Raw genomic sequence first — 72,089 nt, forward strand, 5'->3', positions numbered from 1 at the left:
AATTACAAACGCAGAGAGACTCCACCAGCACATTATAAGCTTGTGCAAAAGACTGTTTAGGATGTTTTAGGAGGGGATATAACATGTGTAGGAAAATGGGCTTCATGACCTGTGAAGCTCCTTGTCAGCCTATGGATTTTACCTGATTCTTGTCTGTAGATGTTTGCACCTGAGAGATGGTTTTGTAAAGTGAAAGTAAGGTAAAGGATGATTAAAAGTTGTAGGATTTTATTTGACCCAGCAGTTCCACTTCTCTGAATACACACAAAAAAATCAAAAGCAAGGACTTGAATAGATCGTTTTACACCAGTGTTTATAGCAGCATTATTCACAGTAGGCAAAAGGTGGAAACAACTCATGTTTATTGACAAATGGATAAATAAAATGTGGCATGTACAGTCAATGGAATATTTTTCAGCCTTAAAAAGAAGGAAATTCTAACATTCTACAACATGAAATGAACTTCAGAGATATTATACTAAATGAAATAAACCAGACAGAAGAGGGAAAATACCATATAATTTCACTTCCATGAGAGACCTAGAGTATAAGTTATATAGAGACAGAAAGGATTAATAGGAAGGTGGTTGCCAGGGGCTGGTGTAGGGGGAAAATAGGGAGTAGTTTTGTAAGGTGAGAAGAGTTCTGGAGCCTGGTGTTGTAAAAATGTGAATGAACTTAAGTGGAAGTGAATTGTACACTTAGAAGTGGTTGAGATGGTAAATTTTATGTTATCTATGAAACTGCAGAAGTGTTAGTCGTTAAGTCGTGTCTGATTCTTTGAGATCCCAAGGACTATAGCCTGCCAGGCTCTTCTGTCCATGGTGATTCTCCAGACAAGATAATGGATTGGCTTGCCATTCCCTTCTCCAGAGGATCTTCCCAACCCAGGGATCGAACCCAGATCTCCCGAATTGCAGGCAAATTCTTTACCATCTGGGTCATATTTTGCCACAATAAAGTTGTAGGATTTTGTTGTAATTTGAGTAGGGTACATTTTTATATAATGTGGGAGAAACAACCACTGTAGGAAAGAAGACAAATGGCTGAGGTAGAGAGGGGATGAGCAGAGGTTACTTCTTTAAACTTTTATAGACGGTAATTTTTCCCTGTCAAATTTAAAATATAGGCAGTGATAGAAGGTTGTAGAAAAATATGAGTGAATTAAAAAAAATTTCTGCCTACAGTGTGATGATACAGAATCAGTATAACAAGTGGTAAGAGTGCTATAAGGGTCTTCAGAATTAGGAGAGTTACAGACAAGATTAAAAAAGCTAAAGATTTTTACTGAGAGTTGATGGGCCTTATATATTTATGAATACTTTTGCAGACTTCACTTACAGTTTTATTTGTATCTTCAAGCTCCAGAAAGAAACGGAAAATGAAAGAAAGCAATAGTGAAAATGTCCAGACTTTCAGTGGAGAAATTTGGCATGATTAGTTATGGGAAAAATTATCAGTTAATTTTTAGAAGAGATCTTTAGTAAAATCTAAATCTAAGTTTCTGATTCTGTTCAGTTCTTAAGTTGATAGCAAAATTGCAATTGTGGCTAAATTTTTTACATTACTGGACATGGGAAATGTGTACCAACTTTCCTCATCTCCCTGGTGGGAGGGAAATCTTAATTAATCATAAATTAAATGATAACTATAGTGTGTGTGTGTATGAGTGCACATTGGGAAATAAGGAGATCATATCATTTGGCTTCACTCAGTCCCAGTTCATTTATTTTTACATTAAAAGGTAAGAATGTGTACTTAGGAAACTTCCACTTTATTTTTTATATCACCAGCACTTACTGCTGTGCAGTTACATGGTAACTATTTGGTAGATGTTCAGTGAATGAGAAATCAAGTTAGTTTCTTTTCCACATCATCTTTTTCTAAAAAACTTTTATTGAGGTATATTATGCATGCCATAAATTTCACCTATTTTGACTCTGAGTTGTGCAACTATCACTGTAGTCCCCAATAAGATTTTTCATACTTGTATACAGTTAGTACCAGTTTCCACTGCCATCCTCTAATTTCCTTTCTGTCTCTGTTGGTTAGCCATTTCTAGACATTTCATTTCATTTCATTTCAAATAGAATCATATAATTTATGGTCTTTTGCTGTTAATCCATATTGTAGCATGTGGATTAACCTCAAAAGACCATAAATTATATGATGAGATGGTTGAATGGCATCACTGGTGCAGTGGACATGAACTTGGGCAAACTCTGAGCGATGAGGGACAGGGAAGCCTGGTGTGCTGCAGTTCATGGTGTCGCAAAGAGTCGGACATGACTTGGTGACTAAACAACAACCGTCACCATATTGTAGCATTTATCAGCACTTCATACTTTTTCATTGGTGCATATTGTTTTTATAGATTTCTATATATGATGCATATTTTTTAGCTTTTTATTTGAATTTCAGACTTAAGAAAAGTTGCAAAAACAATAAAATTAAAAAAGCAGTATATAAAAATTTTTGTTACTTTACCTAGGTTGCACGAATGTAAGCATTTTATATACTTTATCTGTCTAGTTGATGTTTCTGAAATGTGTAAGAGTAAATTGTAGACGTGCTGCCCCATTTACATTTAAACACTTCAAGAGTATACTTTCTAAAGGCAATATATTCTTATGTAACCACAGTGTAATTGTCAAAATCAAGATATTAATATAATACTTTCTAAGCAACAGACTTGATTTAAATTTGACAATTCTTCTGCTTATGTCCCAATCCACGATCACACATTGCATTTCCTTTTAGCTTTTATGTATCTTTATAGTCTCCTTTAATGTAAGAACATTCTTTTAGTCTTTGTCTTTTATGACCTTTACATTTTTTAGAGTTCAGAACAGCTGTTTTGTAGACTGTCCTGCAATTTAGGTATGTCTGATGTTTATTCATGATTAGATTCAGGTTGTACATTTTTGACAAGAATGTCAGAGAAATATGTCATTTTCACTACATCATATCCAAAAGTATGTGATTTCAGCTTATCCCATTATTGGGATATTGGATTGATTACTCCAGTCCCTCAGTTTATGTGATGTCTGCTGTGGTTTTCCATTAAAAAGGTGTAATTTTTTCCCCTTTGTAATTAGTATCTTTTGTGCAGAGGGGAGATACTTTGAGACTGTGTAAATACCTTGCTTCTCATTATGTCTTTGCTCACTAGTTTTAGCATCTCATTGTTATTTATCTATTGCTGCTTAAGCGTATTCATAGATTGAGGAGCTTAAAACAACACACATTTATTATCTCAGTTTGTATGTGTCAGCAGTCTGGGCATGGCTTCATTGGGTTCTCTGCAAGACTAGCCAAGGTGTTGACCAGGGCTTGGTTCTTATTTGAGAATAAGAGAAGGATTGGAGAAGGAACCACTTCTAAGCTGTGTGGTTGCTAGCAGGATTCAGATCCTTTATATTTATCAAAATGGAGTGCCTCAGTTTCCACCTGGCTGCTGGCTAAGGCTGCCCTGAGTTCTTTGCCACCTGGGCCCCCCCAACCTAATATGCTTCCCCAAAGCCAGCAAGGGGAGAGTCACCTTGCAAGAATACTGCAGTCTTTCGTAATGTAGTTACTGCTCTGCCCCCTCTGCTGTATTCTGCTGGTTAGAAGCAAGTCACAGGTCCTGCCTACATCATGGGGAGGGAGTTACACAGGAGGTGAGTAGAAGTGGTGATAATTAGGGGTCCTTTAAGAGTATATCCACCAGAATGTCCACTGATAATACTTGTCTGCAGTGTCGTGGCCACACATGGTGGTTTTCTAATTCTATCATTTCTTTTTTGTTAGAATTATATGGCAATGAATTATCCCCCATTCATTGATTTGTTCTTTTATTTACACTAGTATGAACTCACTGGAGCTTCCCAGGTGGTGCTGGTAGTGAAGAACCCCCCTGCCAATGCAGGAGACGTAGGAGACGCGGGTTCTATCCTAGGTCAGGAAGATTCCCTGGAGAAGGAAATGGCAACCCACTCCAGTATTCTTGCCTGGAGAATCCCATGGACAGAGGAGCCTGGTGGGCTACAGTCCATAGGGTTGCAAAGAGTTGGACATGACTGAAGCGACTTAGCACTTATGAGTTCATGCATGAACTCCATAGATTGTTCGTTTATTCTCTGGGTTATTTTCTACTGTATTTCTTTATTTTGTTGCTTGAGTAGTAGGTAGCAGTTTAATCCCTCCCTACACAAACAGGTAGGAGAAGTCTTTTGCATGGGTGCCTAAACAGGTTGGTGATATAATGAGTCATTTATCAAAATAGACATTTGAAAATTGAAAATGTATTTTGACTTAACAAACTTTTCAAGTTGTTATCAAAATGTCATTGCTTTTATATTAATATTCAAGGGAATCGCTAATTTTCTCCCTAAATATAACTATCCTATAATTGAAATGATTAAATGTTTTGATGATAATGAACTAAACACACTCATTCTGAAACCACTGGATCCTCCCACCCAGCTTCTTCACCTTGGGCTTGTCTCTTGATCTTTAAATGCTACGCATAGACATCCCCACTCTTTGCATTTGTGAGCATCAATGACTGTTTTTGAGTGTGTCTCTTCTAGTACTCAGTGAACAAATACCTTGCTAGTCAATGTGTCTTTTCTCTTTGGACGTCTCTCACTTTAATCTGTGTATAGTCTCTATGCCCCTTTACCTGCTGTTCTAGTTTTCCTTTTAACTAGCATGCTGTTAACAAAGGAAGTGATTTTGAAAAAGAGCCTTATTCTCTTTTAGAAGTTACATTGTTTTAAAATTTATTCATTTATTTTAGAGTATTTACTATAAAATTTTTGTAAAAATGGTTCATAATAGCCAAAACCAGGTCAATCAGTAATGAAAAAATAAACACTGGAAAATACCTGAAATTCAGTAACCAGGAATTACCACTGGTTGATTACCACATTTAACTGAAGAAACTAAGATAATTGCTGTACTAATTTTTTCCATGAAGATTAGTAATATACTTCATTTAGGGTATTAATTTCTAAATGATCTCTGAAGTTGAGGAAAAAGAAAATAGAAAAATTCTGAATGTGCATTATCACGTGCTAAAAAAAATAGAAAGTATTTACATTTCTCTTTTATCACCATAATTCCAACTTTTTTTTCCCCCTCTAAATGTTTCTCCACTCCTGAGTTTTCTTTCTTTCTTGGCTAGATTTAAGTTAATGGATGATCTTTTCCCTGAGTTCTCATGGACTTAATATTTTTTTATTACTTCTTTGTTTGAGTGATATCTTAGCTAGCTAGCTAGCTAGCTAGCTAGATATATATATATATATATATATATTTTTTTTTTTTTTTTACTGTCTGGCATTGAGTATTGGTAAGAAGGCAGATGTTCCCTGCATTATACTGGGCTTATCAGTCAGTTTTTGCTGCATAACTGTCTTGGTTTCAGTGGTTTATAACAACAGATAGTTCCTTTTCTTCTTCATGTCTTTAGAAGAGCTGGAGATTAGTTATTGCCTAGGCTTGGCTCTCTGCTGTGGGTTCTGAAATCAGTGGCCTGCTCTCATGGCAATCAGGAGGAAGTCAAACTGTGCAAGCAGCTGCTAGCCTCTGGTTCTGACATTTAAGTTACCATTGTATTGATCAAGTCTTATGGCCAAGCCCAAGAGGGGCAAGGGAATAAATACATTTTATTTACTGTAAAGTGGCCTGATAGAGGGAGTGAATGATTACCTAAAAACAGTAATGTACTCTGCCCACTTTTGTTTTTCATGCCTAGATTTCAGCTTGATTCTTAATCCTTGAAGTTCAAGATTTGGAAAAAAATTAAGATAAATATTTTGGAGTATCTTGGGTCAGTTAGGCTGTGCATGTTGAGTAGCATGTTGCCTCTCCTTCCATCGTTCAATATACACTGTTGATTCATACACATAATGTTTTCTCATTGATAGGAGGGAGTTGTCACCTTTGAATATTCTCCTATATTTTTCTTCTTTATCCTTTTCATATCTCTGTCAGTATGAATGCTTTTGATCTAGATGCTTTGTCAGTTACGATATTTTCATTTGTAAATAACAGGAAATACAATGTAAACTGGCTTAAACATTAAAGGAAATTAATCATGTGATAAAAGTGAAAATACCTGGCAAAACTTGATCCAGGTGCTCTGGCAGTTTGATCAGAATTTTGGCTCTACTTCCTTCCTTTTTGCTCCATTTTCACCAGGTTCATCCATCATAGTTGCAGGTGGAGCCTGTATGCTTTGGGGTTTGACTATAGAAGAAAAGAGAGAATCTGCTTCCCAGAGCTTCAGTGAAAATCACATGCTATTGAATCTGGCTGATCTACAGTAGAGCCACATGTTAAATTAAAACTTTTTCATGACAATATGTGTAGTTATAAATGAAATATATTTAGGAGAAGTATTGATTCTATACATTGAGATGGCTTCCATAAACAAGGTACTTAAGGCTGAAATCTGAAGAGTGAATTAATTGGAGCTACTAAGAGAAAAGGTGAGGGTTATCATTGCAAGCAGGAGCATTAACTAGTACAAAGGCCAAGAAGTCAGAAGAATTGTAAGTTACAAAATGAAAAGAAAACTAGAGTAGGCCAGAGCAGAGAGGGTGTTGCAGGGGTCAGATTATTTTGATAATTCTGGGCTTTATTTTAAGCACATTGTGATATTATGGATCAATTTTCAGCTGGGCAGAGATGGCACAATCATACATATTTTTAAAAGGTCACTGGCTTCAGAATGGAGAATTGATGAGGGTGAGTGAAGTTATTGTCACTTAAGATAGGTAGGGAACACTGGAATATTATGACACTGGGGTGGGAAATAAGTGAAGGTAAATACCACAGTTACTCAGTCACTTCTCTGTTGCATATACTTGCTATATGTAATTAAGATTCTGTACAGATTATGAAGCAGATAGTGTTTCTTCTATTTCACAGATGAGCAGATTAAGGATATTTACTGACTTGCCCATGATATACTCAGATCTGAACTCTAAGATTGGTCTGAATATATAAATCTGGCTCCTTAGGCCACACAGTGGTCTCTTTTCATGAGTTGCTATGTTTGTTTCCTCTGAGCAGTGTTAATTATAGGCCTCAGGTCTTTCAGCCCTGCTGGCTACTGTTAACCCCCTGTACTGCAGAGAGAATCAAATAAGGCTATTGGCAGTATGACTGAAGTTACTTCTGTTCTTAGGCCTTGTGTATGAAGCATCTTGGTATATTTCCTTCATGAAGTGTATCAGCATAAAATTATAGCACTACACTTACTCCTTTCCTTGAGAAATGCTCCCCACCCTCCAACCCCCAACCCCTACTCCAACCCCAATCTCTTAAACATGGACCAAAAAAATTAGAAACTAAATTATCTCATGATAGTTATGTAATCTTTTGAGGTATTCTTGCTTCAGCTGCTTCAAACCCGTATTATACTTACTTGACTTGACATCAGTATTAATTTCCTCTGTACCAGGGTTTTATCACTCATGCAGGGGCTGTCTGTTCCTTCAAGTTACTCAGTTATTTTTATTTAGTTACGTCATTCTGGAGTTACTTCCCTTGAAGATATATTCCTGCCATCGTGGGCAGTGTAGCCTATTTTACTTCTCTGCCATTGCTTCATTATTCATAAAAATGAATTTTTCAAGGGTTCTCTGGTTTTTTATATTTTCCTGAAATCAGATCTAAATTTTTGTTTTAAACAGTGTTAGTGTTCTGTATATCTTGTGGGTTTTTGAAACTTTCATATTTCCTTCAAAGGAAAATTACACCAGATTTGTGAGGAAAATATGATGGTGTCTGTATCTGTTACATCTTTTCACCAGATGTGTGTGCCATTTACTTTCATTTTATGGGTTTTACCGTAAGAGATTTTTTTGTTTTGGTTTGGTTGGCTTGGGGTTTTTTGTTTGTTTTTTGGTGTTTTTTTGTTTGTTTTGTTTTAGGTTCTAGGTACTAAGCTCTAGATGAGACTATATGTTACTTTCTCTCAGACCTAAAGTGCTCTGTGTACAAGCCTCCAATCTCCATTCCATAATGCCAAAATCCAAAATGCTTGAAAAAGGTTTTTCAGTCTTTTGGTACCAAACTTCCCTTTGTCAACAATTCTCTTCAACTGTTTTTCCTGCTTCGTGTGAATATTCATGTATTTTACTGTATTTGGTTATAGGATTGCTGCCCCCGATCTCTCTGGTGATGTTACATAGTATATGACATATCATGTTGCCTTTCAAAAATCCAGATTTTTATGTCTGAAGCAATTGGCCTTAAGTTTTTGGGGTCAGGGATCGTGCACTTGCATCTGTATTGGCAGCACTGGTTGCAGTGTGCCGTGGCCGTTTGTTCCCTTGTCTAACAGTCCTGATAAACTTTGAACAAGAAAGCTTTCCTCCTTGGAGCCACAGACCCTAGTTTATTGAATACTTAGTAAACAGTACTAAACAGAGTGGGTACTTAATACTGAAATTGAATACCAAAAATTAGGGCAAACCTTTTACTAGATAGGTTATTGAGCTACAGATTATAGCATGTTTTCTTTTTACTTAGTTATATGTTCTTTTTAAGCAGTTTCTTTCCTCTTCTGCTTCTTTCTTCTTACTGAAATTTTGTCTTCACCACTTACAAAGCACTATGTGATCTTGAACCAGCTTACTTATTAACACCTCAGTATATTCGTTTGTTCATTTGTAAAAATGGTGTAATAATTTTGCTTACCTCAAAGGATTGTTGTGAGGTCTAACCAGAATGCTTCCTGGAATTTAGCACTGTTTTTGCTGTTAACGTAGCTGTTATTGATTCATATCCTGTTGGTTACCTTACTAACATATGGTCAGCCATTCTTTTATTGACTTTGAAGTCATTTTCAGTGCTTTGACACTTTTAACAATGCTGAAGTTAATCCTTGCATGTATGTTTGTAGGTCTTTGTGGTCTTATTTTGGGGGGATTGATTGAAGTGGGGTTGTTGAATCAGTAGCCCCTAATGGTTTTAATTTTAGTGGATACTTCCATGTTACTTTCCTAGAACGGAATTGAGGTGGGGAATAGGGGGTGGCAGTTTTCAGTCCCACCAGCAGTCTTTAAGAGTGCTCATTTTCCTGTAATCTTACCAGCAATGGGTTTTATCAGTTCACTTTTTAAAATGAAATAATAAGCTTATGGGAAATTATAAGAATAGTCCCGTGTGTACCTCACCCTGCTTCCTCCAGTAGTAGCCTCTTAAATATAGCTGTAGTATGATATCAAAGCCAGGAAACGGACGCTAGTACAGTACTGCCAACAGAGACTTGACTATATTTGATTTCTCCAAGTCTGACCAGTGGTGTCTCAGTTTCATTTGTTTTTGTTTAACCACTGTTAGGTTTGGGCAGCTTTTCATGTATTCTCTTGGCCGTTTTTACTGCACGTTCATATCCTTAATCCATTTTTTTCTAATTGGTTGTTTGTGTTTTCCTAAAAGAAGCTCTCTTAGGATTATTCATTATTTTGTCTGCCATTTGTTTTGCAGTTACTTATTCTAGCTTTGTATGTTTTGTGTAATTTTGTTGATGATATTACTTTGCTATACAGAAATATTTATTTTTTATTTAGTTATTAAGGTTTTCTTTTGTGGTGTTGGAGTTTTCTCTCTTATGTCAAAAGTTTGCTCTATCCTGTAGGATGCCACACATTTCCATTTAGGAAAATGAATTGATTGCAATTAGAAAGGAAAATGTTATATATAACTTTTCTACAGATAATTTATTATATAGCTAAAACTCCAGAAAATATGATAAATGTATATTAACTTCCCTGGTGGCTCGGTGGTAAAGAATCTGCCTGTAATGCAGGAGACGTGAGTTTGAGCCCTGGGTTGGGAAGAATCCCTGGAGAAGGAAATGGCAACTCATTCCAGTATTCTTGCCTGGAAATTCTCGTGAACAGAGGAGCCTGGCAGTCTGCAGTCCATGGGTTGCTTTTAAAAGAGTCCCACACAACTTAGTGAATAGACAACAACATATTAGTAAACTTTTAATCAAGTTTCTACATAGAAGATGAATATTCCAAAGCCTGTTTTATGTCTTTTTAAGTGATCTTATGATAGGTCTAAATATAAGAAACCATTATAATATAGATAAATATGGAATCATTATGTTACACATTTGACACTAATGTAATATTTTATGTCAATTATATCTTGGTTTAAAAAAGGCCATGGAAATATGTTCTTTCCATGACTAACGTTCATTCTGGTACAGCAGTATGGAAGGAGATTAATATTGTTTATTTCTCTTTGTGTTTTCTTTTTCCTCCCTGTTTACTTCTGAACAGGCTTGTGCTAAGCGAAGTATATTAAAAAATTTTTTTTTCAGCTTTATTGAAGTGTGTTAACAAATAAAATTGTAGGTAAAATAAAATCTTTACAGAATGCTTTTGTGATACTTCTGTGAGAGAAATTTTTCTTGACTTAAATGTTAGATGCTGACTTGGGATTAAGAAAATTATAAAATTATTTTTTCTTTAGATATCTGGGAATTAATTTTACATCCATTTTCTCCATGGTCACCTCTCTAGATTTATAGACTTTTTATAGTTTATTGGAGAAGGAAATGGCAACCCACTCCAGTATTCTTGCCTGGAGAATCCCAGGGACAGGGGAGCCTGGTGGGCTGCCGTCTCTGGGGTTGCACAGAGTCGGACACGACTGAAGCGACTTAAAAATGTGTTTTGTCAAATGAGTGTTGATCCATTAATTTTATCTTAATTAGAAACTAATCATTGTGTTCATTTTGTTTTGTTTTTTTGACAGTGGAACTTCCCCTCTTGCATGTCTGAATGCCATGCTGCACACAAACTCCCGAGGTGAAGAAGGCATCTTCTATAAGGTTCCAGGTAGAATGGGAGTATATACTTTGAAGGTAAATATTTTTGTTAGGGAGTCATTTTAAAAGTGAAAACAGGAAGTGACTGTATATAAATAATACTTGAATCGTAGAGACAGAATTCTGTTCTTGAAGAGCTTACTTTCAAGAAGAAGTAAAAATTTCAATCCAATGTCCAGTACTTTTTTCTTTAATTAATCTGTAGCCATGTGTAGATAGATTGGAGAAGTAACTTCACTTCATTCTCTGCCACAATATTATTTTGAAAGGATGAACTGAAAATTATTTCCAGTGACTTTAAAGGGCCTCACATCATTTAAATAATAATGAGTGTTACCGTGGAGCATATAGCTTTAATGCTTTATACTACTTTCTCATTTAATTCTCCGTTACAATTCAGAATTGTGATTATTATTTCTTTATTATAATGGAGAAAGCCGAAGTTCAGAAGATTGGATTTTCTTGCCCAGTGTTAGCCAGATAGTATTAGAGCCAGAATATGAACTCACATCTGACTGAATTTCCATTTTCTTTTACCATAACAAGCTTGCTAATTTCTAATTCCTGCACTAAAAAGGGATCTTGACTTATTATTGTCCTTACAGTTATAAACAGAAAAGCCAACTCAAATGAACTTGAGGAAAACAGAGAATTTATTAGTTCATGTAGCTCAAAGTTTTAGGGAAACTCGGCCTGAATTCAGGAGCTCAAATGATTGTCATCAGAAATGATTGTCATCAGAAATGGGTCTCGCTTTCTTTTGGCTTCATTCTAAGGCAGGCCTTCTCATCTACATGACTTCACTCCCAAGCCCCATTCTGCATGCTGTAAGCCTGAGGGGAAAGAGTCTCACAAACTGAAGCAGGAGCCCTTTTAGTTAGTTATGTTGTAGCTTAATTGGTATGGCTTGGCGCAAGTGCCTGTACCTAAACAATCACCTTTGCCAAATGTATTGAATCTTCTGATGGCTGCCCTTAGGTTCATGATCACCCTTGATATGAAGGTGTGGTTAAGCCCTCTCTATCCAGATGGATTGAGGAGAGCGTTATTTCTCAAAGGAAATTTATCATCAGTGACATGTCCACATGTGTGTGCAACTCTTTTCCCCTCTTACCTTTTTAGCTTTGGCTGTAGTCATCACTGTGCTTGGTGGTTGTGTGTAGCATGCTAATTTTTAAAAGATCTAACTCACCTTTAATACCTTCTTTTAAAACACCTTGTTCAACTTCTTGGGGTTACAGGGATCTAGCCCTCATGGAGCTTTCTATGTTTCTTTTAGGTTTGAGCTGTTGTAGACCTCCCATATTGTTAAAAATATTTATTAAATGCCTACTCTGTACTGGACACATAGAGGCTATAAAGAAGGATAAATTAAGGTTCCTGATCTCTTAAATCTCACATAGTTACTAAAATAATTAGTGACAGAATGTACTGTGCTATAAAGTGCTGTTACAGTGTAGAGAAATAAAGATTCATCTTGAGTAAAGGAATTTAGAAGTTTTTGTTTTTATTTTTGCTATTTTAAAGTTGTAAAATTTGAGTTGAACTTTGGTAATGGGAGGAAGGGCCTTCCAGGACAAGGGGATAGGTTAAGCAGAGGCACAGATAAAAGGATTCAGAATGGACTTGGGAGTAAATTGGAGTGGTTAGACCATAATCTGTGTGTGGGCTGGTGTGGTAAGGAGTCGGGGTGGGGTAAATGTTAGGTGAAGAACACACTTTGGAGGCTTTTGAAAACCTGACTGAGGAGTTGGAGAGAGGAGGAGGGAGAGTAGTCATGTGTTGAGGAAGTGGCAGAGGCTTTCAGGAGAATAGCATGATCAAATCCATGTTTAGGAAGATAATTCAGTTAGGATACACTTAAGAATTAAGCAGGGAAACTTGTCAAAAAGATGGTTATGATTGTTTAGAAGTGGTAACTGGGCTGTACTATGAGAGTGATTGGGGCTTCTCTGGTGGCTCAGAGGTAAAGAATCTGCCTGCAATGTGGGAGACCAGGGTTTGATCCTTGGGTCAGAAAGATCCCCTGGAGAAGGGAATGGCTACCCACTCTAGTATTCTTGCCTGAAGAATTCCATGGATAGAGAAGCCTGGCAGGTTATAGTCCATGGGGTCGCAAAGAGTCAGACACGACTGAGCGACTAACATTTTTCATGAGACTGCTAAAAGATGGAGGCAAGGAACATTAGAGAAATAAAATGTGAACTCTTGGGAGTAAATGAACGGATGCAGTGATTCTAAGATGTGGGGTGTGAGTTGATCCTGGAGGGATCACAAGTTTAGGAACATAGTTATATTTGTACTAAAGTATTTGTTGAACTTATGGATCAAGAGGTCTCTTTGGCAACTAATCTGTAAAAGTTTCCTGCATTTTGAAAGAAAGAATAGAAAAATAAGGGATATGTATTTTTAGAAAATGTATAACATGTGAAATGGCACTGGAGAAAAAACAATTCCTTACCAGATCAGAGGTTGCTGTCTTCTTTTTTTTGTTGTTGACCACACCCTGCGGCATGTGGGATCTTAGTTCCCCCATCAGTAATCAAATCCATGCCCCCTCTGGTGCAAGCTCAGAGTCTTAACCACTGAACCAAAAGGGAAGCCCCCAGAGATTACTGCCTTGATTATAATGTTGTGAGTGCCAGTTGTAGGTAGAATGGTCATGTGTCAAAATTATTTTTGATCTGATAATAAAAATAAATTATGTGGGAAAACAGAAAATATATTCAGAGGAAAAAAGAATCATTCCTAGTTTTATAACTTAACATTCACTAATGTATTTATATTTTATATACTATATAAATACATAGCAGCCAGCTAATATTTATTGAACCTTATCATATGCTAGGCACTATACTAAGCATTTTACATTTATTAACTCATTTAATTTCAGAATGATCTTTTAAGGTAGGTACTATTACCTCATCTTACAGGGAAGCTGAGGCATGAGCGTTTAAGACTTTGCCCAGAGCTGCATCATTAGGAGAAGATAAGGCCAAAATTCAAACCCTAGATTCTTAATTTTACAGCTTCCCTGTTATATCTATCATACTGTGGCTGACACAGGAATCGTTTGTGATTAGCATTCTCACTATGCAGTGCAGAAACCAAAGATTCAACGATTTTTTTTTTTTAAATGATTCCTTTTATATTTGACTCTTGCTACTTACACTAGCGAATTTTTGGAACCAGATAGATTCAAATAATTGCCATCTCTTTCTTGCTGTCCAGACTCTTAATTGAATTTGTAATACATAATGGCACTTATATACACACAAATATATATACATTATATGAATGATGGGTATGCTTACATTTTTAAAAATTGTTATTGTGTACCTTTTATAGATTTCATTTCATCATTTACCTGGACTTATATATAGCAAGTTTTTGTCTAAGGCTCTGTGTTGTACGTGCATAAGATTGTCATGTATAATTTTTATCTTTGAGTATAGAAGCAAACAGTAGCTAATTCTACACAAAGAAGAGAGGTGACAGGAATCAGAAATTGCTGGTTCTGCTACTGAATCTTACAATCCTAAAAAATAATCAGCACAATTGCAAGTCACAATAATGCATATCAGAAATTTAATTCCTGTTTGCTGAAATGGTAATGATTAATCCTAATTGGATGCCTACATTTTCAGAAAGATGTGCCGGATGGGGTGAAAGAGCTTTCAGAAGGTTCAGAAGAAAGCAGTGATGGTCAGTCAGATTCCCAGAGTTCTGAGAACAGCAGCAGCAGCAGTGATGGTGGCAGCAACAAGGAGGGAAAAAAGAGCAGGTGGAAAAGGAAAGGTAAATCCACCTGACCCCTCAATACAGGACTGAATGCCGTAGGATAAACGCCCTGGTTAATAGTTCTTCTTCTAGACCCCGGCTCGGTTATTCCCTTTCCTTTACTAGTTAGATCAGTACTGTCCCATGGAATTCCCTGCAGTGATGGAAGTGTTCTACATCTATATTGTACAACTCAACAAAGTAGTCACTAGCACCATGCGTCTTTTGAGCACTTGAAATATAGCTAGTGTGACAGAGGAACTGAATTTTCACTTTATGTTAACCTGAATTTAAATAGCCACATGTGGCTAGTCGCCATCACATTGGACAACTCTAGGTTTTTACCTGGGTTTATTTTCAGCTCTTGGCTACCTGTAACCCTTCTTAGGATGCTATTATGTTATTTACCTCTTTAATACTCTCTTCTAAAATTTGAGGACTTAATTGCTTTAACAGCTCACTCCTTACTAGGAAAAGAATGCTTTTCATTTCTACTAGCAAAGACTAAATTTAGTCTGCTAGTCTTTGCCCTCATCTCCTGCTTGGTTTCTGCTTTATAGTTTACCCCAAACTGTTTTTTTAGAGAATAACATCTTTGTTGCTGCAGCTTCCCTGGGATGAATTTTCCACTTAGAGATACATTTTATTACCTAGTCTTGCTAATTATCTGTAGCTTCTTTTTCAACAGTCTTTTTGAAGAGGCAAAATCATTTTTACCCCAGTATTGGTAAATTGAGCCATATATGGCAGGACAGATTTTAAGCCAGCTCATGCTGGTTACTTTATAAGGACTGATGTAGTGATATGCCAGAGCAAAATAGACATCCAAGAATTTCCCTAGCTTGGATATCCTCTCAGGTTTCAGTTGTAGGTGAGTTGTCTTTGAATCTAGAATTTAGAGTTACACTTATTAGAATAATTGACTCAATGTTGAGTGCTAGTAGAGCTATTGATTTTTGAACTGTATCAGAAAAGTCATCAGGTTTATTACCATTTCTGTGTTAATGTGTGGATTACTCTTGGAGAAAATTTAGATAACTGGTTGTGTTATCTGAGTTCTCTCATAGCAGCTGCTACACATGTTATTTGGACAAATTTTGAAACCAGGGGGTCTTAGCTTTAAGATCACAACCACTTAGAGAACAGCCCAGACCCTAAGTGTTATGAACAAATGGAATAAAGGCAAGGCAAGATTGGGACCTGTGACCAACATTCTTAAAAAAAAAAAAAAAAAAAAAGATTTATTTGTTTGGCTGTGTAGGGTCTTTCCTAGTTGTGGTACACAAGATCTCTGCTGCAGTGTATAAACTCCATTTGTGGCGCATGGGTTCCAGAGTGCACAGGCTTAGTTCCCTGATCAGGCACTGAACCCACGTCCCCTGCATTGCAAGGCAGATTCTCAACCACTGGACCACCAGGGAAATACTCAGTATTCTTGATACGTATTTTTTAAAAGTAATCCCAGTCAGTAGTGAAGAGAGGTGTGTCCAGTGTCTTAATGTTTCTCAGATTATACTAAAGGACCCCCCCTGCCTTTTTTTTTTCTGTTCTTTTTTTGGAAGATGGAGCCAAAAGTATTTAGGCCTCTTTCTCTCCTCTGCTTCCCCCCAGTTTACATTTTTCTTTTTAAGTTTGGGAATTGTTGATCTAGGATTAGAAACCAAACCAGGTCATCAAGCAAGAGAAACAGATTCATAATTTCTGGATGTGGCTGGAAACAGGGAAATCAGCATTAAAGATGGTCAGTAAACTGGGAACAAAGTCACGGTTGTGTAGGTCTTTGCTTTTTGGTAGCTCATAGGCTGGAATAGCTGTTTTAGGTAGTGATTGTTACATGGTTGTGAAAGGCTATCTATGAGGTAAATGTGTTGTGATTACAGGAGGATTTAAGAAATAACAGTTGAACCCCATTCTCAGTAGCTTCAGTTCAGTCGCTCAGTCATGTCCAACTCTTTGTGACCCCGTGGACTGAAGCACTCCAGGCTTCCCTGTCCATCACCAACTCCTGGAGTTTACTCAGACCCATTGAGTTGGTGATGCCATCCAACCATCTCATCCTCTGTCCCCTTCTCCTCCTCTCAGTAGCTTAATGGCTAGATTAAAATATTACAACCGTGCCCCACACTTGGCATAATAATAGAAAATATTAACATCAAGGTTATAGCAAATTCAAAATTGTAGTCAACATAAATTATTTTCTAACTGCCTCTGATGCATTCTTCTTGAAATTGTCACAGTATTAACTACTTAGCCTCAGTTTATGTTGAGATCTTAAGATCTTTTCTGATTGTAGCCTGTTAAACTGAGACTAGGATGAACGTCATGTGGTGTTTGAAAGGTGGAGATGAGAAGTGTATGTGATGTCATATGGAATTCACATCGACTCTGGCAGCTCTGATATCTTAAGAAATGGATAAATGCTAAGCTAGCAATAATGAAGAATGATTTAGTCTCTCATAGGATGTACTTCTCTCATTCTTGAGTCATGCATATGGCATAGGCATAGAAGTGTAGTTTTAATTTTCTGTTGTATACATATGAGTATTTTTGTAGTCAAGTGCAAATTAAAGTGGAAAACTTATAGATAGCAGTGATAGTAGTAGCATGCTGCAGAACAATTCTAAGTCAATTGCAGTTATTAATAAAGGTGAAACAAATGTGTCTATTCCGTTTTCTTATTTAGAGCTTTTACTCTCAATCTGACATCACTTTATTTCAAATGCATTGTAAGACAGGAAGAACACTGAGATAGTATCGAAACCCACTTCCTTTTATGTACAAAAATAAAGAGCTCTGACAGCAAAACTGATACTTCTAGTTGGAAATCGATAGAGACTCTCTTGAAATAGGTATACCTTTCAGCCAGATAGGAACAGAGAGTAGAACCTTGAAATTCAGTCAAATGTTAAAACTAGTTTATTGATTTCTGTGTAAGGTGGAAGAACTTAGAAGTTTGTAGTTTTGGTTCCTAATTTCCAGACAGGAAACAATGTTCAGAGAAGAGCTTTATGGAATTCCAAGTCAAGGTAAGATGGAATAACACTAGAAAAATGATTAAAATCAACTTTTTCTGTTGCTTTTTGGGTAGGATCGTATCTAAGTGAAGTCTGCCTTTTCCCTGAAATATGATATTGCAGCATGAAATATCTACATGTATTATTGTTTTTATCTTCTGATAAAATTATTTATTATTATTGTCTTTATATATTTTTAATAATAAAATTATTTTTGTTATTAATTTGTGAAAATTAAAACTCTCCCTTAAGAGAAGTATTGCTCCTTTTGACCATGAAGACGATTTGGGGAACTTAAATTGTTATCAGTCTTTCAACGATTAATCCTTTAACTGTATAAAGCTCAGTTTCAATTTTGGTATTACTGCTCCATTATTTCTGATAGTCCCTCTAATACTTCAGAGGGTCTCACTGAATATCTTCAGGAGAAAAAATAAAATACTAAGAGATTATTTACTAATTCTTTTAATTCAAGTGCATTTAATATGAATAGTCCATTACCCTTTGGACCTTGTTCCATATGATAATCATTTGTTGAAATGGAAAATTCCCAATGCTATAGTGAAAAGTGGTGCCTTCTGAGCTTATACCTAGTGGATGGTACAGATGGATCCAATGAGCTGAAACTACTTCAGTAAACTATATAAGTAAAACTGGTTTTGATGAGCCTCAAGTTCTAAATCACTTTGGAAAGCTGGTTTCTCGGTGTATTATAGTTGAACATGCATCAGAATCACTGGGAGAGCTCATTAAGACAGATTCCTGGGCCCTACCTTCACAGTTTCTTGTTCAGTAGAGTTGGGTTGGGATTCAGTAATTTGCATTTTGTAGATAATAATGGTATCATTCTTGGTACAATACCTTAGAAACCAGTGTTTAAAACAGTGTAATAATAAGAGCAAAAGACTAGAAATTACTAAACTACTCATCAGAGTCCAGTTGAAGAAATTATGATACATCTGCACAATGGAATTTTATGTAGCTATTGAAAGGACGATGATCCTTCAGTCTCTGCCTCTGTGAAGACATGGACTTCTCCTCTGTGTTTGTCTTGTGTTTAAGGTGACTCATCATTTGATTTTAAGACCCACTGGGCTCATCCAAGATTATTTCCTTGTCTCAAAATCAATTATATCTGCCAAGTCTCCTTTTCCAAATAGTATAACATTTCTGGGGGTTAGGACATGGACACTTTTAGTGGACACCACTTAATGCACTGCAAGTACTCAGTCTTCTGAAACTGTGCAAAGTTCAAATGTTGGTTGTGCTCCTTACTACCTGAGTCCTTTTGCAGGCTAATTAAATTTCTAGATAAGGAAAATTTAGATAATACCATCACAATATGCAGGTGTTTACATTTAATATTTATATATAAATACACATCCTTGAAATTTTTTCATATTTTTATTTGCATAGAAAAATGTCAACAAGGATACCAATCCAACTATATTATTTAGTTATCTCAGAGGGTAGAATTGGAGGAGATTGGGTGGGAATAGAAAGAGAAGTTGTACCTACCTTATTGTTCAAGTCGCCAAGTCGTGTCCAACTGTTTGCAGCCCCATGAAATGCAGCATGCCAGAGTTCACTGTCTCCCAGTTTGCTTAGATTCATGTCCATTTAGTTGGTGATGCCATCCAACCATCTCATCCTCTTTTCTTGCCCTCAGTCTTTCCCAGCATTACAATCTTTTCCAATGAGTCGGAGTTTCGCGTTAGAGGATGGTTGTAAGAGTTCAGTGAAATTCTGTTCAAATGAACCTAGCACAGCATTAGGCGCATAGATGATGTTTAATTCTTGGTTACTCTAATAAAGTTAATGTGTCTTAGAGATAATGTAGGCACTAGAAGGATTAAAAGAGATGAGTTTATCAACGTGTTTAAATCGTGCTTGCTCTTTGTAGTTCTGAACCTTTAATATTTGAAAGTTTCATTAAAGTTGTGAGACCGGTATTTGGCATTAAGTCAACTCTGGGAGATTTTCTTGATTTATTTTAGTTGGCTTCAAGATATGTTTATGGATTCATTTGCTAGAAAGGGCTTTTGCCTTAAAGGGAAACATTCCAAAGGTTTGCCCTGGTAATCACAGATAGCTTTATTGTGTGTTTTCCAGGCCACAGTTAGAATTATTGCATTCTTTAATGGGGTCATTTTGGTTGGTTTGATTTTTGTTAATTTTTAGATATTGGGGCAGTTGAGGACATGTATATTCTCAGATTTCCGCAAACTATTAAAAAGAAAGTAAATATAGTTAAATCTTAATAGTTTTTTAGCTTTATTTTCATAATGTCCATTAAAAACATTGGTCAAATCAAGAAGACAGACAATAGCAAGTGTTGACAAGAGTGTGGAAAAATTGGAATACTCACACATTTCTGACGGAACTGTAAAAATGGTGCAGCCATTTCAGAAGTCAGTTTAGGACTTCCTTAAAAAGTTTAAACATAGAGTTACTGAAAAACCCAGCAATTTCACTTTTAGATATGAACCCAGGAGGGTTGAAAACATATGTCCAACACAAAATCCTGCTAATGAGTGTTCATAATGGCCAAAAAGTGAAAACAGCCCAAATGTCTGTCGGCTCATGAATAACAAAATGTGGTATATGCATACAATAGAATGTTATTTGGTGATAAAAAAAATAAAGTATTGATACATGCTGAAACATAGATGAATCTTTAAAACACTAATTTTAAAAAAAAAGCCCATCACTAAAGAGGGAAGTCAGTTAGGGGGAAAGAAGAATGACAGCTAACCAGTACAGTGATTCTGATGATGGTTGCACAACTTTGCAAATATTTTACAAGCCATTAAATTTTACACTTCAGGTGAATTGTATGGTATAGGAATTGTATCTCAGTGAAACTGTTAGTGCACTCAGATGCTGACCAATTTTTTAAAAAAACAGCACTAAGAATTTAGTTTCTTTTTGTTGCTTAACCATCTCAAGAATTATCCAACTCCATTTTTTGTTTTATATGTTACAATTAACTTTTTTTTTTTTAACACCACACTTTCTTTCCCATATATAAACCCCCAGTTAGGGCTGGGATACAAAGCTGAAGTTAAGTATGATGAGTCTTCTTAATATTGTCTACTGTTGTCTTCATTTTTATTTTTGAGTCTGGGTCAGCAATTTCTTTATTATCTTGTATCATAAATTATACACTGTCGAACTTTAGAGAACATGAAGATCTTAATTGTGTTTATTATAAGAAGTATAGACCCTTTCTGGGGAAAACTCTTCACGCAATACTGAGGTTTGGCCGAGTCTGATAAAACAGCTAGTGATGAAGTAGAGAGTGGTTCCATCCCATGTATCCCTACACTGATTTCATCAGAAGTCCTAAAGCACCCTTTCACATGGGTATCAGAGTTGAAGGAATATAAGAATTAGAGAACAGTAGTGTTTGAGGTGGAATGACCTTATTGCCTTCATTTTAAAGATAAGGGAAACTGGAACCCGTTCTATCAACCCAGGGCTCTTCCACAATACCATGTTGTTACTAGAGGTAACAGTAGGTTCCAGTGGGTTCTAGAATCTTTTCTAAACTTTACCTTAGTTGATGACTCATGGTTTATATTCTGCTTCCTGCTTCTTCAGTCAATTCTATTGAAAAAATTAAAGAATGAGAAGTGATGAATACTAACATTCATCCCTTCCCCATCCTGTCATCCTTCACTAGAGCTTTCTGAGGAAATAAACTGAAAGGGGAGGCTGTTTGCAGTAGAACTCCAAAAAGAAGATCCTTCTCAAAAGTGTTTGGTCACAGTTCTTAATACAGGTAGCACTATATGATTGGGAAAGGAATGGTGCTTGATATCGCCTCTGATAACAAAACTTGGAATTGTCATTTTTCTCCCCCTAGTATCATCTAGGCTGTCACAGCCATCTTCTCCTCATTCGGGCTGCCCATCTCCTACCATTCCAGCAGGTAAAGTCATTTCTTCATCACAGAAGCACAGCAAGAAGGCACTAAAGCAGGTAATCATGCTATTCTGTGTACAGAAGTATACTCTCGTATATTAAAAATGCATGCTTCTGGCAATCAATGAGTTTCTTGAAAGGACATTAAGTCCTTTTAAGGAAAAATTTTATACAGTTTCCCAGTTTGTTTTTAATAATTTATGCATCTCTGCGTTATAGCTTTGTCGTAGATACTCTTTATATCACACTTCAAAAGTTCCTCATTGGTTTCCAATTTGCTATGAGGGGTGTGTGTGTGTGTATGTGTGTGTTACAAGTAGGTATTGAATTTTTTCAGGTTGAATTTTTTCAGCATTTATTAAGTCATCAGGTAACTTTTTAAGTCAGCCAGTATGCAGAATTCCAGGGCTAGATTTTCTAATGTTAATCTGTAGTTAACTCTCTGGAATAAGCCCTATTATGTTTGTTACATCATTTTTAATATATGAGTGGAATTTTCTTTTTTATGAGTTTAGCTTAGATTTTGTTATTTTCTTGTACAGCTTTGGAATCAGGATTGTTCTTAGCATCTATTAAGTTCTGTAGCTCTCTATATTTTTCTAGATTTTTGGAAAAAATAATAAAAATTAGTCTTGCAGATCTTACCTTTTACTGCTAGGGTGTTTCAATTTCATTTAGTACTACTCTTGATTTCTGATTCTTTTTGGAAATTTATTTTTCTTAAAAAATGGTCTAGTTCACTTGATTTTTTTTTTGTCAAATATTGGTATAAAGTTGTACATAGTATTTTTGTATGTGTGTGTTTTGTTCCTCAGTGTACTTTGTTTATAATGTATCTTTTCTCAGTGTTACTTGCTGACTATTTTACTGGGCTTTTCAAGGAACTAGCTTTTCATTTTTTTGAAATGCAGCTTATCAATATGTATAAATTTGACTAATGATTAAGAACACAGACCACTTCTATCCTTTTGTTGCTGTTGCTAAGTCACTTCAGTCGTGTCCGACTCTGTGTGACCCCACAGACGTCAACCCACCAGGCTCCCCCGTCCCTGGGATTCTCCAGGCAAGAGTACTGGAGTGGGTTGCCATTTCCTTCTCCAATGCAGGAAAGTGAAAAGTGAGAGTGAAGTCGCTCAGTCGTGTCTGACTCTTAGCGACCCCATGGACTGCACCCCACCAGGCTCCTCCGTCCATGGGATTTTCCAGGCAAGAGTCCTGGAGTGGGGTGCCATTGCCTTCTCCACTTCTACCCTTAGATTGGTATATATAATAGAGCTTAATTATAACATAAAGCACTGTCAAGTACATGGGAGAATGACTCCTTGTAGTTTGCTGGTAGAATATAAATTATCATAGCTGTTTTGGAGAAAAATTTTATAATATTTATTAAAATTTTAAGTGCACATACCCTATGACTAAGCAGTTAAATATTTGGAAACTTATCTTAGAAAAATGCATGTATTCATACATTCACACACAGAAAAATGTTTGGATTAAAGTTTATAATAGGAAAAATGTTTAAGTAGAGATACATACATGAGTTGCTTCATTAAGAGTGGCATATCCATACATTAGACAGTTATATAGGATTAAAAGTTTACTTTGTAATGAAATTATTCTGCACATATAAACATCACCACACTATAATGTTTAATAGTTAAAATCAAGATGTGTTACAGCACTCATTAAAAACATACACATATCTGACATACATACCCAGAACAATAATTCATGGAAACATGAATATGTATATATGCACCAACACACACATATAATGTAAGTGTAGAAGAAACTCAGTAAGGAACAATAAGTTGATGACTATAACTTGTTACCTTATTCATGACATAAAAACTACTCTGTATTATTTTCTTGTAATCTCAGGAGTCAGATACTGTATTTTCTTTAAAGAATATCAATATGGGAAATTAGGTAAATTAGATTGTTGATATGTAAAGTAAAATTTTTGCCTCCTGTGTATGTTTTTCATATTATTAGGTGAGAAAACATTTCAGTATAAGTTATCCTTTACCACAGTGAAATTTGTTTTTATTGTTTGTTTTTTAAATTTTAAAATTAGGCACAGGGTTTGTATCCTACTGAGGGAGGGGGAAACTGAATGCAGTTCTTAAAACAGAGAAGCTGTAAGTTGTTTCGTTTTTATTTTATATCTGAATTTATGTGATCATAGCAGAAACAGATAAGATCAAGTAGCTCTATTAAATTTTGCATTAACCTAGAATGACCTACATACTGCGAATAGAAAGAAATACTAGTGGCTGCCACACAGGAAGCCTACAAACATTTTGTATTCTGATTGCAAAGAATGAGAGATAAGCTGTCATCAATGATCAGACAAAACTGACATTATGTTTCTGCCTCACCTATTATAAATGTTATAAGTGAAAGGTAAGCCAGATATGAGAGACTCTGAGTATTCTTTTCTTCACTGACAGCTTAGATCAAGGAAATCAAGTGTTGCCACTGTGCCTATATGGCATAGCCAGAACTACATGTGAATGTGAAGTAGGAGAAAACCGTATTGTGAAGAAAGAATCTGAAACAAGTAGGCAGTTGGTTATTCCACACTTTTCTACATGATGGTCTTGAAAGTTAAAGCTTCAACTGACATTTTAGTGAGGTCATAGATGTTCAGCCTTTTCCTGAAATGTAGTTTTAGTTTGTCTTTTTTTTTTTTTTTTTTTAAGCTCTTGAATTAAACAGTTGCCTTTATGTATCTTCATGATTAAAACCTCGGGAGCTCTTTATTTTTCTGTTCGTTCTAGTTTAGTATATTCTATAAGAACATTATAGAAATTAAAATATTCTGAAGTAACCAGAAGGAACCACACTTCTTATTAATAGAACCAGTGTTTTCTAATCTTCCCTCCCTTCAGTTTACCACATTGGTATAAATCGCTGAGATTCATTTGATCATTGGGCCAAATCTTACTGCTCTTACACAAGATCAAATTCAAGTAGTTATTTACTACTTTTTGTTCAACTGCAGCACCTCTGAAGCATACATAAGGCAAATATTTATATTTCTAGATAAAGTTGATACAAATGAGAACTGTTCTTGGTTCAGGGCTTAGAATTCTGTTTCAGAATGATCGTATCTAATTCTCTGTTACTACAAGTTTGAGAAATCCCTGGCTTATTGGTGATTTTTAAGTTCTAAAAAAATGTTAATGACAGTTTCTCAGATTTATGTACAGGAGAATATTGGTGAAGGAAAAAAATCCAAATTTTAAGGCTCATTTAGGCCTGTATTTAATTAGTTTAATTGAGATTTTTGTTTACTTGGATAGATTTCACAGAAATTGTATAGTCAGCATGGTCCTTACCACTTAAAAGAAGACATTTATGATTTGTTATTACTAAAAACTGATTTGTTTCTCACAGTCAGTTTTCTCTTTCTAGGCACTAAAACAGCAACAACAGAAGAAACAGCAGCAGCAGCAATGCAGGCCAAGCATGTCCATCTCCTCCAACCAGCACCTCTCTCTGAAGACTGTCAAAGCATCCAGTGACCCTGTACCTGCCAAACCTGGTAGGCAGACCAAGTGTCTTTTCAGCGAAAGTTTCTTTTCCAGTATTTTTGTATATAAAACCCATATAGTCTGTTATTTATTTTTCAATTATTGTATTTATTTACATAATCCTTATACTGCCAGATGCTCAGTATAAATCCTTTTAGGGTAAATGGAGAAATTTATGCAGTGTAATCATACAGTTATTTTAAAGTACATCATTGGGATTTGCACGTTAGAATAAGATCAGTGACTCATTCCCCAAATGTCTAACAATAATATTTGGAAGCCTCCGATTAGTAACCTTATAAAGCTGATGTTTCCAAGTTGCTCAAGCTGAACTCTACAAGTTCTCTCCTTTAAAAATATAAATCCTTCCTAAGAGTACATAATACCTTTGAGTTTCCATTGGACATATCCACGGGCCTTTGGATTTTTTGTTACTGTTGCTTATTTTCTTTTCAATTTAAACTGGTTGAGCTATAGGCTTTTTTATTACACAGTTCAATTCAATGCCAGCTTATTTGTGGGTTTGCCAGATTTAAACCATGTCTTGTAGAACTTTGCATTTTTGTTAGAAAGGAAATTTACCACTAGAAGCAAATGTGCTGGGAGGAAAAAAGGGATTTTATTCACTTTTGACTCCTAATTCTCAGACTCAGAGCACATCTGCAGGGTCACATTGCCTCAAACATAACTCCTTTTGGTTTGTTGTTGTTCAGTTGCTCAGTCACATCCGACTGTTTGCAGCTCCATGGACTGACTGCAGCATGCCATCTCCTTCACCATCTCCTGGAGCTTGCTCAAGTCAGTGATGCCATCCAGCCATCTCATCGTCTTTTATCCCCTTCTCCTCCTGCCTTCAATCTTTCCCAGCATCAGGGTGTCTTCTAATGACTCATTTCTTCGCATCAGGTGGCCAAAGTATTGGAGCTTTAGCTTAAGCATAAGTGCATCTAATAAATATTTAGGATTGATTTCCTTTAGGATTGACTGGTTTGATTTCCTTGATAACCTTTTGGTTAGCATTGTATAATTTAATTGTTCTTTTGATTGATTAGTTTCTATCTATAACTTCAGGGTTATATATTTTTTTCCCCTAGCGATATGGGAAGGAAAGCAATCTGATGGACAGTCAAGCAGCCCTCAGAACTCAAACTCTAGCTTTTCTTCTTCTTCGGTTAAAGTGGAAAATCATTTGCTGGGCCTGGGGAAGAAGTCATTCCAGAGGTCTGACAGGCTCCACACAAGTAAGTTGCTTTACTAAGGACTCAGTTCTCAGACATTAAATTGTCAACTCTGTGTTTGAAATTTGTTACCTGCGAGGCTTAATTGCTGCTTCCTGTTCACCTTTGAGCACTTGACTATTTTCATGTTCTTCCTTTCCTGCGTATCAAACTTCATTTCAGAATAAGATCTGTTATCAGCGTTTTTGTGGTTAATTTTTCTTTCTGACAAGGGGTTTCTTTATCCAGCATTATTTATATTTTATCTTTGTATACATAGAAGGGCTTATAATTGAACATGGCAAACTGAACCACCTTTTCTGCTCCAAGTCCCACTAAAGCAAGAATATGGAAAAACCATATTAAACCCTTAAGAGTAAAGAAAACAAGAAGATAACAGATGGACAGGCAATATCACCAAATTTTGAAAGATAAAAACTGGATAGAGTTTTTCACAGAGCTGAGGAGCAGGTGCCAGTAGGAAGCAAGCCAGCTGAGCCTGTAGAACTCCAGAAGGGTTTAAGAATTGGAAATACCATGTCTTAGAGAAGATGAAGCATTGGGTTGAAAAGAAGAACCTTCTTTAAAAGTTAATAAGAAGCAGTTTGATGCCTTAGCCTAGCAGGAGACAAGAGGTTTATTTTGAGGTGAAATTAAATCTTACAGACTTTAAGTTTAGAGACACCATACATAACTGAGGACAGATAAGGAGGCAGTATACTGAAATCAGGGAAATGAAATAAAACACAAATATAGAATAGATCCTCCTGCTTGCTTGGTGTCCAGAATGTTAGTAGTGGGGCATGTTTCTATCTCCGTTACTTTGTTCTTCCTCCCCACCTAAGCTTCAGCAGGAGATTGAGGGATTGGTACTCAAAGAAATTGAATAGCCTAAAAAAAAAAAACAACTGCGCTGGCAAATGTATTGATTGCCAGCTAAAAGAGATCATCTGGAAGCTACTTCTGTGCAGCTCGTCAGTCTGCAAGACACACCCGGGCACCAGAATTTTCAGTCAGTCTTCTAGGACCTGTTTTTGCTTGTGATTACCTTTGAAGAAAACCTCCATCATGAGAGGATCTGAAATATAGACTCACAAAAGTAGAGATAAATCAGGAAGGAGAAAATGTTAAGTAACTTTAAAAGCTATGGTATTCACAGAAAGACATAAAAGATGATATCACATCCATGAAAGAACAGAATAATACTGTTTTTAAAAATCAGAAAATAAAGAGTTCCAGGATATTAGATACTATGGGAGCAGAGATAAAAAATTCTAGTAGAAGTACTTAAAGTTAGAGGTGGAAAAATTTCCTAGTACATAGGTCAAAGGAGAGATTGAAAAAGAGAAGGTAAAGTGGGAATGTGAGTCTAGCCTGTCCAGTGTCTTAAATAGTGGGAATGTCAGAAAGGCCAGAAATTGAAAGGGGGGCAATAATGCAAGAATACAGGAAAAATAATGTGAGAAAATTCTGTAGAATTGAAAGCCACAGATTCCATTTATGTTTTAAACTGTGTTCTCAACTCTATCAGTGTCTAGAAAGACTGAAACCTTCCTGTTGTGAACAGACTTTCTGTAACTGCTAAGCTGTTCAATCGTAACATTTTTAGCTAATGCAGAGAAAATTGATGAAAATAATTATGGGAAGAGAAAAAGAGCCTCGGTGTAATTTATAGAGATATTTGAATTTTCTACTTTTCAGTCATTCTATGTATGTGTTATAAACTTCTCAATTCCATTAGTGAAATGATCAAATCTCAAACATAAAATGCATTTTTTAGTATGACAAAAGATTCACTTTTACAGTTTATTCCAGTTTTGCAGGGGAGATAACATATTTTTTTTTTATCCCTTATGAATGAACAAAATTTGCTTTGTTTATTCTAAGAACCTTAAGTGTTATCTTCTTCATAGTGTGATATTTTAAAGTAATGACAGCCATGACATTTTTGCACTGCAGAGCAAGGTATAGTTTAGAAAGAAACAGGAATGTGAAGAAGGCCCAGGTGATTCTTCTCCATGTTTTTACAGGGCAAATGAAGAGAACTAAATGTGCTGAGATTGATGTTGAGACGCCAGATTCCATTCTGGTTAATACAAACCTACGAGCGCTAATCAACAAACACACCTTTTCAGTCCTTCCTGGAGACTGCCAACAGCGATTGCTTTTACTACTTCCAGAGGTGGATCGACAGGTGTGTTCTTTCAAGCATATCAGCAGTTTTCTAACCCTTCTGGGGCTTCTTTCAGCCATCACCTTTAGAACTCCTTAAGATTTTTAAAATGGTTTTTGTGTGTACGTGTAAAGAAGTGATATCAAAGGTATTAATAAGAAAAACAATATTTCTTGTAAGTGTTCTTAATTGGGTGGCCCTGTAAGGCTTATAAAGAAAAAGAACCCTCTTATCAGAAATGTCAGGATTTGGAATAAAATTTGTCTAGCTATCATATTAGGATGTAGACATGCACAGAGTATAATTCAGAAGGAAGAATTGTCTTAAGACATTACATGGGGTGTTTCAATGGATCTTTTGATGAGATTAAGAATGTTATTTTCATTTTTTGTTAAACTTTTCTAAAACACTTTTTGCTTTAATAATACACTTATGATGTCAGCAAATTTGGAAAACCCAGCTGTGGCCACAGGACTGGAAAATGTCAGTTTTCCATCACAGTTCCAAAGAAGGGCAGTGCTAAAGAATGTTCAAACTACCAGCCATTTGTGCTCACTTCCCATGCTAGCAAGGCTATGCTCAAAATCCTTCAAGCTAGGCTTTAGACTTGGATCAAGAATTTCCAGATGTACAAAGTAAGTTGCCAGCATTCGTTGGATCATAGAGAAAGCAAGGGAATTCCAGAAAAACATATACTTCTGTTTCATTGTCTACGTGAACACCTTTGACTGTGTGGATCACAAAAGACTGGAAAATTCTTAAAGAGATGGAAATACCAGACTATCTTATCTGTCTCCTGAGAAACCTGTATATGGGTCAAGAAGCACAGTTAGAACCTTACATGGAACAACAGACTGGTTCCAAATTGGGAATAGAGTACAACAAGGCTGTATATTGTCTTCCTGTTTGTTTAATTTATATGCAGAGTAAATCATGAGAATTACTGGGCTGGATGAGTTACAAGCTGGAATCAGGATTGCTAAGAGAAATACCAAGAACCTCATATGCAGATAATACCACTAATAGCAGAAAGCGAAGAGGAACTAAAGAACCTCTTGATGAGGGTGAAAGAGGAGATTGAAAAAGCTCGCCTAAAACTCAGCATTAAACAAACTTAAGATCATGGCATCTGGTCTCATCACTTCATGGCAAATAGAAGGCGAAAAAATGGAAGCAATGGCAGATTTCTCTTCTTGGGCTCTAGAATTACTGTGGATGGTGACTGCAGCCATGAAATTAGAAGACGTTTGCTTCTTGAAAGGAAAGCTATGACAAACTTAAGACAGCATATTAAACAGCAAAGACATCACTTTGCTGACAAAGGTCCGTCTAGTCAAAGCTGTGGTTTTTCCAGTAGTCATGTACGGATGTGAGAGTTGAACCCTAAAGAAGGCTGACCACCAAAGAATTGGTGCTTTCGAACTGTGGTGCTGGCGAAGACTCTTTGAGAGTCCCTTGGACATCAGGGAGATCAAACTAGATATCCTAAAGGAAATCAACCCTGAATATTCATTGGAAGGATTGTTGCTGAAGCCGAAGCTCCAATACTTTGGCCACCTAATGTGAAGAACTGACTCATTGAAATAGACCCTGATGCTGGGAGAGGTTGAAGGCAAAAGGAGAAGAGGGTGGCAGAGGATGAGTTGTTTGGATAGAATCAGTGATTCAGTGGACATGAACTTGGGCAAACTCCAGGAGATAGTGAGGGACAGGGAGGCCTGGTGTGCTGCAGTCCATGGGTTCACAAAGAGTTGGACGCGACTTAGTGACTGAACAACAACAAAATCCAAAATAGTTTGTACTCCTTAATAAAACTAAATGGTACCTAGTAGAAACACTAAAGGTTTGGAAGAATCTTGGCAGGGACCAGAGAAATTTAAGTTGGTCAGGAATAAGGCATAGGTTCAAGACCTAGGCTTTCATCGAGGAAGGAGGAGTGACTAGCAAGTCATTCTCCTTTTTGATCTTCTGTTTCCTCTTCTGCAAAAGGTTCATTATGATTTTGTAAAGTTTTTTTCAATTCTGTGGTTTCTTTAAAAGATTAATGATTATTTCCAAGTATGTACTATGTTCTAAGCAATCTGTAAGGCATTTCACTTTTTTCTAATCATTTAAAAACAGGATGGTAGAGATTTGTTTTACCTGTATTATAGTAAGAGAACTAGATATGTCCTCTAGTTTGTAGTAAGAGATTATAAGTAAGCTATACAGATCATTATAGCTATTTGACTATAAAGTCAAAACTAAATTCTTTCTTATTCTGAAAATCATCTTTCTACTAAACTATATTGATACCAGTTTTTATATTGCTATGAATTAGCACGTGTGAAAGGTCAGATTCCATTTCTGGGGAGTCAGATAAGTCAGTGTACTACCAGCAGTAGGGAAAGGAAGTAAAATGGATCCTTCCCAGCTATTGCTCTCCCTGCCTTAACATTTCTTGGAGAAATTGCAGATTTGGGGATCCCCAGTTCTTGGTTAGAACGAGTAAGGAGACTGAAGTTTTGGGAGAGTTTTTAAAGAACTTCTCTTATTGCCTGGTATTGCTCTCATCATTTTTAAAGACTCAAGTTTGTAGGTTGGGGCTAATAACACAAGACCTAATAGAGAAGGTCTATCTGTAGAACTTTATTGTGGGTTTCTTTAAACTGTCTTATGACTAAAATGAACTGTCTTATGACTAATGGTCCTTGTCCTCTGTTAGAGGGGATCTTGCTATCTTCAGTTTTGAAATTAAAAGGCACCTTAGAACTTACAGGCTTTCTGTTGAGTGCAGTCCTGTTGTGTATGCTTAATAGGAGGCTGCTTGACTGTCGTTTTCAGTTACTGTGGTGGGAAGGCACGGTAATCTGAGAACAGGGAGTATGGAATTTATTAATGAAATTATTAGTGAATGTTTTAGTGATTCTGCCTCATTGTCCGATGAAATTTGGAGTTTATCCAAAATTCTGGTTATTATTAGCATGAAACATTGGACACCATATTTCAGTGTATGGAGTACCCAACAAGGAACAGTAGGGAAAGCATTATGTAGACCAGAGGAAAGAATAAGGAAGGAGTGTGGATTAAAACACCTCTCTTCAGATATATTTGAAGGTCTGTCTATGGAAGAGGTAAACTTCGTTTCTCCAGGAAACAAATTTGGAGTCAAAATAACCTTAAAAAAAAATAGAGCTCTTAAACTGTAGAATGGACTGACTTGTTTTGGAGTAACTTGCTCAACACTGGAATGTTCAAGGAGATGTTGAATGACCTGTTCTCATAGGAAAGTCAGTTACTCCTCTGCCAAATCTATAGAATACAAAACAGCAGTCAGCAAGCTTCTTAGCATGCAGGCCAATTTCAGCCCACTGCCTGTTTTTGTAAATAAAGTTTTATTGGTATTCAGACATTTCAGTTAGTTTCTGCATATTATCTATAGCTACAACAGAGTTAAGCTGTTGCAGCAGAGACCATATGACCTATCTGTCTTTAACAGAAAAAGTTTCTGCTCTAGAGCCAGAGGAATATCATCCTGGCCCAGATAGATTTAGAAAGTAAAGTGAATTGAGTTCCTTAATCCCTAAGATGTCCCAATAGTTACCTAAATTTTCTTCAAAACTTTGTGACTTTAAACTGTTAATCCATCAAGAATATTTTTTATGTTGCTCTGAAATTGTGGTTCAGCTTTATTTTCTACTGACTAGATGGCCAGCTATTCCAGCACTACATGTTTATATAACCATCCTTTTCCTCTCAGTTTGAATTACCATCTTTGTTATATATTCTTCTATTTACATGCAGTATGTATTTATAGGCAGTCTTCTCCTTCAGTTATTTCTTTGCTCACTCTAATGCTAGTAATAAGTGTTTTGATTGTAGTGACTTTGTGTGGTATGTTTAGTACTTAGGCAGTTCCCCTCTCAGTTTTCCATATAAATTTTAAAATCATTTTATTAATGAAGAATCTGCATAGGGGTTCTGGTAGGAATCTAGATGTTACCTTTGAGAGAATGGCGGTTAATAACATTGCAAGTGTAAAGAAGAATCTTAAAACCTTTTGGCATGACATCACAAATCAGGTCAGTAGACAAATGAAGGAAATACCTTCAAATTATGTGGCTGTTTTACTGTGCAAAAGTAAACATGAAAAAGATTCTCACAAAATAAAGATAAGGAGCCTTATTGAATAATGAGCAGATGATAGGAATTAGCCTTTCACTAGATGGCAAATCTAAGTAGTCAGTAAACAACCAGAAAGACAGATAAAACTAGTAGTCAGGATAAAGGAAATTTTTATCATTTCAAACTCATTAATAGGTAGAAGTTAAATAGTGTGTTAATATCTCTTGTTGACAAGATAAGGAGTATGCTCGTATATTTCTAGTAGAAATGTGAATTGTTTTAGCCTTTTTAGAAAATAATCTAACAGTCTTTAGTTTTATACACACACAGATATTTCTTTGCTTTCAAAACCTGTCCCATAGATAAAAAGAACTAGTATATTCATCTTTACTGGAATGCTTATTGCAGCTTTGTTGATTATGGGAAGACACTGGAAACAAAGTGTATGTTTATGATTAGGAAATTGGTACATGAATTGAGGGACATTCATACAATGAAATAATCTGCAGCTATTATAGTGGAACTAAAACTATGCCAGTTGAGACACTTTGACATTGTATTATGTAAGAAAAATAAGTTTCAGAGTAGTGTGTAATTTGTCACAGTTTTAGAAAACAAACAACCTTTTAGAAAAATCCTCTTATATATGTATTTATTTGCAGAAGATTCTTTAAGTATAATTAATAAGAAATAGAATTGAGAGGAAGAAAGAGATGAACAGGAAAGAAATTTTTTAGAAAAAACAAAACAAAACAGTATTACATTATAAAATATTCAAAGTATCCATAATCAGCATGGTATGATTTAGTCTTGTTTCTGTAAAATTTAATGTACACACATTCTTTTCTAAAAAAGACAGGAACATCAAATTCCACATGTTAACATTTGGTTGTCTTCCTGAGCTTTCTGTGGCTTATTCTTTGACCCAGGTTGGTCCAGATGGTCTGATGAAGTTAAATGGCTCAGCCCTTAATAATGAGTTCTTCACTTCAGCAGCCCAAGGCTGGAAGGAAAGACTTTCAGAAGGTAACTGTTAACTTTATGTGTCTCCTAGAATGTGTATGCATGGGGAGGGCATATTGGCAGCTCTGAGCCTCAATAGGTGTTTGCCCAGTTTGGGAAGGCAAAGGACAGAACATTTCATAGGGAAGAACTAGTGAAATACATTGCTAGACTTTTATCTAGAGCACATAACCAAGTTTGGCTCCAGATGGAGTTCAGCAAGATGTTTGTTCAAGGATTTAAACTTTCCTGGGAAGCTGAAAATACACAGATTTTTAGGCCCTATTTCTAAAGATTCTGTTTCATTATTTCTAGCTTCATGCTTGGCAGTTGATAGAGTGAGTTATTTCATGGCATTATGAATCATGGTTTGGTAAACAATGAGATAACTTCTTTCTCACTGCCCCATATCAATGAAACTAACAGTAAAAAGAATTACTAAGAACTTTTAAAAAATCTACTTTATTGAGAAATGTTTTATGTACTATAAAATTCACCCATTTGAGGTGTACAGTTCAGTGGCAGCTAGAGTGCTTTAATAAATACAAATTACAACCAAGAATTGCTAACTGTGGTCATTGGTTTGCCATGTTTCTAATTCTGATCTAACGGTTTTACAGAGGGTAAATTATAAAGCATAAAAAGAGTAATTGACTGTGTTTGCATAGCGTATAATTATCAGTCACTATTAGCAGTTCTTAAGCCTGACTGCTCATTATACTCACTTGTGGTATTTTTTTTATACTGACATCTGGGCCTCACTCTCAGTTTTTGTTTTGCGTGGAGTTTCAGTGGGGGTTTTTTTTTTTATTTTTTCCCCAAGTGATTCTAATGTTCAGCCATTATTAAAGCCACTGACTATTTTTTTTTTAACTTTTTATTTTGTTTTGGGGTATAGCTGATAAACAAACAATGTTGTGTTAGTTTCAGCTAAACAGTGAAAGGACTCAAACAATATTATGTTAGTTTCAGCTAAACAGTGAAAGGACTCAAACAATGTTATGTTAGTTTCAGCTGAACAGTGAAAGGACTTAGCCATACATATACACATATCCATTCTCCCCCAAACTCCCCTCTCATACAGTCTGCCACATAACATTGAGTTCCGTATGCTATACAATAGGTCCTTGTTGGTTATCCATTTTAAATATAGCAGAGTGTATATGACCTTCCCAAAGTCCCTAACTGTCCCTTCCCCCTGGCAATCAAGCTGGTTCTCAAAGTTTGTGAATCTGTTTCTAAGTTCATTTATATCATTTCTTTTTGGGTTCCACATATAACATGTAACTGTTGAGTTCTCCCAGCACCATTTGTTTAAGAGGCTGTCTTTCCAACATTGTGGAATCTTGCTTTCTTTGTCATAGATTAATTGATCATAGGTGCATGAGCTTTTGGAGAAGGAAATGGCAACCCACTCCAGTGTTCTTGCCTGGAAAATCCGAGGGATGGGGGAGCCTGGTGGGCTGTCGTCTCTGGGGTCGCACAGAGTCGGACACAACTGAAGCAACTTAGCAGTAGCATCATAAGCTTTGGAAAAGGAAATGGCAACCCACTCCAATATTCTTGCCTGGAGAATCCCATGGACACAGGAGCCTGACAGGCTACAGTCTTTGGGGTCGCAAGAGTCAGACATGACTAAGCAGCAAAGCATAGCACAGCATGGGCTTATTTCTGGGTTTTCTATCCTGTTCTATTGATCTGTGTTTCTATTTTTGTGCCAGTACCATACTGTTTTGATGACTGTAGTTTTGTAGTATGTGACTGTATAATTTTTATTTCAAATACTGTATGTGTCACTGTGTCAGTACACATAGAATACAAAATAACACTTGAAAATTATGGGAGATTGTGCCAAGGAATTAGCTTTGTGAAAACAAGTGTGAGCAGCTTTAAAATACATACAGTTATAAGGGGAGCACTGGGAATGCTATTCATTGCTCATTTTTTGTCAGATCACTGATGGAGCTAATTGACCAGCTAATTAATATCTGTATTTTTCATTATAGTTGTTATAGAAGTGATCACTACAACTGTGTAGAAGGGATCACTTACTGATTACTTTTGACCTTTCTCTTGAAGATTTCTATGAACAGAGACCCCATTTTTTTGAAGGAGTCAGAATCACATGAGCACTTTAAAACATATCTGTTACCAGTACCTTTTTTTTTTTTTTTTAAGAATAATTTAGATTTATGTTCCCTACTCCCCAACTTTTTAAAGTAGATATTATAAACAGTGCTACCTCTATTATTATGTTACTTTTTTTAAAAATATGAGCAGTCACTGCTATACCTATACATGCTATCATATTTTATGAGTAGCAAAAACTTGGAACACTGTACACATGTGAACAGAGTTCAGTATTATTTATCCCTCTTTTTATTAAGCCCAGTAGACACAACCAAAAAGCAGAAGTTCTAGGTGGATTCTGATGGTTAAATCCCTCTTCTTCCACTCATATGCCCAAGACTGTGATAAGTGTTCGGAGAAGGCAATGGCACCCCACTCCAGTACTCTTGCCTGGAAAATCCCATGGACGGAGGAGCCTGGTGGGCTGCAGTCCATGGGGTCACTAGGAGTCGGACACGACTGAGCGACTTCACTTTCACTTTTCACTTTTATACATTGGAGAAGGAAATGGCAGCCCACTCCAGTGTTCTTGCCTGGAGAATCCCAGGGACAGGGGAGCCTGGTAGGCTGCCGTCTATAGAGTCACAGAGTCAGACATGACTGAAGTGACTTAGCAGCAGCAGCAGTGGTAAGTATTAGATGCCCTCTAACACTTTTCCTTCCCCTCTTCTTATACTTCTAAGACCTAAGAGGTCTAATACTTCAAATATACTCTTTCCACTTATTCTTTGATGTCCTGGGTATTAGAGAATTAACAGGAAACAGCATGACTGAAGTGACTTAGCAGCAGTCTGTCTCAGGAACAGGTTTTAAGATGGCCTACCAAGCACATTCATTGTTCTGTACTGATGGAGTGGGAAAGATTGAGATGTGATTGGTAGTATATGAAAATAAATGGCATATTCAGAGCAGCTGAGTCTTTGGCATAATGAGTGTCTTGTTGCTAGGGCACTAGACTCATACAGTTTCTGGAACAATTAGAAAACTGACAACTCCAAAAATAGCTCTCTACCTTTTCACTGGAACCTCAAAATGTCTTTAAGCAGGGCCATAGGTGTTCATTATGCTGTTAAAGCTAAAAGGCCTAAAATACAAGTTGTCTCAGAGAAAGTGAAAGCGAAAGTCGTTCATTTGTGTCCGACTGTCTGCGACCTATGGACTGCACAGTCCATGGAATTCTCCAGGCCAGAATACTGGAGTGGGTAGCCTTTTCCTTCTCGAGGGGATCTTCCCAACCCAGGTCTCCTACATTAAATAAAACTCAAATAATAAAATGTTCAGTGTCATTGTTTACCAAAAGCATATGACTCTTTTTTCCAGTGGGAAAAAAAGTTTATAAAAAATCTATAGGGAATATTAGGAGCTGGAAGGGAATGATACAAGGAAAATCCAGAGAAAAAGCCCACTTAAACTCAGCTGAGTACTGGAAACTACATGGGGTGGGATGCAAGTGTGTATGTTTCAACTTATGGCACTTACGGAGTTCTCCCTTACAGTGAGGAATTTGGGGAGATTTCTGTTACTTTCACATGATAATATTACTCCTTCATGATTCTATCATGATTTGCCAGTAGTGGAAAGCTGCAAACAACACATTCCTATTGAACATCTCTTTTTTCTGGTACATTGTAGGTGAGTTTACACCGGAGATGCAGGTGAGAATTCGACAAGAGATTGAGAAGGAGAAGAAAGTAGAGCCGTGGAAAGAACAATTCTTTGAAAGCTACTATGGTCAGAGGTAATATCAAGACAGGTTTTATAAACCAAATCTGTTAATTCCTATATATATGTCATGTGTTACTTCATCTAACTACCTTCCCAGAAAATCTAGTCTGCAATTTTCTTCATTTTTTTTACCAAGAATATTTTTTCTTCTTATAATCCTTAGGTACACAGAATTGGATTTCTCATAACCTTGAACTCTTAACACATTGCCATTATAGATGGTATGGTTTCTTAAAAAAAAGAAAAGATTTTATTTTCTTGAATTCGAGTCCTTTCTTTGGATAGATTGGCTTTTTTTCCAGTAACTTTTTAATATATAAGAATACAGAAGTTCTATACTTCTTTTTTTTTTTTTAACTGTAGGCAGTTATCCCACAATAGGATGACTTATCCAGAATCACTAAGGATCCTATAATACATGCCATGATATTCAACATGTAATTAAACAGCCTTTCTTCTCTAAAAGACACTCTGGGAGATACACATAGCGTAATCAAGATACAGACCCTTTTCTCAAGGCACTGTAGTCTGAGTCTTGTTTTTTCCTTAACAGAATCTTAATGGGAGGAATTCCCTAGCAGTCCAGTGGTTAGCACTCAGCACTTTTACTGCGATGACACAAGTTCAAGCCCTGATTGGGGATCTAAGATCCCACAAGCCACAAAGCATCCGCCCCCCACCCCCCAGAAAAAAAAAAAACTTAATGGGAACACTTAATAGATAACAATGGAGCTGTATTGTTTGAAATAGAATTGAATACCCAGAGTCTTAATTGTCTGTTAGTTTCTCTTCCTTCCTTATGTGTACCTAATGGCAACCTTTAAGGATACTCCATAATCACAGCTTGAGAACAAACGGCTCTTTTCCTTATCTCCCAGTCCTTATCCTCTCTGTGGTCATTTCAGAAGTGATTCTTAATGAAATGAAGAGCCCAGTACACTGATTTTTTTACCTTCTTGGTGTGAGCTTTGAGCTGTTCTACAGAAATCAAAGTGAATACATTTAGACCATGATCACAGGTGGCAGTTATTCTATAAATATTGTTCATTCCAAGCGTTACAGCCATTCTTGGGTCTTTATGTTTTTAGCTGTTACTTTCTGCCAGCTTTTTGGGGAGGACTACATTTGATTACTGTACAAATTTGTCCTTAGCCATTCCATCTCAGGGGTACAGGACTGATTATTTGAAGTCACCAAAGAGGACTATCTTACTTTTACTTGTACAGTATTCTGAGACATTAGGGGAAATCTGTAGTGAACCCTCCAGTGTAGTCTAGCTGTTAGCCAGGAAGTCCTACTTGGCCTTCATTCCCAGGATAGCTCAGAGGCATTTAATCTCAGAATTTTAGAGCTATACCAAGTGAAATTTAAACAGATTTTCCAAAAATTCAGTTTTCATTTTCAACCTCTGGAGATGAGTCAGCTCTCCTACTGTTTCCTCTGGTTTCCTTAGATTTCTTGGGCCAGCCTTTCTACGGGTACTTCAGAACAAAGCTGTTCAGTTCAATCGCTCAGTCGTGTCTGACTCTACAGCCCCATGGACTGCAGCACACCAGGCTTCCCTGTCCATCACCAACTCCCAGAGCTTACTCAAACTCATGTCCATTGAGTCGGTGATGCCATCCAACCATCTCATCCTCTGTTGTCCCCTCCTCCTCCTGCCTTCAGTCTTTCCCAGCATCGGGGGCTTTACCAGTGAGTCAGTTCTTCGCATTAGGTGGCCAAGTATTGGAGCTTCAGCTTCAGCATCAGTCCTTCCAGTGAATATTCAGGACTGATTTCCTTTAGGATGGACTGGACTGGTTTGATCTCCTTACTGTCCAAGCTGATTACAGTCCAAACCCACAATCCTAGGGGACATGGGTCTTTGGCTTCTTTCACTTCTCTGTGGGAAGTCTGTGGTGCATGCCTCTAGACAATGTAGCTCCTTTGTAAGCAGAAGTAATAATAATAATAATTAACATTACATTGAGGATTTATTATGTCCTCGGTACACTGTTCTAAGTACTTTACATACATTAGTTACTCATCCTAGCAACACTGTGAAGTGATTAGCCTCAATGTACTATTAAAGAAATGAGGTGGTTGGATAGTATGACCGATTCAATGAACAAGAATTTGAGCAAACTCTGGGAGATAGTGAAGGACTGGGAAGCCTGACATACTGCAGTCCATGGGGTCGCAAAGAGACAAACATGACTTAGTGACTCAACAACAACACTGCTAAAGAAACTGAGACAGAGAGGCTACTCACTTACTTAATATCACATGGATAGTAGGTATCAGAGCCAGGATTTGAATCTAGGTGCTCTAGCTCCAGACCTTTCACTAATATTAATAATAGTGATGTTAATATATGAAGATTACTGACTAAGTATCACAGGTTCTTCCAGATATTGCCATATACATTATCTCATAATATATTCAATAACATAGGCGATTTCTCAACTACAGTATTTTTTTCTTCCACCCTTTAGTTCTGGCCTGAGTCTTGAAGATTCAAAGAAATTGACAGCTTCACCCAATGATCCCAAAGTAAAGAAAACCCCAGCTGAGCAACCAAAATCTACGCTTCCTTCAGAGGCCTCGCCTGTCAGTGTAGTCCCAGTAATTCCCCAGTTAGAATCTAAAGAGGAAGTACTGCAGATGCCATCACCAGTCAGAAAAGAAGAGCATGAAAGCCAAGATAAGACGCAGCCACACTCCACAGAGCCCCTTCTTTCCCCAGCTACCAATACAAATGAGCTTAGCAGCATTCCTCCCATCAAGTGCCCGAAGGATGAGGCTCTTGTGGAGCAAAAGCCAGTTGCCTCTGCTGAACAGGAATCTGAGAAAAAGAATCATCTCACTACAGCTTCAAATTATAATAAAAATGAAAGCCAGGAAGCTTTAGTTACTTCCCTGAGCAAACCCAAGAGTCCTGGGGTAGAAACAACAGTAATGAAGCCCACAGTAGAAGCAAGTCCACAGGAGACAACTATGAAAGAGCCTCCATCAACTCTGGCTGATCACAGCCCAGAAAGCCTCAAGAGGAAATCTTCTCTCACCCAAGAAGAGGCCCCAACAAGCTGGGAGAAAAGGCCGCGTGTCACTGAGCATCGCCAGCACCAGCAGCCATTTCAAGTCTCCCCACAGCCCTTTCTCAGTAGAGGGGACAGGTTCCAGGTGCGGAGAGTACCACCTCTCAAGGTAAGAAAGCAGGAAGAATTGAAGAAGAGAGATGGTCTGAACAAGTTTTTGGTTTTGCCTACTAAATTTCAAGTGTTTGTGATGTTTCTTAATGTGGAAGCAGTGGTATGTATTTGATATGTGTGTAACCATGGTCATATATGAGTAAAATTATTAAGAAACAGGCATTTAGAAGTGCATCCTTACAAATCTTTATTGGGATTTGAATACTTATTCAAATATCTGAAAATCTAATGTAATCCACTTCCACCCACCCTCCCTGCTGGCTACTCTTGTATTTTAAGACAATTATGGAATGTATTCTGTAAGTATAATAGTAAACAGGAGGAGGTCATTGATGTAAGAGATCATGTATCTTTTTATCAAGAGCCATGATGTTTAAGTGTACCTTGACCCTTTTCTTGCTGCCATAACTGATTTGATGTTTTGAGGGTCTGAACTCCCTTTTAGTTCTGTCCTTTTATAGGAAATGTGTGTGGCTGCCATGAATCTCCACTGGTCACTTGAGGGATTATAAGATGGTATAGCCTTACTAAGCTCTGCTGCTTTGGATATGTGATTAACTTGTGCTTCAGCCATACATTGCTGTGTATCAAGATCTTTTAAATTTCTGTAGCAGTGTCACTACCTTCGTGTGTACTTGGTCTTGTGCCTAGCATCAGTTTTCAGTTCATTCTTCATTAATCATATTTATTGATTTAATTTTTTTATTAATAGTATTTATAAGTATTATTGTGTCTGCATGAATTCTGGCACTGGATATTATTCATTCACATTGGAATATAAGTTTAAAAATAAGCCAAATAGAAATACTTTTTTCCCGTTTTAAATTTAACTTAGGTGAACTGAAGTCCTACTGGAAATAACCCTTGAAATACTCCGTTAGAAGTACTTGACCTGTTTCATGCACTATAAGACTCCTCTCCATTTTGCTTCTTTTTACTAATACTATGCTGTTCTTAATTTTAAATTTTGTGGTTTCAGCACTCCGGAATTTCCTTTTCCTTTTTTTGATATTTTTCTACCATTAGCATACACTCTCATGCTTTGCTGGAGATTTTCATTTTATAATAATCACTTACTATTCTTCTTTAAAAATATGAGAAGCCTTTCTTTAAAGCTTATCTTATCTCTAGACCTGAGAGCTGAGTTACAGTTTAGGTTTTACTTTATATAAATGACACTGGGTAAGAACCATCATTACTGTTTCCACATCTTATCTGCTAATCCAAAGAGACTGTGCAATGAAAACTTAAATCTTTTGCAACCAAATTTATGTTACTTAACTGTTTTCCTTTTTTTTTTTTACTCCTTCCTCATTTCGAAGCTTTCTAGCAGAAGTGACTTTAGTATTATAACTCTCTTACCTTAGACCTTATCCAAATCCCTCTTTCTGAGACAAAGCTTAATGTAATTTAGAACAAATCCTTTAAACAAAACTTAAGTAGAAAAACAAAATTTGAATTTTATTATGAATGTCTTATTGTATAAAATTATATATGCACATGTATCTATCCTACATATATATAATATAAAATATATACATATATATATATATATCTACAGAGAGAGATAGAAAACTCAGACATACATTGTATATTTTCCATTCAGTATACAGTTATAACAGAAAGAATCTAATTCCTTTATTCTTTTTCTATACAAGGAGAGGGCTTCTCAGTAAGTTAAGTTGTTGGAATTGTTATCAACACCTAGAAACCTTGTGTGGTTTCCATAATTAAAAAAAAAAAAGTATTACATGTCATTTATTCTACATAAACAGGTAGTAGGACTAATTACATAAATAACTGAAATTATTTTTAAGCATTAAGAATTTTTATTTTAACCACTTTGAAGGATTATCCTTATTTCATCAACATGTTATTGATTTTCAGTCATTATGATAGATATTTATTGTGCTGGATATGTTATTCTCAAGGTTATTCTGATGTAAGATGGTTTGTTTCTAATCCTATATATGATTCCTCTAAACACCTGTGCTTTTTACTTTCTTGTTTTTAATTTTCTAGTTTCATCTGTTTTTTCTCCCTATTAATTGTCTGTTCCAGATGGTATTACTAAGGGGTAATAATGACTTTACTCTGGGCAGCTTATAAAATACTGTGTGCAGTTGGATGTAAAATAGATGGAACTTTGAGATAGAGGTTCAGTATATCTCCAGATGAGAAATATATGGGCTTTATGACAAGTGTTACATAATCCCATAGGTCTAACTTCTGAATGAGAGAGAATTTTTCAGGACTGCTGACCTTTTCAGAAATGAGTATTGCCAGTAATGCAAAATCCTTAGTGACTTTATTATTCTCAATTAAGGAGTTCCAGAAAGATGCATTATCTTTGGGCTCTGTGGCTTAATTTTTTTAGTTAAATGCCCTAGAACATCTGTAACCATTATTTTCTGTTTTTAACTTTACCAACTATTAGAAGGTTTAAGATTGGTGCATTCTGATGCATTCCAATAGATTTCAAAGTGTTGTTTTGAACAGAAGTCAGAGTCTTTTCAAATATATTTTATGATATGAAAATCAGTGGTTTCAGACCTAACATTCAGAATCTCCTCACAAGGTTTTTAGAAATGCATTTTTTCTTTGGGAGTTCTCATGTTTAATTTTAGGGATAGGACTTAGAGCACATAAATTTTTGTAAAGCTCCACAAATAAATATAATGCCAGCAGGCGGTGAGAATGACTTCGGTTCACAGTATAGACAATATGTACGTACTCCCTCTTGAGTGGGTGGGGTGGGTTACACATGGTCTTTCTTCTGGTGCTATCCAGAGGCCTCTGTAATTTGAGATAATTCAGCCTGTATGCTTAGCTGTACATGTGTGAGTGTGTAAAAGAGAACAAGAAATTTTCCCTGGACCTCGTGTAAAGCCAAGAAATGAAAGACAGGCTTCCCAGGTGGCTCAGTGGTAAAGAATCCTCCTGCAAATGGGGACACAGATTTGATCCCAGGATTGGGAAGACCCCCCTGGAGAAGAAAATGGCGACCTACTCCAGTATTCTTGCCTGGGAAATCCCATGGACAGAGGAGCCTGGTGGGCTGCAGTCCATGGGGTTGCAAAGAGATGGACATGACTTCATGGCTAAACAGCAACAATAGTGTGCTACTTTATTTTTTCTGTTTCTTTTTTCTTGCTTTTACGCATATTTTAAAATACAGATATCATAGACAGGTCTGTATCTTAAATGATCAGCTGTTGTGAGTAGTAGTGACATTAAGACAGAATTGTGTTGAGAAAAGAGCTTTGTGACTGGGTGGGAGTGAATGTCAACAGAGGAGAGTCTTTGGCACCAGTAGAGGGGGTGAAAAGACCCTAGAGACGGACCTGTGTGGCTGTCTCCATGGATTGGTCTCTTAGCCACAGGCCTCCCGTCCTTGTGATAGTGTTCACCCTATTCTCAGAATTTGTGTTAATTAAGTTTTGTTACTCTCATAAAAGAAAGCTAAGCTCTGTTGTTTTTTTTCCCCTTAATTCTTTCAGATCCCGGTCTCCAGAATCTCTCCCATGCCGTTTCCTACATCGCAGGTCTCTCCCAGGGCTCGTTTTCCAATCTCCATCACTAGTCCTAACAGAACAGGAGCCAGAACCCTTGCAGACATCAAAGCAAAAGCCCAGCTTGTCAAAGCACAGAGGGCTGCCGCCGCCGCCGCCGCCGCAGCCGCTGCTGCCGCCTCAGTTGGAGGGACCATTCCAGGACCTGGCCCAGGCGGTGGACAGGGTCCAGGGGAGGGGGGTGAAAGGAGAACTGCTAGAGGAGGGGATCCTGACTCAGACAAAGTCAGTGAGCCCAGCAAGGGCCCCGCACTGGAACTGGCAGGAACTGGAAGCAGGGGAGGTACGAGAGAGCTTTTACCCGCTGGGCCAGACACTCAGCCCCAGTCTGAGACCAGGACCGCAGGCCAGCCACAGCCTCTTAGTGGCCCTGGAGCACAACTACAGCAAACCCCCTCAGTGCCTCCCGCATCTGCCGTCGGTGGAGCATGTGCAGGTGTCCCCTCCCCAGCCCACATTCATGCACTCCCGCCAGCTTTAGGAAAATTAAGTAATGAAAAACTAAATCCCCCCAGGGTAACAGGCACGGTGGCCTCTCTCAGCCAACCCCAAGGGCCCAGTAATGGTAGGCAGGAGAAAGCACCTCCAGCTCCAGCAGATCCTGCTCTGATCATGGGTGCCTCGCCTGTTCATTTTGCAGCTGCTGGCGCAGTGGAGCCTAAAGCAGGTTCTAGTAAGAATGCCCCCAATCCTCCGGCCTCAGCAGAGATAAGTGCTAGCGCCTCAGTGGATACAACTGCCTCCCCTTTAACATCTCTGTTAACAACAGCCACTTTAGAGAAGCTCCCTGTGCCGCAGGTCAGCGTAACCACAACGCCTACTGGATCAGCTCCATCCTTGAGCACTTTGCCGGCAGCCTCTAGCCTTAAAACTCCGGGAACTTCTTCACATATGAATGGACCCATTTCAAGGCCAAGCTCTAGTATCCCTGCTAATAATCCTTTGGTAACTCAGCTGCTGCAGGGCAAAGATGTTCCCATGGAGCAAATTCTGCCTAAACCTCTTACCAAAGTTGAAATGAAAACTGTTCCACTCACTACAAAAGAGGAGAAGGGAGTAGGAGCACTCATAGGTACCAGCGTGACAGAGAACAGCACCAGAGAGGAAGTTCATGAGAGACAGTCCCATCCAGCTGCACAGCACCTGGGTAAAACTTTGCAAAGTAAGCAGCTCCCCCAGGTTCCAAGACCCCTGCAGCTCTTTTCAGGTAAGGATCTAAGGGACTCTGGCATTGACACACACCAGTACCAAGAAGGACTCAGTAAGGCCACCCAAGATCAGATTCTTCAGACTCTCAGCCAGAGGGTTCGGAGGCAGAACATTCTCTCATTTGTGCAGCCCTCACAGTTCAACTTTACTCACTCAGGTTTCCCGTTAGAGGACATTTCCACAAGCCAGAGGTTCATGCTAGGTTTTGCTGGCAGAAGGACATCCAAGCCTGCGATGGCAGGTCACTACTTACTTAATATTTCCACCTATGGCCGGGGTACAGAGAGCTTTAGGAGGACCCATTCTGTGAACCCCGAAGACCGATTTTGTCTGAGTAGCCCCACTGAGGCCTTGAAAATGGGATACACAGACTGTAAAAATGCAGCAGGAGATAGTAGCAGCGGGAAGGAAGATGATACTGACGAGGAAAGTACTGGTGATGAGCAAGAATCTGTCCCGGTAAAGGAGGAGCCACAGGCTTCTCAGAGTTCTGGCAAGTGTGATGCAAGTTTAGGACCCCACAGTAGAGAAACCCTGTCCACCAGTGACTGTTCCGCTAAAAAGAATGTGAAGGCAGAGACACCAGTGCCTGAGCAAACCCCTTTAAGTAAGGAGAATTACCTGTTCACTCGAGGCCAAACCTTTGACGAGAAGACCCTAGCCAGAGATTTTATTCAGGCAGCACAGAAGCAGATGGCTCATGCAGTGAGAGGTAAGACCATGCGGAGCAGCCCAGAGCTTTTCAATTCTACGTCTCTTCCTCTGCCTGCAGACAGTCCTACCCATCAATCTCTCCTCCTCCCACCACTGCAAACCCCAAAGCTGTACGGGAGCCCCACACAGATCGGGCCAAGCTACAGAGGCATGATCAACGTCTCCACCTCATCAGACATGGACCATAACTCCTCTGTCCCGGGGATGCCCGACTGTAGTCAGGTGTCTAGCAATGTTGGTGATGTCATGTCCTTTTCAGTGACTGTCACAGCCATCCCTGCCAGCCAGGCCGTGAATGCCGGCAGCCGCGGCCAGACCATTCCTGTTCAGGCCTTCCCTGAGGAGAGCAGCGTAGAGGACACTCCTTCCAAGTGTTACTGCCGGTTGAAAGCCATGATCATGTGCAAGGGCTGCGGAGCCTTCTGCCACGACGATTGCATTGGCCCCTCCAAACTCTGTGTCTCCTGCCTTGTTGTTCGGTAATGAGATCAGAAGGAGAGCTCTCTGTAAAGGAGACAGGAATGGGGAAGGGTTGACAGATGTGGTTTTTGCCGTTCTTTTGGAATCATAGAAATAAACTAGGTTTCAGTTTCAGTTGTCTTAAGAGACAAGTGTTGCTTAATCAGGAACACAGAGTACAGATCTTACATTTTAGAAAAAGAGCACCTTGTATAGTAAGTCCAAGTCAAGCAAGACTTTGTGAATTTGTGACAAGTTTGCACTTACAAAATCATGTAAATATGTCACATCTTGTTTTAACATTTTTCCAGGTGTTTAGGTAATGATGTATTACTTTGACTTCAGATTGCTGTTCCACTTCATGTGACTGAAAAGTTTAATGCCACACCTGGTAAAAGGCAGTGATTTCCCTTCTGCCCTTTCCTAAGAGGCTAGGAAAAGGAAGGAGTGGAGGAATGGTCTGAGGAAATGACTGTTCATGTTGATTATGTCTTGACAGTCTGACTGCAGGCTTTACATATAGATTCTTAAGCCTTTGCAGAATTTAGATTGAGGGTTTACTCACTCCCTTTACCTAGGTGGAACCTGCTCCAGTTGTTATTTTTGATAAGGCATTAATTTCATAGTTAGTGTTTCTGACTCTGAAAGTTCTGCGTTGGTTCTTGGTTTCCACAGCCCAGTCCTGTTGCCAGGCATTCTGCTTGCGGTCTGTGAGGCCCTGCCATTCCCTACTCCCACTTCTTGCCCTGAAGAGAGAGTTGCCTCACTAGACCCCTCAGGTCACCATCCCCTGTGCAGGGCAGTGATTCCAGCAATAATCTCTGAGGATTCAGTCATTCATGGGAGCTTACAAACAAGTTTGAAATACTAGTAGAAAATTAACAGAGAAGTGTCAGTGATAGGGTGTTTTGTTGGGTAAGCGGAGTTAAGGTGCAGAAATTTTTGAACTGAATTTAAGGAACTTTGGAAGACAGTTTTAACACTAGAAACAAAGTAGCCCCTCTCTCTCCCCCTATTCTCTCCAGCCTGTTACCTAATGTTCTACAGTCAGCTGTATCTACAGGTAGAAAAACTCATTAAACCACATTTGCCCCATGCTGCTTTATCTGTTTTGACCTCCAGGCATTTGAGGAGCATGGAAATCATCTTAATTATATTACTTTGAACATATATGTGTGGCATACACATTGTAAAAGTCAGACACTTTTTCCTATTCTCCTATTTTGGAAAACATGTCCCCTGTTTTGGATTACTGCTGTCTACACATTAGAAGTTTCTAATATAAAGGGTCTTTAGTGAATGACTAAGGGAACGTCTAGAAAGGAAGAGAAATCAGCTCCAAATTTTTGTTTGTTCTTTTTTTTTGTTTCCTTTTTGTTGAATCCTGTCTCTCGTAAATGAAGAATTTTTGAATACATGTGTTTAAGTCATGGTTAAAGAACATGAAAATAAATATACAATTTATCAGAATTTGGTATTAAAAAGTTGGGGATTGTCAGTGTGCATCGTTTGCATATTGATTTCAAATCTCCTGATTTCATGTGTGTAAAGGACATGTATCTGTGCCACCTAGCACAGTCATCGTGCTTAATATTCAGGATGTGATATATACAAAATGCAGAACAGCTTAAACTCCTTAATGAAGTCACATTCCAAATAGGGGAAAGTAGACAGTAATAATCTTAGCTTTGCCCCCATTGTACTACCCACCCCTCCCTATCTCACCTCTCAAATTACACATACACTCAGTACTTTAAAACCCCACAAGAAACTATTTACTTCTGTTTTTTGTTTGTTTGTTTCTGAGTTTTTTATGGTTCAAAGCAAATAGAAGATTAGTATCTGTGTTCTATTTCAGCCAAGACAATTTAATGTTCTTCTAACTTCCCTTTTTATTCCAGCACACACATAGCTAACAGATAAGAAATCTGCAAGGATCCAGGGATAAGGAGCAAGTTCTCCAGCCAGTAACCAGTAGAAATCAAAAACCATGGTTCTGTTCTCAAATTGTCAGTGCCCTGGGTAATCCCAAGGGGTGTTTAAAAGACCTGATGATAGTTAAAACTCTCTATTCCCAGCTTTCTCACTACCCACTTTAGTGGCAGGACTGAGGGATAGCCTGCCTGCCTGCAGTGGTTGACTGTTTGAGAACTGACCCTACGGTGAACTTGTAACAATCAATTTGGATTTTTTTTCTTCACGCCTTTCCTACCATAGTCTCTCCTCCATGGTTCTCTTCATCAAAGGATGGACAGACTAACCAGGAAAGGAGGAAAGGCATCAGGGATTTTCAGGTCCATTTAGAGAGCAAACCATATCGTGCCTATTCATCTTGACCCAGGCCCTTGAAGAGAGGCCCTAAGCAGTACCGTTCACCAGATTCTCTTTACAAATAATCCCCAGCTAATAAAATAGTAATCATCAGCTAAGTGTACTGCCTCAATCTTGGCTAAATGAGAAAATAGATTCTGTTAGATTGGTACAAAATTGAATGCAGTCTGTTTATCAGTTTGTTTCAAAACAGTGGTGTCAGGTAGAAGGTCATCTTACAATGCTGACTGAGCTGAAAGAACAAAAAGTAGAATCTGGCTGTTTCAAAAACGAAGCAGTAGGAACAAGAAAATCTTTAAATTACTAGAATATCATATCCCAGTACCTTTCAAGCAGTTTTTAATCTTAGGTTTTCAGTTACTTTACCTTTCAGTTCAGTCTGGAATGTGTCTAATAAGCTGCTCAGCTTATTTTTATGGTATTAAGTTGCACTATTTCCAGAGACTAGTCAGGCATTCTGCCTGATGCTGATGCCTCCAGGGTATCTTCTCTGCCTTCAGATAACCTTCCACTTTGGTGGGTCACCTTGGGGAGATGGCATTAATGATGTATCTATCATCTCATTCTCACTGACGAATATTCTTAAGTTGTCTAGTAGAGAAGGCTCCCTGAATCTTAAAGATTTTTTTATTAAAATTCTTCCTCCTATTAAACAAAAAGCCAAATAACCTGAAGTTGTTTGCCCTACATAATAACCCATGTTGAAGATACTGAAGCTGTCTGTAGTACCCCATGTAACATTTTTTAAATATTGGACCTGGCAGACAGGACATTTTTCTTGCGGCGGGGAAGCATACTTATATGGGCTGGGAAGGCACACAGTGTAGATATCACAAATTTAAACAGAAGAAGACCTTACTGCCTTCCGGGTGAAGGCATAAACTCATTCATAATCGGGTAGTTTACCATCCTGATTTCTTACTGCCTTTCTTCACCTAAGAGTCCTGAAGGCCTCTTGGGTGAAATTATTTGTTAAAATGAGGGGGTCTTCTCTGGTCATGACATCACTGTTTAGAGCTCTGTCAGTAAGCAGTACTAGGGTTTTCTCTGTGACCTAGGGATTTCAATTCACAGCAAGGAGAGAAGTCTCCCTATTTCATTACAACAATATGCTAAGTAAAAAAAAAAAAAACTTGGCCAAGGGTAGCTTTCAGCTCAATTCGTAGAATAGTCCAAAGAGACTCTGAGAAATATGGTAATAAGCAGGGATCTTTCCTACCGTGTTTCAATACCTACGTAACCTATTGAAATTTCGAGAACAATAGGTAAAACAGTTCCTAAAGTTGAAGAGCTTCATAGATTCTTGGTTACTTTATTTTTTTTAATGCTTTACATTTGATACAACTATTAAAGATCAATTTAAAAAAATAGCTTTCCAGTAATATATTTTAAGTAATATATATTTTAATATCTATGTAAAAAGTGACAGTGGAAGACTTTGAATTTCTCATATAAGGTATGTTTAATGTAGGACCTCACTGTTAAGGCACAAATTATTTCGAAGAAAGTTACTCAAAGATACTCAGATTATTTCCCCAAAAAAAAAATGCAATAAGGGGAAGTTTTGGAGTTTATTTTTTATTTTAAAAGAAAATTGACTTATTTACCACAAGCTATTTTTTTTCCTTCTGGCTTAAAGGTTTGTAGAGACTGGTTTGGTAAATGCTAAACTTTTGTGTCTTGCCTTTTTAAAGGAATTGTTAACATTGGAATTGAGGGTATGTACAGAGAAGTTGGTGTCAACACCATTTAAAAACATATTTTTTCACAAGTATAGAAAAATCATTTTACATGAGAATTTTAAGTATTTGCAATAAATATATGTATATAGATTGTATGTATTCATATATTCTTATTTTTCATTTTATTATTAAGTAAAAGATAATTAAAGTGAAAATGAACACCCGTGGAGTTTTTGATGCATCTTGAGGTCTGACATCCATGTGAACGTGGTGTGGGTGAGGGCCCTCAGGTGTTGCCTTATACTACTATTGGAAGATTACCAACAGACTGCACAGAAGAGAGTCAAGTGAGAAATTTGTGATAAATCAGGGTAGTGTGTTTCTTTCAGAACTCTAGTGAATTACTAAACGTTAAGTCCTCCCAGTCTGTCTGTCTCTGTGCTCTCACCCTTGAATTTGTTTTCTCTCCTAACCACCTACTGCTGGGAAAGTCGAAACACAGTGCATTCTTTTTTATGTAGTATGCTTCTAAGACAAAGAATGGTAAGAAAAGACCTGTAAAGGGGGAAGTAGGTTTTTGTTTTTCCACAGTGGTAATAATTCATTAACATTCTCTGCTACCACCTTCAAGCCATAGGGTTTACATGAAGAAATAATCTTGTGAAGATAATAGAAATCATTGTTTTCCTTCTTTGAGAAGTGAATTTCATAGCCAGTTTCATGTCTTTTCCAATTGATCTGGAGAAAGAAGGGCTAAGAAAACTTGAATGTTGCTCTTCCTAATGCCAAGAAATATGTTTATGGAAATGAGGACTGAGCCAAATATTAGAGGGGAGGTTAACCACATACCTAGAGATAACCTGGAGTCCTGCTCTCCAGAAGTCATTTTGAGATTGTAAATACTAAGTTCTAGGATATGACTGAGGAGCAGGAGGATACCTAGTCAGTCGTTGGAAATAAAGATATATAGCCCATTCTTTAAAAATGAATAATATATAGCTTTATTGGTGACCTGAAAGGAAGTAAGGTCAGAGTTTGAAGAATATATCTTAATGACCTATGAAACACTTAATTGTAGTTTACTAGTTCTCCCCATAAATGCTGTGGTGAAAAATTGCAATTTTTGGAAATTAAGATACATAAAATACTTAAAGGAGTATGCCGCTTTGGGCATACTTACCTTCCCGACCAGGAATAAAGCGCATGCTCCCTGCATTCAGGGTGCAGAGTCTTAACCACTGGATCACCAGGGAAGTCCTGAGAATGTTCTCCTAATAGCCTTATTATTTTAAAAAAAATTGGAAACTCATACATAGGGTTGCCCAAACATGTTGAAATAGACGCCTAAGAGAACAGCACTAAATCTTATGCTGAAAAAACACTATTTCTAAAGGAAAAAATTCTCAGGGAACATGTGCTGCCTCATAATTCCCATATTTGGTAGATAAGAATGAAGGTGAAATATTTCCAAGTGTGTGAACCAATTCATGATAACCATTTATAAAAATTGCCATGCCCCTCCGCCCCCCCCCCCCCCAATTTCTAATGCATAGTTAGTGTTATTCCTACCTACCTCACGGGAAGTAAAATTCATATTCAGGTAGTGACATAGGACCTCAAGGACTGCAGTTGACTGAGAAAGCAATACACCAGAACACAGCTTCAAATTGGATCCCCAGCTTTCCTTTATTTACATCACAGGACTGCAGTTGACTGAGAAAGCAGTACACCAGAACACAGCTTCAAATTGGATCCCCAGCTTTCCTTTATTTACATCACAGAGTCTTAGAAACCTGTGTTCATTGCTTTTTACCACTAGTTAACCAAGAGTGGTCTCCACAAGTCAAATTTCACAGTTTTCTAGTTGTTTGTGTACATAAATCATGATGTTCGAGTATCTTCTGAACACCTGTGTGCGAAGCACTGTGCTAAAGTTCTAGTTAAGCAAAGGTAAAAGCAGTCATGTAAAAGGCTTTCCTAAAGGAGTAACCATATAGCATGTGTCTAGTTCAGAGCTCAAGGAGTAATATATGAAATTTAATAAGAGTAAATGAACTATGAAATAGAGGTCTTTGAGGCACTGAGCAAAGCACAGTGGCAAAACAGGAAGAAAGAAAAGGGGCATTGCCCCTACATGAGAATTCAGTGTGTAAGTGAGCCAGGTTGATAAAATTTACCTCCTTTGACAACTATCATTTGAAGATCTAGAGATTAATAGAAATTTCAAGAAATCTCTTGGTAATACCAAGATTGAGAAAGTCATTCTGTTCAGTATGTCAGTAAAGATACTTCTTATTTTCAACTTACTCAACTAACAGTTTGGTAAATCAGCTTTCCTGTCAAAATAAGCTAAAGGAAATAAAAGAGTTTGATTTCCATCTTGTAGACTGGTGAGAAGGAAGTGTATTCATTTAAAACTTAAGATATTTTCATCCCCTTTCCCCCTCCATTATGGATAAAATTAATGTTCTTTTCATTCTAGTATTGTAGAATTGACTTTTTCCACCCCCTTTCTACACAGAACTTGAATTAAAAGAGGCTTCAGCAGGACACTTGCCCTTATAAAGTGGCCTAAATCCTAATTCTTTATGACTTTCCAGTAGAAAGATTTTAAAAGGATAGATTTATTTTCTCAGTGCTTATCTTTAGACTTTGTTTACCTGGATTATGGGTTTGAAGCTTGAATTTCTGTATTCCAAAATATCCATGTTCACCTTTCAGTCAAAAAGGTATTAGGTGTATCCACCATGTAATACAGTCTCAAGTCTCTCCAGGAAGTAAGAGGTTAGATACCCTGTATTTTCCTTATACTTCATGACCTTAAACAGAAGATTGGGTTCCTTTTATAAGGACTGTATAAGCTAAGGAATCTCTGTACCACTGTGTATCTCTCAGTCTTAACCTAAAAAGGGCATGCCTACCAAGATTTCCTTGTCACAGACTAAACTTGGAAGAGAGAGCTGATGAGCTGTTGAGGTGGGCTGTGGCTAGATAACCGGCACTCATGAAGAATAACTGCAAATTGAGCTTTCCTGGTTCTTCAAGCTCAAAAGAAACTGAAGGGAAAATCCTGATTTTCATCTTGGCTGCAAAGCTTAGTGAGTGCCTAGGGAAGAAGAAAGATAAACCCAAGATTGGACTTAATAAAACTTAAAATTATTTTTATCCTTTTACTGAAACTTTTTTAAGGTTTTGGATTCCTAATAATGTACTGAATTGCCATGAGTGGAACATGGAATTTGATGTGAGGCATTTTGTGGGCTAAGTGATGGTTTTCTATTGAACCATATTATCTAGTGACAGCTTTTGCCACTGCTCAGCATTTAAGGTTGTGCACCTGTGGCTAAGTGATGCAGACATTGGTTCAGACAAATTCTATATTAAACCAATTAGAGCACTTGGATCCTCTTTGTAAATATTTAATATTCAGATTAACCCAATAAGAAAGCAATGCACTAAATGCTATTAAAATACCTGAAGATACTTTAGAACTATTACTATACACACAGTCTATGTCCTTCCTATGGAAAGTGTGGTATGTAAAATCTTATATTTCTTGGGTCAATTCTTTTAAAAAACCAGTGTCTAATGTTTTCAGAGCTTAGAAACACTGGAGTTGGACTTGAACTCCATGTCAGCCATTGTTTTCATTTTAAGTTTTCAGACAGTGGTTTGAAAGGAACCCAGCTGAACCCATATGTAACCATTCTGAACAAGCTTTAAATTAATGAAACTTAAGAGTCTCAAAATTGGTTTTCTGTTCGTTGTATACAGAGACAGAATCTGTGCTGAAAAGGACCTGACAGCTTTACTCTGATAATAAACTTATTGAAGAGCAAGTTTGTTATTAGAAAGTTTGTTATGAAATTTTTAGAACCCATGAAAGATCTAGAGTACATGATAAATGAAACTCTAGAAATTAAAAACTTAACCATAAGTGCTATGACCTATTTTTTTTAAACCCATATTAATTCTGTGACTCATTGCATCATACCCTAAGACTTTCACCAGCACCAAGAGAAATCAGAATAGAAGAAATGACCTTAGCTGGTCTTACTTTAAAATTTTTGTACGCATAGGCCTTAGCACCTTGACAGATAAAGCCCTGCCTTTTAGTTCCTCCTCACTCTTATCTTTATTCTTCCTACTTTTAGACTGTTTCTCTTATTGGTCGTATAAAACTACCTTCAGGATTGAATGTATAGTATTGTTTCTGCACATGGGCAAACTGTATTTTATCTTAATGACTCATTTTATGTTGAATAAAGGCATACAGTTTTACTCTAGTGACTGTGCCTTTTCTTTTCCAAAGAAACCAGACACCATACTGAATGACTCAGCTGTTTGTTTCCCCTTCCCCTCTACCTGACTGCACAGTTGTTCCTGGGTCCTAGCTAAATTTGGGTACTACAGAGAGTGCCAGGCAGAGAACTCAACATGAGCCATAAAGAGTGAATGTATTTCAAAAATTAAAAGGAAACCCATATTACAAAGATACAGTGGTATTGGCATAATGACAGAAATGGGAACAAATGGAATAGAGAGCCCAGAAATGAACCTTCAAATATGTGGTCAAGTAATTTTTTATAATGGTGCCAAGACAAATCAATGAGAAAGGGCAATCTTTCAGTAAATGTTGGGAAATTTGATATCCATGTGCAAGAAAATAAAATCGGACCTTTCCTCTACATTATACATAAAAACTTAAATGAATGAAAGACCTAAACATAGCTAAAACTTCAAAAAAAAAAAAACAAGAAAAATCATAATTGGATTTGACAATGATTTCTTGGATAGGATGCCAAAAGCACAGGTGAAAAAAGATAAATTGGGTTTCATTAAAAATTAAAAACGTGAATCAAAGGGCATTATCAACAGTGAGAAGACAGCCCACAGAATGGGAGAAAATATTAACAAATCATATTAAGTCAATATTCAGAGTATATAAGAAATTCCAAAACATAATCAATTTAAAAAGTACTTGAATAAAGGACTCGAGTAAAGGACTTGTATCAGTTCAGTTCAGTCGCTCAGTTGTGTCCTACTGCGACCCCATGAATCGCAGCACGCCAGGGCTCCCTATCCGTCACCAACTCCTGGAGTTCACTCAAACTCACGTCCATTGAGTCGGTGATACCATCCAGCCATCTCATCCTCTGTCGTCCCTTCTCCTCCTGCCCCCAATCCCTCCCAGCATCAGGGTCTTTTCCAATGAGTCAACTCTTTGCATGAGGTGGCCAAAATATTGGAGTTTCAGCTTTAGCATCAGTCCTTCCAATGAACCCCCAAGGCTGATCTCCTTTAGGATGGACTGGTTGGATCTCCTTGCAGTCCAAGGGACTCTCAAGAGTCTTCTCCAACACTACAGTGCAAAAGCATCAATTCTTCGGCGCTCAGCTTTCTTCACAGTCCAACTCTCACATCCATACATGACCACTGGAAAAACCATAGCCTTGACTAGACAGACCTTTGTTGGCAAAGTAACGTCTCTGCTTTTGAATATGCTATCTAGGTTGGTCATAACTTTCCTTCCAAGGAGTAAGTGTCTTTTAATTTCATGGCTGCAATTACCATCAGCAGTGATTTTGGAGACCCAAAAAATAAAGTCTGACACTGTTTCCACTGTTTCCCCATCTATTTCCCATGAAGTGATGGGACCAGATGCCATGATCTTCGTTTTCTGAATGTTGAGCTTTAAGCCAACATTTTCACTCTCCTCTTTCACTTTCATCAAGAGGCTTTTGAGTTCCTCTTCACTTTCTGCCATAAGGATGGTGTCATCTGCATATCTGAGGTTATTGATATTTCTCCCAACAGTCTTGACTCCAGCTTGTGCTTCATCCAGCCCAGCGTTTCTCATGATGTACTCTGCATATAACTTAAATAAACAGGGTGGCAATATACAGCCTTGGCGTACTCCTTTTCCTATTTGGAACCAGTCTGTTGTTCCATGTCCAGTCCTAACTGTTGCTTCCTGACTTGCATACAGGTTTCTCAAGAGGCAGGTCAGGTGGTCTGGTATTCCCATCTCTTGAAGAATTTTCCAGTTTATTGTGGTCCAAAAGGCTTTGGCATAGTCAATAAAGCAGAAATAGATGTTTTTCTGGAACTCTCTTGCTTTTTCCATGATCCAGTGGATGTTGGCAATTTGATCTCCGGTTCCTCTGCCTTTTCTAAAACCAGCTTGAACACCTGAAAGTTCACGGTTCACATATTGCTTAAGCCTGGCTTGGAGAGTTTTGAGCATTACTTGACTAGTGTGTGAGATGAGTGCAATTGTGTGGTAGTTTGAGCATTCTTTGGCATTGCCTTTGGGATTGGAATGAAAACTGACCTTTACAGTCCTGTGGCCACTGCTGAGTTTTCCAAATTTGCTGGCATATTGAGTGCAGCACTTTCACAGCATCATCTTTCAGGATTTGAAATAGCTCAACTGAATTCCATCATCTCCACTAGCTTTGTTCATAGTGATGCTTTCTAAGGCCCACTTGACTTCACATTCCAGGATGTCTGGCCCTAGGTGAGTGATCACACCATCGTAATTATCTTGGTCGTGAAGATCTTTTTTGTACAGTTCTTTTGTGTATTCTTGCCATCTCTTCTTAATATCTTCTGCTTCTGTTAGGCCCATACCATTTTTGTCCTTTATCGAGCCCATCTTTGCATGAAATGTTCCCTTGGTATCTCTAATTTTCTTGAAGAGATCTCTAGTCTTTCCCATTCTGTTGTTTTCCTCTATTTCTTTACATTGATCGCTGAGGAAGGCTTTCTTATCTCTCCTTGCTATTCCTTGAAACTCTGCATTCAGATGTTTATATCTTTCCTTTTCTCCTTTGCTTTTTGCTTTTCTTCTTGTCACAGCTATTTGTAAGGCCTCCCCAGACAGCCATTTTGCTTTTTTGCATTTCTTTTCCATGGGGATGGTCTTGATCCCTGTCTTCTGTACAACAGGTCTCCAAAAAATGTACACGTAGCCAAGAAGCAAATGAAAATGTGCTCAACCTCACTAATCACTAAGGAAATACAAGTCAAAACTACAATGAGATACAACTTCACACGTACAAGGATATATGTACTGTCAAAAAGTAAAACTGTTGGCAAGAATATAGAAAAATTGAATCCTTGTGCATTGGTGGTGGAAATATAAATAGGTAAACCAACTATGGAAAAAAATTTTTCTCAAAAAAATAAATGGAAGTACCCAATGGTCCAGCAATTTCTGAATGTACACCAAAAAGAAATAAAGGCAGAAACAGGTATTTGTAAACTAATGTTCAAAGCAACATTATTCACAGTAGCTAAAAGTTGGAATGACTCAAATGAATGAATATCTAATGTAGCATATACATATGATGGGATATTATTCAGTCTTAAAAAAGGAATGAAATCCTGACACATACTACAACATGGATGAGCCTTGAGGACATTATGCTAAGTTAAATAAGCCAGACATAAAAGGACAAATACTGTGGGATTCCATTTATATGAGGTGGAATAGAATAGTCAAAACTCCTACAAAGTAGAATTGTGGTTGCCAGGGAGTAAGGTTAGAGGGGGATGAGGAGTTAGTGTTTAAAGTTCTAGAGATGAATGGTAGCAATAGTTGCGTAATGGTGTGAATGTACTCAATACCAACGGTACACTTGAAACTGTACTCTTGAAAATGGTTAAAATGGTATATTTTATGTTTATTTTACCACAATGGAAACAAAAGCAAAAGAAAACTGAAAGAGAAATTAAACGTGTGACATTTTCTTATCTGAGCAAAGAGAAGATTAATTTGAAAGATTTTAAGGAAATAGCGTAAGTTCCACCCATGGAGTTAAGAAAAACTCTATAGCACTAGAGAAACTAGTGATGATCTTAGAAGAAGCCATGTATCTTTGAGGAAGCAAAACTTTTGGAGACCACCCTGTGCAACAGCTCAGAAAAGTATCCTCGGACCTAAGCTGAGAATAGAACCAAGTACAACCGGGAACCCTGCTATTTAACTCTTATGCGAGAGTACATCATGTGAAATGCCAGGCTGGATGAGTTACAAGTGGAATCAAGATTGCTGGGAGAAATACCAATAACCTCAGACAGGCAGATGACACCACCCTAATGGGAGAAAGTGAAGAGGAAATAAAGAGCCTCTTGATGAAGGTGAAAAAGGAGAGTGAAAAATTGGCTTAAAACTCAACATTCAAAAAACTAAGATCATGTGGCATCCAGTCCCATCACCTCCCGGAAAATAGATGGGGAAACAATGGAAATAGTGGCAGACTTTATTTTCTTGGGCTCCAAAATCACTCCAGATGGTGACTGCAGCCATGAAATTAAAAGACACTTGCTCCTTGGAAGAAAAGCTATGACAAACCTAGACAGCATATTAAAAAGCAAAGACATCACTTTGCCAACAAAGGTCCATCTAGTCAAAGCTATGGTTTTTCTGGTAGTCATGTACAGATGTGAGAGTTGGACCATAAAGAAGGCTGAGCACCAAATAATTGATGCTTTCAAACTGTGGTGATAGAGAAGACTCTTGAGAGTCCCTTGGACAGCCAGGAGATCAAACCAGTCAATCCTAAAGAAAATCAGCCCTGAATACTCACTGGAAGGACTGAAGCTGAAGCCAAAGCTCCAGTACTTTGGTTATGTGATGCGAAGAGCCGACTCATTAAAAAAGCCCCTGATGCTGGAAGATGGAGGGCAGGAAGAGAAGGGGACAACAGAGGATGAGATGCTTGGATGGCATCACCAACTCAATGGACATGAGTTTGAGCAAACTCTAGGAGGTAGTGAAGGACAGGGAAGTCTGGTGTGCTGCAGTCCATGGGATCACAAAGAGTCAGACACAACTGAGCACACGCACACACAGAGTATTAAGTTTGATGGTAGCTAAAAGTTTTTCCTAGATGCCCTTCATCAGGCTGAGGATGTTCCCTTCTGTACCTGCTGAGAATTGGGTTTTGTTTTTTCTTTTTAATCAGGAGTGGAAATTGGATTTTGTCAAGTGCGTTTTCTGCATCCATTGATTTGATACGGGTTTTCTTTTTCATTTTATTAATATTATGAATTATGTTGATTGGCTTCAGAATATTAAACCAACTTTGTATTCATTGATTTTCTCTATCGGTTTTTCTGAGTTTTTTCATTGATTCCTGCTCTAATACTTATTATTAGGTTTCATTTCTTTTGCTTATTTTAGGCTTAATTTGTTCTTTTTTGTCTAATGTCTTAATCTAGAAGCTGATGTCATTAATTTAACAAGAGATGTCATTAATTTAATAATTTAATTTTTTATAATGTTTAGTACTTATAAATTTCCCCCTAATTACTCCTTCAGTAGCATGCCAACAATTTCGATATGCTGTTGCTTCATTTCTCTGCAGTTCAAGATACATTCTAACTTTGATTTTGATATCTTCTTTGACCCATGGTAATTTAGAGATGTGTTACCTAGTTTCAAAGTATTTGAAGAATTTTCAGATATCAATCTCTTACAGATTTCTATTTTAATTTCATTATAGCCAGAGAACTTAGTTTTTAAAAGCTTTTTATTTTATATTAGAGTCTATAGCTGATTAACAATGTTGTGATAGTTTCAGGTGGACAGCAAAAGGATTCAGCCCTGCATGTCCATGTATCCATTCTCCTCCAAATTCCCCTCCCACCCAGGCTGCCATATAACATTGAGCAGAGCAGAGAACACATTTTGTGTGACTTGAATTCTTCTAAATCTATTGACTTGTTTTATGGCTCATAACATTGAGTATGTTTGAAAAGAAAAGTGTGTGGTCTGCTGCATTATGTACCATAAATGTCAGTTAAGTCAATGTGGTTGATAAATTTGTCCATATTTTTATTGATTTTTCTGTCTACTTGCTCTATATCAGTTATTGAGAAAGGAATATGGAAATTTTCAACTACAGTGGTAGATTCCTCTCTCTTTGTAATTCTTTCAGCTTTTGATTTGTGAATTTTTAATAAACTTTTTTTAGAGCACTTTCAGAGGTTACAGCAAAATTGAAGGGAAGGTATGGAGCATTAACATACTCCCACAAACTTCCTGACTACCAACCTCCCACAACAGAGCTGTGTATTTGTTAAAATCCACTGGCACATCATCATCACTCAAAGTTCATAGTTTACATTAGTGTTGTACCTTCTATGGGTTTTGACAAATGGATAATGACATTTATCCACCATTAAAATGAGGTACAAAGTGATTTCACTGCCCTAAAAATCCTGTGTGCTCCACCTATTCATCCCTTTCCCTACCCTCAACACCTGGCAAACCCTAATCTTTTCATTGACTCCATTATTTTGCCTTTTCTAGAATGTCATGTATTGAAATCATACTGTACATAAACTTTTCAGATTGCCTTCTTTCAGTAATATGCATTTAAGATTTCTGCATGTCTTTTATAAAACTTAACTTTAACCATTCATCCATCGATGGACACTGAGGTGCTTCCACGTGTTGGCTATTATAAATGATGCTGAAGTGATCTTTGAGGTGCATGTGTTCAAGCTAGTGTTTTTGTTTTCTTTGGATGAATAACAAGAATTGGAATCGCTAGATCATATGTTGGTCTATTTTTTTAATTTTTGAGGAACTTCCATACTGTTTTCTGCAGCGGCTGCACCAGTTTACACTCCTGCCAGCAGTGCATGCCTCACCATCATTTGTTATCTCTTGCCTTTCTGATAACAGCTCTTCTAACAGGTGTGAGGTGATATCTCACGTTTTGACTTGCAGCTCCCTGAGGCTGAGTGATGCTGAGCATCTTTTCCTGCACCTCTTGCCCATCTGTATGTCTTCTTTGGAAAAATGTCTATTCAGAACTTCTGCCCAGTTTTTAATTACCCTGATTGTTTTCTTGCTATTAAGTTGTATGAATTTTTTACATATTTTAGATATTAACCCCTTATCAGATATAAGATTTACAAATATTTTCAACTACTTAGTAAGTTGCCTTTTAATTTTGTTGATGATTTCCTTTGCTGTGCAGAAGCTTTTTAGTTTGATGTGCTGCTGCTGCTGCTGCTAAGTCGCTTCAGTCATGTCCGACTCTGTGTGACCCCACAGACATCAACCCACCAGGCTCCCCCGTCCCTGGGATTCTCCAGGCAAGAACACTGGAGTGGGTTGCCATTTCCTTCTCCAGTGCAGGAAAGTGAAAAGTGAAAGTGAAGTCACTCAGTCGTATCCGACTCTTAGCGACCCCATGGACTGCAGCCCACCAGGCACCTCCGTCCATGGGATTTTCCAGGCAAGAGTACTGGAGTGGGATGCCATTGCCTTCTCCGTTTAGTTTGATGTAATGAACTTAAAAAAAAAAAAAAGGCTAGCTTGAAGCAGAAAGCTGAGCTATAACTTCTTTGTGCATGGTAGGAGTTCAGTATATCTATGTTGAATTAGGTAGAAATCTTAATTTGCAATTTTTAAAATTTCTTTTACACTTGTGAGAGAAATAAAATAAGGGCAAAGAAGTTTTTTTTAAAGTCTTATCAGAAAAAAGGGAAGAGTTAAATACTTTAATTTCAAATTATATTAAAAAATTGATGTCAAACTATCCTAAATTTTAAAAGTTGAAGGGATAAGTAAAGGCAGATCAATAGGATATACTCTTTTAAGTATACTTGTTGGGAATTTTTAAAATGCTCTTTAAACATCACTTCTCCCCAATTATTTGCAAATACATATTTTAGACAATTAGATATTCAGTGTATCTTTTTCTTTATTGAATCAATTTTTCTTTATTTTAACATTATATTGAAAATAGTAATATTTGCGATCAAATACCTATTGAGCATTAACCATGTGCTTGAGGACTGAGAGAAACAGTGGTCAGAGAGATGGAGGAGAAAGAACATGATGACATACTCCATAAGAGTGACAGAACCTCACAGGTCAGAGTTAAGCGGCTCTGGCCCTCTATAACGGGGGAAATTTGGGTGCTTCTCTTATTTATGGCAGTTCCTCCATCTGTTTCACACATCTATAATTCATAAAGTGCTAACAAGATTTATCCCATTTCATCTTCATCACTGTCCTGTGAGAAAGAGGTTACCATGTTTATTTAACATACAAAAATCTGAGAATCAAAGGGAATAAAGGTCCTCAGTCAGCAGAGTCTGTGTGGCAGAGCTGGGGGAGGAACCCTGTTTCCTGGACACCAGCTGCACCAGTGCCCTGCTTCTGTAAAGAGGAGAGAACGGCCTGCCTTGGCAGTGGCGGCCTGCTCGATATCATTCCCCTTCTGATACTGCCGTCTCCTAGGGAGGAGTCCCAGTCTCCTTTAGGGGAAAGAAAGCTCTGCAATTAGACTAAATATAGTCTGGGAGAGGCAGCCTCTCATTTGGACTAATTATCCTGTCACCCATCAGAAGAACAAAGAGTGAAGAATTTTCAGGCCTCATCATTCCAGCTCCTCTCACCAGCTGGGGCTTCCATGTAAGAAGTCTGACCTCCAGGCCGGAAGACACACGTTGTTAACAGAGCAGACTGAAGTGACTGAGGAGCTGACTGCCAGGGTGACTGGGGATCCTCTGGGCTGGCCCACTGGAGACCATGGCAGGGACGAGACTGCTTCAGTCTCAGGCACAACGACTCTATTGAGAACTGGAGGCAGATTGGCCTGGTGAGAACTCCCTCTGTCCAGATGGGAGACAGAGAACAAGGGGAGGCCCTCAGCGAACCATGCGGCCTGACAGTCAGCTGTGTGCTCCATTGATAACTGATTTTGCAAAGCTCTTCTTGTTCTTCCATCTAACCAACCCTTACATGCTGGGTTCAAGATATGTGGAAAGTGAAAGTCACTCAGTTGTGTCTGATTCTTTGCAACCTCATGGGCTATACAGTCCATGCAATTCTCTAGGCCAGAATACTGGAGTGGGTAGCCTTTCCCTTCTCCAGGGGATCTTCCCAACCCAGGGGTCTAACTCAGGTCTCTGGCATTGCAGGTGGATTCTTTACCAGTTGAGCCACAAGAGAAGCCCAAGTATACTGGAGTGGGTAGCCTATCTCTTCTTCAGCGGATCTTCCAGACCCAGGAATAGAACTGGGGTCTCCTGCGTTGCAGGCAGATTCTTTACCAAATAAGCTATCAGGGAAGTCTTGCAAGGTATGTGGGGTGTTTATTAAATATCATGGATAAGGAAGCCAGGAGATATGTTAACTGAATCCCTAAGAGTTGAACTGAAAACCAAAGTTAGTGAAATTCAGGAGAATGAAAGTACTTTGGTCAAGATGTGTGCTTACACCATTAAGTCCAGTTCAGTTCAGTTCAGTCGCTCAGTCGTGTCCGACTCTTTGCGACCCCACGAATCACAGCACGCCAGGCCTCCCTGTCCATTACCATCTCCCGGCGTTCACTCAAACTCACTCCATCGAGTCGGTGATGCCATCCAGCCATCTCATCCTCTGTCGTCCCCTTCTCCTCCTGCCCCCAATCCCTCCCAGCATCAGAGTCTTTTCCAACGAGTCAACTCTTTGCATGAGGTGGCCAAAGTACTGGAGTTTCAGCTTTAGCATCATTCCTTCCAAAGAACACCCAGGACTGATTTCCTTTAGGATGGACTGGTTGGATCTCCTTGCAGCCCAAGGGACTCTCAAGAGTCTTCTCCAACACCACAGTTCAAAAACATCAATTCTTTGGCGCTCAGCTTTCTTCACAGTCCAACTCTCACATCCATACATGACCACAGGAAAAACCATAGCCTTGACTAGACGGACCTTTGTTGGCAAAGTAATATCTCTGCTTTTCAAGATGCTATCTAGGTTGGTCATAACTTTTCTTCCAAGGAGTAAGCGTCTTTTAATTTCATGGCTGCAATCACCATCTGCAGTGATTTTGGAGCCCCCAAAAAAGTCAGACACTGTTTCCACTGTTTACCCATCTATTTCCCATGAAGTGATGGGACCAGATGCCATGATCTTCGTTTTCTGAATGTTGAGTATTAAGCCAACTTTTTCACTCTCCTCTTTCACTTTCATCAAGAGGCTTTTGAGTTCCTCAAGGTTTGAGGTCAAAAAGAGTTTTATTATTGAGGGCAATATATCAGGGCAAGCAATGAAATACTGTCTCAGGGGAGCTTTTTTAAAGTCTTATTTGGTATTAGGCCAGTGCTATAGAACACATGGCAGCAGCCAGTAACAAAAATTTTAAAAATGAAGAATGAGGCTTAATAGAACACAAAATTCTGTTAAGCACCAGTATGACAAATGATTCCGGTTAAGTTACTTTCTGTTGTGGATGATTTTACGATAGAGGCATAATATCTGCGGATGGGCTCAGACCAACTGTTACATGCGAGAATCTGGACCGGCACACCTAACATTTGAAACAAGTTCCAAGTGAAACAGTGCACTGGAAAAAAATATTTTGCACATTTCAGATCAGATGTTTGCACATTTTTAAAATCAAACCTCATTTCTAAGAAAAGACATGTAGCTCATTCAGCCAATGGCAAGTGAAATACAGAATTCAAAGTGCTCACATCACAGTTAGAATCATCATTCGACCCATCCCTGAGTGGGGACATGAGTCATACATCCTGTGTCTGGTACTGACTAGTGGATATTCAAACTTCATCATCAACAACAACAGTATGTATTTACTGACAATCCGCTCTGATAAGGGGGAATGAGCCTGAGAAATTAGTTTTGAATTTCATGAACACATCCTCTTCAGATCTGCTTCAACACAGAATTCTGCTTCAGAACCCAGGAATGAAACAGGAGCTCCCACCTCTACCCAGAAGCTGGAGGAGAGAGAAGTAGGCTAGGATCCAATGCTGGGCTTCTGGAAAGCAGTATAGAAGGCAAAGAAATAAACAGAGTTGGGGAGCCAGGGCTCTTAAAGCCAGGAAATTTAAGACTGGTTGTTTTCCTTCTTTGTGTGCTTGTTCGCTCCTGTGAACCCCTCCTCCTTTGGTTCTTCTCTCTCCCTCCCTGACTCCATCTCCTTCTGGGTTCATTTTATTTTGCCTCATTCTTGCTCATTCTCGGCTTTGTCCAAAATTTTACTGCTGAACGTATGTGAGAGAGCCATCAGATCAAAAACCAGTCACTCTGAAAGCCTAGACCATCCTAAAGACCAAATTGGATTAATTATGCCCAGACATAATTAATGTCTTGAGGGCTTTCCTGGTGGCTCAGAGGTTAAAGCATCTGCCTGCAATGCGGGAGACCTAGGTTCGATCCCTGGGTCAGGAGGATCCCCTGGAGAAGGAAATGGCAACCCACTCCAGTATTCTTGCCTGGAGAATCCCATGAATGGAGGAGCCTGGTGGGCTACAGTCCACGGGGTTGCAAAGAGTTGGACATGACTGAGCCACTTCACTTCATGCCCAGATAAGCTTTTAAAATGCTTTTAAAATAAAGAAAGAAAACCAAATGAACTGAAAAGTTGGGTTCAGTGGCCTTGAAATAATGTCGCTTCTTTGCATGTCTTGGTAGGGTTTTCAAATGGTAGAAAAGACAGTCTTTTCCAGGAGACTTTCATTTGAAAATTTACTTCTCTAAGAGACTCAGTCAAGTATATGCTCACCAAATGCAGGTATAGTGCTGGATACTCCACAGCAGACTCCCAGGTCAGTTCTCTTTGCCCTGAGAGGGCACTTCTGGAGAGAAACGTGTTTCGGATGGAGAATTTGGAAGGGTCTCCTCCCCTCTCAGGCCTCTGACACAGGCAAGTGGCCTAGAGCATAGAGCCAAGGGACAGTGCTTCTAAGACTTGTAAGGATGATGTGTTTCTCTCCCTTTGTAGCCAAAAATAACAAATTGCAGACAAAGTAGTCCCTTTTAGACCATGGTTTCTGAGTCTTGGCATTTTGATATTTGGGCCTGGATGAGATTGTGCTGGGGGCTGTTTTATGCTCTTTGGGATATTTAAGAGCATCCCTGGCCTATACGCATTAGATACCAGGAGCACGCTCCCCCACACCCCCAGATTGTGACAAAAAAAAAAAAATGTCTCCAGACATTGCCAAGTATCTGCTGGGCAGCCAAGTCAACCCTGGTTAAAAATCCCTTCTTTAGAGAAGGGAATGGAATAGTCTGTTCCAAAATATAGAAAGAAGATCTTAAATGTTTTAAAATGCTTAGGGAAAGAGGATTGTTTAGGAAAAATAGGATGATAGCTTAATTTTCATACCTTCTGAGCTGCTCCAAGCTGTTATCTCTGCTAAACTATATGCTTCATAAGGGCAGGGACAACAGGTATCTTATTTACTGCCATATCCTAGGACCCAGTATAGTGTCTAGGACATAATAGGTGCTTAATAAACATTTGTGGAATACACCATTTAATAAGCAAATACTACACGTAAAGCACCAAGACACAGTCCTATATTAACCCTAATCCTTACAACAACATTAGTAGAATAGGCATTAAAAGTAAAACTCTTTGATAAAGCAAACTCAGATATCACATAATTGTTGACTCCTAATTCCTGTCCTTCTCCCAGCCTATATTCTCAAATAGGATGAGCTAAAGTTCTTACCAACCAGAGTAGAGAGGGCTGCAACCTTCTCTGGGGAGGTGGGGAGGCAGAGCGTGAGTCCCCACGTCCTCAATATGCTTCCAGCCAGATTTCCCTGAATCCAAAAGACACAATGGATGCCAGGAAGCATGGAGATTCCTGGAAATATTGCTGCGGTCCTGGAAACTTGACCAGTCACAGGATCCACATTTGTCCTATAAATATTTAAACCAGAGTAAACAATGTCCAGGTGGCACCAAACCACAGCTGAGACTCGTACCCAGAACCCGAACCTGAGTCATTTCATTAACTTCTCAAAATGGGCCCTCGCATTTTATAAGACTAATTTCTTTTGCCTACCCATCTTTTACTGTATCATCTCTAAGGTACAAATGAGGAAACTGAGGCTTTACGAGATTGCATGCCTTGTCCAGAAACACAAAGCTCCTAGGTGGTAACCCAAGATTTGAATCATGCAAGGCTGGGCTGACTCCATGTTCTTTCGACACATACTTTTCCAGATCAGAGTTGGTGATGGCCATTCCTGCATTCCGTGTGTTATGATTCCCTGAATGGTCTGGGATGGGAGGCTGTCAGATTCTTTATTGTGTGGATTTGGGAGGGGAAGATGAACAGGACCTGGTTTGGAGCCAACAGCCTCAAAGCTATGCCAAGCTGGAGTGCAGCAGGCATCCCAGGATGAAGAGCAGGCAGGACTGGACTGGCCTGGTAGGAACAGGCAGAGGCAAAAATGCAGCGTCAATTGTGGATCTGAACAAGATGAGGCAGAACCCAGACCAGTTGCCTGCTCATGGCTCCCAAGGCAGACAGGACCACTGAGTGGACCACTGCCTTTTAAAGAGGCTTGAGTTGAATGCCTGGATAAGCCAGGGGTCTGGGCAACTTGTCAAGACTCCCCTACCCCTGGGGGAAGGTGTGGTATTGGGGAGCATGCATGTTAAATTATGTTCATATACACATATTCTCAGGAAAGAAAGCTGGCCGGGTCCTGGACTGAACTGGTGTTCCTTACTCATATTATTTATTATTTTTTAGAACTCCCTCATCCTTTAAAAAGATATTATACTTTGGGCAGCTGTGTGGTCACCAGTCTTGGTGATTGTGTCTACGAGTGGTATCAGAGATTACATACAGACCAGGAGTCCAGCTGGTTACAGAAGCCAAGGACACAACTGTTTCTAGAAGAGATGGTTGAAGTTAAGACGCTTTAATTCAAGGAGGAACCACGAGGCCCAACAACTCCATCTTCCTTAACAGGGAATCCCATCACAGGGACTGGGAGGTGTAAACTGAGCCACAGGAAATAGAACAGAAACACAGTCCAAATGAGCCGGTGGTGATGAAATGAGATCCACAGGGATAGTTTCTTCCCAGACAAGAGAGCAGGTGGCAGACAGAGTAATGACATGGGATGGAGTTCACCTTTCCCCTCCTCGAAGGCAGAGCTGCTGTTTAAGATGGAGGAGGTACATAGGCTGGTGGGAGAGTGCTCTGTACTCATAACCTCACATCAAACTATGTCCCCTTAATTCTGCAGGGAAAATGGTCTATGAATAATCGTACCATAGACCAATACTTATTGCATCCTTTTCCTTCATGATGTTAACTCATGTCATATATTAGATATTATTTCCTATTATTTAATTAATCAAATTCTGTTGATGCAGAGGAACTCAAATTCTGGGTCCTCAACTCTTATTTTTTTAAGGAATGGAAATTTAGTAGTATATATTTAAAAAAATGTATGATGATACGTATTGATGTTTGCTATGTTCTAAGGTTTGTTCAAGACCCTAGGGGCATATGACACGTGAGGTTCTTGCTCCTGTGGCATTGATATTCTGATGGGAGAGTACAGTGGGAAGAAACATACATGTAAACAAATAAAGTGATTCCACATAGGGAAAATCACATCTCTGAAATTGACATGATGCTTTACAATTTCCTGAATTATTACATTTATTGTTCTGTGTAGTATTATGAAGCTCATTGTAAATTATATTCTTTCTATTCTTCCGGGTCCTTGATAAAGTGTGACCCCTAAATGCATGTATTTCTCTTTTCAGCAATGGCCCTTAGCTCTTAAGCTATTATGTTTTCAATAGGCTGGTCTTTGTCATCACTTTTTTCCCAGAAATGCTGAATTCCCAGCAAGGTTAAATTAAACACAAGATCAATGAGTCAGTTGTGTCATTGATTTGCTGCAATTGTTAAAGAGGCTAGAAATCTCAAGTAAGAGCTTTTTCGATAAGTGGGCTTTGGGGTTATGGTGAAGACTTTCACATTTAGCCTAAGGAGACACAGGAGAGTCAGGTTCGATCCCTGGCTCGGGAAGATACCCTGGAGAAGGGCATGGCAACCCACACCAGTATTCTTGCCTGGAGAATCCTGTGGACAGAGGAGCCTGGTGGGCTACAGTCCATATGGTCGCAAAGAGTCAGACACTACTGAAGTTACTTAACACACATGCACAATAGACTGAATAGTGACCCCCCCTGAGATGCCCATATCCTAATCCCTGGCACCTGTGAATGTCACCTGATATGAAAAAAGGGAAAAGGGACTTTGAGGGTTGATTAAGTCAAGGATTTTGAGCTGGAGAAATGATCTTGGATTACCCAGATAGTCCCAACATAATCTTTATAAGAGATCCCTGCGAGGACCCTATATGTAAAGGTCCTTGGAAGAGGGATTGAAGTGGGCTGAAGGTACCCCTGGGCAGGGAATGATGACAGCCTGTAGAAATTGGAAAGGCAATGAATTCTCCCCAGGAGCCTCCAGAAGTAAACAGCCCTGCAAACCTGGATCTTTCACCCTGTAAAAATCACGTCGGACATCTGACTTCAACGACTATGAAAGAATCATTTCGTGTTACATTAAACCATCCAGTTTGGGAAACTTGTGACAGCACCAACAGGAAGCCAATAAATGTGTGTTTTCATGCAGACACTCCCCACCCCCAGTAGACAAATGTACAAATCCTCCTCATTCTTATTCCAGCTCTTCTATCTGATTGCCCAGCAGCCCTTTACTCTGGAAGCCAGAAAGGATGACATCATTGTCTAGAGAAGGAAGGTCATATAAGAGAAGGGGTTTGATCTTTTTCTCCAACCAATAGCCTAATATCCTCTGCCTCCTGCTTTGTTTTAAAGTCTCCTCTCTTTCCCTCTCTCTACTTCCAGTTGAGACGTGCTGCATTGAACTGGACAGGCTAGACTGGTCTGGAAAGACCAGCCTGAACAAGTCTGGATGTCTCTTTCCTAGCAGCCAATTAAGGGCCCTGTAAGGTATTCTGGCCTGGAGAACTCCATGGACTGTATCGTTCATGGGGTCACAAAGAGTCAGACACGACTGAGTGACTTTCACTTTCACTTTTCAAGGGATAAATGAGTGAAGCAATGCACAGGGAATTCAGTCAGTCATCAAGTATTTACTGAGCACCAACTACCAGAGAGCCCAAGATAATTAAACAGATTCCCTGACCTTGAGGAAAAGACAGATGTGTACACCATAAATTACAAAAACAATATATAAAATGCCATAAAAGAAGGATCAAATATGCCATAGGAACCCTGAGCAGGGATTAATTCTGCCTAGCCTATCAGACGGAGAAGGCGATGGCACCCCACTCCAGTACTCTTGCCTGGAGGATCCCACGGATGGAGGAGCCTGGTGGGCTGCATTCCATGGGGTCGCGAAGAGTTGGACATGACTGAGCGGCTTCGCTTTCACTTTTCACTTTCATGCATTGGAGAAGGAAATGGCAACCCACTCCAGTGTTCTTGCCTGGAGAATCCCAGGGACGGGGAAGCCTGGTGGGCTGCCGTCTATGGAGTCACACAGAGTTGGACACGACTGAAGTGACTTAGCAGTAGCAGCAGCAGCCTATCAGAGGTGGCTCCTATAGGAAGTATCATCTGATCAGGGCCTTGAATGATGCATAAGAATTTCACCAAGAAGAAGGAATACATGTTCCAGGCAGAGGGAAACAGTCATGAAAATACATTGTTTAGCAGCCTGCAGTCTGCCTCACCTTCCAGGCGCCTCCATTCTTCATGTGGCTCCTCTAACAAAATAGCACTAAGCTTCACAGCCAAAGGGTGTGGGTAGGAGTAACATGTGGAAACCAGAAATTGGCAACACATGATAAGGGACAAATTCCTTCTAAATATAGAATTCCTGACCTCAAATTAGGGCCCACCCAGCCTTCTTTAATTTCTTCTGTCTATTCTAAATCCACTTTTTAAGTCTTATTGCCTATTAATATACAACCCAATGATAGATGAATTTTTCTACCTCTATACATTGGTGGAAACCACTATATAACTGTGCAGAAATGTATTTTTTAAATTATGAGCACAAGAATTTTGACAGGAAAAAAAGAGGGGATTTGATAAATGTCTGCATTATATGTACCATTTAACCTTTTCTTTGGAGAAGGCAATGGCAACCCACTCCAGTGTTCTTGCCTGGAGAATCCTAGGGATGGGGCAGCCTGGTGGGCTGCCATCTTTGGGGTCGCACAGAGTCGGACACGACTGAAGCAACTTAGCAGCAGTAGCAGCAGCAACCTTTTCTGGCTTTTGTCAGAAAACTTGTCAAAGTTAAAACTTAAAAAGTTAAATACTAACTTATCAAGGTGAGGTTCCCTCCTTCCCTCCCATAGATACTGGGAGAAGGGGCCTGTCTTCAGGTGTTGCTGGAACAAACTATAAATTCCTTTGGCAGCCTGGAGTTTTCTCAGGTAGGCACTTCTAGTGGGGCCTAGGGTCATTCGAAGGATGTGACCTTGAGCTGTTAGAAACCACATTCGTGCTTGTTCAAGTCTTTACAGACCAAGCTTGAGGACCCGAAGAGAAAAGGCTCAGAGGAGCCTGGCTGAGTTTGGTGAAGGAGAGAATTGGTGTCACTGTTCAGGGGCATTGTCTTGCCCTGATGACTTTCTAGGTCCGGGTCCCATTCCTTAGAGAAATCTGCATC

General features: G+C 38.4%; 1 protein-coding gene across 4 annotated transcripts; it reads left to right on the top strand.

Annotated features, from left to right (window-relative positions):
• Positions 1-10,747: 10,747 nt before the first annotated feature.
• Positions 10,748-54,901, top strand: ASXL2 (ASXL transcriptional regulator 2). Of its 4 annotated transcripts, XM_027555892.1 has the most exons (11): positions 10,748-10,879; positions 14,491-14,641; positions 21,506-21,621; positions 24,985-25,114; positions 26,198-26,344; positions 28,351-28,514; positions 33,527-33,623; positions 37,362-37,467; positions 39,932-40,643; positions 44,149-45,427; positions 46,202-54,901. In XM_027555892.1, the coding sequence occupies exons 1-11, from the start codon at positions 10,802-10,804 to the stop codon at positions 46,624-46,626; spliced, it is 3,405 nt and encodes a 1,134-aa protein (XP_027411693.1). In that variant the 5' UTR covers positions 10,748-10,801; the 3' UTR covers positions 46,627-54,901. The 4 variants fall into 4 exon arrangements, with proteins under 4 accessions (XP_027411693.1, XP_027411690.1, XP_027411692.1 ...); XM_027555889.1 differs by having other exon boundaries at positions 10,749-10,879; positions 44,149-54,901; XM_027555891.1 differs by lacking the exon at positions 14,491-14,641 and having other exon boundaries at positions 10,791-10,879; positions 44,149-49,180.
• The last annotated feature ends 17,188 nt before the right edge of the window (positions 54,902-72,089 follow it).

The sequence above is a fragment of the Bos indicus x Bos taurus genome, chromosome 11, assembly GCF_003369695.1.
Source record: "Bos indicus x Bos taurus breed Angus x Brahman F1 hybrid chromosome 11, Bos_hybrid_MaternalHap_v2.0, whole genome shotgun sequence".
NCBI lineage: Eukaryota > Metazoa > Chordata > Mammalia > Artiodactyla > Bovidae > Bos > Bos indicus x Bos taurus.

What these genes read in the sequence shown, in the direction of transcription:
- ASXL2 (XM_027555889.1), top strand. Translation starts at nt 10,802, where the DNA reads ATGCTGCACACAAACTCCCGAGGTGAAGAAGGCATCTTCTATAAGGTT. An exon ending in TGGGAGTATATACTTTGAAG is followed by an intron (nt 10,880 to 14,490) that starts GTAAATATTTTT and finishes CTACATTTTCAG; the next exon opens with AAAGATGTGCCGGATGGGGT. An exon ending in GTCTGACAGGCTCCACACAA is followed by an intron (nt 26,345 to 28,350) that starts GTAAGTTGCTTT and finishes ATGTTTTTACAG; the next exon opens with GGCAAATGAAGAGAACTAAA.